Source organism: Crocuta crocuta, unplaced genomic scaffold (assembly GCF_008692635.1).
Source record: "Crocuta crocuta isolate KB4526 unplaced genomic scaffold, BGI_CrCroc_1.0 scaffold172, whole genome shotgun sequence".
In the NCBI taxonomy this organism is placed as follows: domain Eukaryota; kingdom Metazoa; phylum Chordata; class Mammalia; order Carnivora; family Hyaenidae; genus Crocuta; species Crocuta crocuta.
Genome location: NW_027528872.1, coordinates 8,571,950 through 8,644,038, shown reverse-complemented (window position 1 = coordinate 8,644,038; position 72,089 = coordinate 8,571,950). Strand labels below are relative to the sequence as shown.

Here is a 72,089-nt window from a genome sequence, read left to right as displayed (position 1 = left end):
TGGGAATGTAAACTGGTGCAGCCCCTCTGGAAAACAGTGTGGAGGTTCCTCAAAAAATTAACAATAGAACTCTCCTATGACCCAGCAATAGCACNTAGCCAAAGTAATATTGAAGAAGAAAACCAAAATGGGAGGCAACACCATCCCAGACTTTAGCCTCTACTACAAAGCTGTCATCATCAAGACAGTATGGTATTGGCACAAAAACAGACACATAGACCAATGGAATAGAATTGAGAACTCAGAGCTGGACCCAAAAGTATACAGCCAACTAATCTTTGACAAAGCGGGAAAGAGTATCCAATGGAAAAAAGACAGCCCCTTTAACAGATGGTGCTGGGAGAACTGGACAGCCACATGCAGAAGAATGACACTAAATCATTTTCTTACACCATACACCAAAATAAACTCAAAATGGGNGAAATAGAGGGGGAGAGGGAGGGAGGCAAACCATGAGAGACTCTTGAATGATGAGAACAAACTGAGGACTGATGGCTATGGGGAGGAGGGGAAGGGGGCTGATGAGCATGGAGGAGGGCACTTGTGGGGATGAGCACTTGGTGTTATATGGAAACCAACTTGACAACAAACTATTTTAAAAAATAAAAACATAAAAATCTTTTTAAAATCTCATATTTAGTATTTGAATTCAGGATATATAAAGACCCTTGAGATCTCAGTAATAAGATGTAAACAACCTACTTTAAAATGGGCAAATAGGTGGGATGGACATTTCACACACACATACACAAAAAGATATATGGATGACAAATGATCTCATAGAAAGGTACTCATCATCATTAGTTATTATGGAAATTAAGAAATTAGTAATTAGGGAAGATTAAAACCACAATGGGCCCCAGGTCAGGCTCTGCACTGACAGCAAGGATCCTGCTTGGGATTCTCTGTCTCTGTCTCTCTCTCTATGCCTCTCTCTTTGTCTTTCTTTCAAAAATAAATAAACATTAAAACTACAATGAGATACCACTATACACCTGCTTAAATGTCTTCAGTTAAAAAGTGGGCCCTACCAAGTGTTAGGATATGGAGGACTGAAAATCTCAAACACTACTAGTGAAAGTGTAAAATGGTACAACACTTTGGAAAACAGTCTGGCACTTTCTTAAAAAGTTAAAACATGGAGTACCTGGATGGCTTAGTTGGTTAAGCATCTGACTTTGACTCAGTCAAATCCAAATGATCTGGTGGCTCTTAAGTTTGAACCCCATGTTAGGCTCTGTGCTGAAAGCTCTGAACTTAGAGCCTGCTTTGGATTCTGTGTCTCCAGCTCTTTCTGCCTCTCCCCCCTCAAAAATAAAATAAGCATTAAAAAATTGGGGGGATGGCACCCAAGTGGCTCAGTCGGTTAAGTATCCGACTTCAGCTCAGGTCACAATTGCATGGGTTCGTGAGTTCAAGCCCTGTTTTGGGCTATGTGCAGACAGCTCAGAGCCTGGAGTCTGCTTCAGATTCTGTCTCCCTCTTTCTCTGTCCCTCCCCTGCTCTCTTCTCTCTCTCTCTCTCTCTCTCTCTCGCTCTCTCTCTCTCGCTCTCTCTCTCAAAAATAAGTAAACATTTAAAGAAGAATTTTAAGATATCCAAACAGGCAATACACGTATTAAATGGTGCTTGATATCAGGAAAATAAAAATAAAAAGGCATTTTCTTACATACACTAGAATGACACTAGAATGGATAAAATACCAAGTGTTAATAAGGATATAGAGCAACTGGAACTCTCAGATATTGTTGCTAGCAATGCCAACTGACTCAAATATTTTTTTGAAACACTTTGGCAGTATTTATAAAAGCTAAATTTCTATTATCCAGAAAATCCACATCTAAGTATATATCCAAAAGAAATGCTTGCATTCTTCAATCAAAATGTGTGTTCAGGGGTGCCTGGATGACTCACTCTGTTAAGCATCTGACTCCTCTAATTTCAACTCGGGTCATGATCTCACAGTTAGTGGGATCAAGCCCTGTGTAAGGCTCCATGCTGACAACATGGAGCCTGCTTGGGATTCTGTCTCTCCCTCTCTATCTCTCCGCCCCTCCCCTGCTTGCACTCTCTCTCTCTCTCTCTCTCTCTCTCTCTCTCTCTCTCTCTCTCACTCTTTCTCTCTCTCAAAATAAGTAAACTTAAAAAAAATGCACGTTCAAAAATGTTTGTAGAAGCTTTATTAACAATAGGGTTCAAACTTAACCAGCTCATTAACAGTCTAAATAATTGTGTATTCACATAATGGAATACCACATAACTATATATATGCAACACCATAGATGAGTATCACAAGCATTATTATAGTGAGATAAAGAAACCAGAAACAACAGAGTACATGTTTATGTGAAGTTCAAATATATGCAAAATTAATCTATGATAATAAAAGTCAAGAGAATGGATAAACTCTGGGTGGGATGATTTGAGGGCAGGTAGCATTTACTGGAAAGGAGCAAAAGGAAGCCTTCTAAAGTGGATGGAAATGTTTTACATTATCTAGGCTGTGGTTACATATACATATGCAAAAAATCAATGAGCTATACACTTAAGATCTGCACACTTCGCTATATGAAAGTTAGACTACAAAAAATTTTAAAGGAAGGTTTCTGTTTTCTTTCATTACCTACATTGTACTGCATACCCAATATATACCTAATACACCACCCCATGCCTAAATTCTAGGTCCCCTGAATTCAGGTATCTATTCAGTCTCATATTAAGTATAATTCTCCCCCACGTGTTCCTTATTTTCATTGCAGCAACACTGACCAGGATCAAAGGGCAAAACTAAACATTTATCCAAACTTCCCTTATTTCCCACTAGAAGAGAACTTTCCTAAGGAAACGTTCATTAGCACTTCTCTTATCATTGCTTCCCAAAGAAATCTTACCACTAACGGTGAGTTTACATACACACACACACACACACACACACACACACACACACACACTAATTGTTCCTTTGATTTTTTAATATAATGCTATATTTCTCATTACATACTACTGTGGATTTATGAACTTATCATGAGATCACCGTCCCTTTCCCATGTGCCCCATTATTAGAATATGATGGCTATCTACAATGCCTGAAAATTCAGAAGCACTTGCCTCTCCTAATAAGCAACAGGTTGGTGCTGCCTTGATAACTATGTACACACAGCTACCTGATGCTCTATTATATCCTCCATATGAGTGTCATTTACTAAAAATATAATTTAAGCCTCATTTGTAATTCTCAACCTTCTAGTAGACACATTAAAAAAACTAAACCGATAAATTCATTTTAATAATATATTTTATTTAATGTAATATATCCAAAATGTTATTTCTACATGTAATCAACATAAAAAGTTGTCAATGAGAAATTTTACAGTTTTTCATATTAATCCTTCAAAGACCCAGTGCGTACTTTACAATTACATTGCACACTTACAGTATGTCTCAGTCTCAATGCTCAATACCATATAGTACTAGTGACCACCATATTGGATAGTGCAGTGCCCAATTATTTTGGACCACTGCGAAGGTAACTCTTGAAATAAGACTCCAAATTCTTTCTCTGTTAGTCTTGAAATAATATATGACTCTTCTACCACATATCTTTACGCCTCATAAAAAAATAATTTTTAAAATTTTTCTCCCTTGGAAGTTTTGATTCACTGAACTATGTCCATAGGGCTCCACCCACCAAGTCACTGGTCACCATACTTGCTTCTCTGTGAACTCTAACATACTTTCCACTTACACACTACAAAATTCATCAAACACTGATCTTGTCATTTTGCCAAGACCAACTCAACAAAATTTTTCACCTCCTACTCTCTTGCAAAATGTGATATATTAAAATTATCCTGTGAAAAGTAGCATGAAATTACTGTGAATATATTCATAATTTAAATGTGCTAGGTCAACCAACATGTGAAATGAAATCCTCCAAGAAAAAGATAAGGGAAGAAAACATGGCATAAGGAAAAACAAACTGGATCGGGATTCAAGCTATGATTTCAGTTCCAGGTAGTTTTATGTTCTTGGGCAACATACAAACATTTCTGACTCTGCAAAGTGCATCTTATTATATAAAGGCACTAGACCAAATGATTCCTATGCCCCACTTAATGTTGAATACTCTGTAATTGCGAAAATTATTTTTCATAAAATAAAGAAGGAAGAATAGAGGATTAGGGTAAGGGAGAATCAATCCATTTGGGGGAAAAAAACATTAAAACTTCCTCCGCCATATAGTACAGAAAGAAAGCACTGGTGCTTGGATTCCTCATTGAAATAAGTAATAACAATAGTAATAAAAACATCCAATAAAAAATGCTTGGATCTCTTATCTCAATTTCTAGTATTTTTTCAAGAGGTTATTCTGCCCATGATTTTCCTCAAGGCAACTTTGACATCCTTATTCCTCAGACTATAGATTAACGGGTTGAACATTGGTACAACAATGGTGTAGAACAAAGAAGACACTTTCCCCTGGTCAAGGGGTAAAATAGAAGGTGGCTTGAGGTACATAAAAGCTCCTGACCCAAAGAAAAGAGAAACTGCAATTATGTGAGAACTGCAGGTACTGAAGGCTTTGGACCTACCTTCAGTGGAGCTAATGTGGAAAATGCTAGAAATAATGAAACCATAAGAGATAAAAATGGCAACAATGGGCACCCCAATGCCAATGGTCACAACAATAAAGACAACTAGTACATTTATGTAAGAGCTGTTGCAGGAGAGCTCAAGGAGGGGAAGGATATCACACATATAGTGATTAACAAGGTTGTCAGCACAAAAGGTCAGAAATAATATATTTCCTGTATGGGCCACAGCTCCCAAAACCCCCATCCCATAGACACCCAGTAAAAGGAGTAAACACCCCCGAGGAGACACGGTGACCATGTACAGCAGTGGTTTACAGATGGCGACATAGCGGTCATATGCCATCGCTGACAGGATGAAGGATTCAGAAAAGACAAAAAAGCAAAAGAAAAAGAGCTGAGTCATACACCCTGCATAGGAAATTATGTTCTTCTTGGAGATAAAACTCATTAGCATTTTGGGGATGATGGCAGTAGAGAAACTAAAATCTATGAAGGACAAGTTGAAGAGGAAAAAGTACATGGGAATATGAAGGTGAGAATTCAGCCCAATCAAGGTTATCAGGCCCAGGTTCCCCACCACAGTGACCATGTAGAAACCTAGAAACAGGAAGAAGAGGGGAATCTGGAGTTCTGACTCATCTGTTAAGCCTGCGAGGATAAACTCTGTCACAGAGGAGGCATTATCTGCAGCCATTCTCCTCTAGGGGGGTCTGTAAGGGAAAAAGAAAAGAGTCACTGAGACAGAGAGAGAAGCCACACAGCATGGAATTTAAGGGGCTGACACGGAGAAGAAAAGAATGGGAACATTTCCTGAGTACTAACTATGGGATAAGCACTGTTCTAAGTGCTGTGTGGCATTATGATTATTTTCATTTCACAGATGAGGACACTGGACCTAAGTGACTTGCCCAAGTCCGGATGCTATGAAGTTATAGCAGGAGGTGAACTCAGGTGGTCTGGCTCCTGGGATCTGAGCTTTTACCTACTTTGCTAGAGGACAGACCAGGTCAGGCAGGCACTCACCCTCCCCTGCTTGGAGTCATAATGCTGTTATCCAGTGGCTGTCACCCATGTCTTTCATGGAGACTCAACTGGCCCCCATGAAAAGCAAGTGACAACTCAGAGCTCAGACCCTCTGCTTCTGCTTCTCTACTTTGAGGATCAAAACCTCTACTTTATCTTGTTGAGCTGAAGAACTTGATCTTTGATTGTGGCTTTGTGCTAAGTCTCTTGTCCAAATTTCTGGGATGAGACAGCATCCTTTTCCTAATGCTCGTGGATAACAAGAGACTAATCTCAGTGACGTAGTTAGAGAGACACCCTCAGGACCACTGCTCCAGGGATCCCCTTCCCTAAGGAAGAAATGTTTGTTTATGCCCTTGGTAATGCTTGATGTGGCTTTTAATGACCTGTGGTTACATTTTTTCATTGTGATTACATCTTTTTAAGCTATTAATTATACCAAAGCATCATGGGAAAAACAGTAATTGCTATCTTGTTTTAAGCCCTTACTGTGTACCAAACACTGTATCAACCCACTACCCTCATATGAAGGATCCAAAGCAGTGTACAAAGTATTTTACCTCTTTATTCCTCACAACAGTTTTGTATATTAGACCTATAAATATCCACTTTAAAAATGAGGAGCACACACAGCTTGTAGGTTCCAAAGTCTTGAATCAAATTCCAATCTACCCAACTCCAAGCTTCATAGAGCTCAGGGACCTCTCTGGGCTTCTTAAGCAAATACAACAATTTAATGTATGTCACTGACAACATCAAATTTTGTCTCCAGACACCACTGCTGGTTACTACCACTACTGCACACATTGTCAAAATAGTTCTCAGGAAGCAATTTCACTCATACAGAGACTATTGAAGGTTTATGGGTCAACTTGCACCTGATACTTTCATACCCAAGAAAGAAATCTTGATTTGGGGAAATTTGAGCTTCAGTGTGCCTGTGGATTAAGTACATTTTTAGTCCTGGGTTAATGACAAAAGTCCTCTTATGAAAATTATGAAGTCAAAGCACAAAAGCAGAAGTCACTCTTCCTCCAGTAAAGTTCTACTAAAACTGCTTCACACATGCCTGTGTACGATTGTGAGTGTGTGCACACACATCTTTTGATTTACACTTAGAATTAACACATCCCAAAGTAACTTCAGTGAGTCCCAATCCTTGTTCTCAATCCCATTGCACAAAAACTACAAACGGAGAAAAGCAAGTCATTAAAATGAAATGAAATTAAGCTCTTCTTGAGAACCAAGTACAAAGAAGTTAGGGGTTCTCTGAAAGCTCTAGGGGGATTTTGTTGCCTTAGAGATAGTTGCCATGGCAGCCTTATTTCCAAATGTATCTTCAACAGAGCTTTTCTAAAGCCATGTTACCTAATGACTTGCTCCAGTACAGCAGAGAACAAAAAAGCTGTTTGCCTTTTCCATTTGTATAATACTGTTGCCTTTAGAAAACTAGAACCTCTGAAATGGCTTCCTTCTTATATTTGTTTCTAACTTAAACTACATATTGTAAATGCAACATTATGGGGCATGTAAAGATTCACATACATTAAAATGCCTTTGCGTATATGTGTCATGTATGTGCATTGGCTCTCAGATTTCTAGTGGATCATCAAAGTTGAACAAGGATGATCCCAAGCCAATCCCTATGTATCATGGGATTCCTAGCTTCAGTAAGAAGCACAAACCTGTCCAAAGAGAAGAGGTGGCAGCTGAGAGGACCCCATATAAATGAAGTAGCTTTGATTAGCTTCTGACAAAGTAGAATTAAATTCATCTTTCAGTAATCATATGTGTCTAATAGTTACTTTTAAATTGATTTTTTAAGTTTATTTATTTATTTTGAAAGAAAGAGCAATCAGGGGAGGGACAGATAGAGAGGGAGAGAGAGAATCTCAAGCAGGTTCCATGCTGTCAGCACAGAGCCCAACGCAGGGCTCAAACCATGAATGGTGAGATCATGACCTGAGCTAAAACCAAGAGTCGGATGCTTAACCGACTGAGCTACCCAAGCACCTCCTGCTAAATTAATTTTTAATAAATGTATTTTACAATGTAATATGTGAGGTTCAGGGTTTATACAAAAAATAAAAAATAAACAAACAAACAAAACCATGGTTCATGCCAGAAAGAAGCTTGCAGTCTAATAGAGGCATGCCCCAGACAGATAGGCTCTTTTTCCTATTTCTATCCCTTCATATCTTACATTTCCCAGGGGTCAGTTCGTTACCTTCCATACTAGCCCTACTTCGTTAAATTCTTTTTTAAAGTTTATTTATTTATTTTAAGAGAAGTAGAGACAGTACAAGAGAAGGGGCAGAAAAATGGAGACCGAGAATCCCAAGCAGTTTCTACGCTGCCAGGACAGAACCATACAAGGAGTTCGAACTCACAAATTGTGAGATCATGACCTGAACCAAAACCAAGAGTCTGACCCTAAACCAACTGAGCCACCCAGGCAACCCCTTCTTCCTTAAATTCTTGATGAGCTCATTTATTTCATGGCTTCTACTATCCCACCATATAAGTGGCCCTCAAATTTGTGTCTTTATTTCTCAGTTCTCTATTAAGGTCCTTTCTTGTGTACCCAACAGGATTTTTGTGTGTGTAAATATTTCAAGAGACTGTCCTGTGGTCATCTCTGAGCTTATCGAGTACACAGGCACATGCTCCTTCCTCCAAAAATAGATGTTCTCTCAACCTCTCCATTAGTTATCTGAAGTAGAATTTGTAAAGTTATTCTAAGTCCTAGTTTCTCTAGGACAGTCCCAGATTATGTCTCTCCCCCTCTCCACACCCAAAATTACTTGTAGCTTTCTCTGTCACCCTGAAATATATCCAGTTAAATGAGAAGTTTTCAGGGCATAAACTTTGGAATCTGGTGGACATCAGCATAAATCCTAGTCCTATAACCAAATAGCTGTGTGGCCTTGGAAATCCAACCTTTCTGTAAGTTTCTAACTTTTAATCTTAAAATAAGGAATAGAACCACAACTCAAAGTGTTATTTTCATGAGTAAAAGATATAGCTTCCGGCACAAAGAAGATACAAAAAACAGTTTTATCATCATCATTATTATTTAAATGATACATATTTAGATGTATTATTTTTAAAGTTTAATTACATAAGGAAAATTTAGTATTTACTATGGTAATAGTAATAACTATATCCTTGACTGAAGGTAGTTTCAGAAGGGGCTGGAACATAAAGAAACCAGAGACAGGGAAGTTCATTTAAAAACTTTTACATAAGGTGTATAAACAGCCAAAGATAAACCGTGCTACATATTATGATATTGTGGTGAAGTACCAAACAGGATTTTACATCTCAATGGTTTGAGAGAGAGCAACAGAGAAGAAGCATAAATCAAATGTGGTTAAATTTCTAATCCCAGCCCATGGTAGAAATGGGAAGATAAGGAGGTAGAAGGGTAAAGAGCTGGATTTTATTTATTTATTTTTTATATTTAAGAGTCTTAAAGAGCTGGATTTTAGACAAGATTATCAAATGCTGGCAGAACTTCCACACAATGACCAGAAAGAAGTAGAAAACTGAAAATCAGAGATTTAATATAAGGGATTAAGATACAAATTAAATAGAGGAAAAGTAGGAAAACTGCTTCAAGGAGTACTGTTTAAAGACCTAATAGTTAAGGGTAACGTGTGAACCTGTTAAAAATGCCAGTAAATAAGGGGAGAAGGAAATTGACCAACAGAAATGTAAAAAAAAAAACAACAACAACAAAAAACAACCCAGCAAGCATAGCAATTAAGAGCAAGAAGTGGAGAGGGGCGCCTGGGTGGCTTAGTCGGTTAAGCGTCCGACTTTCGCTTAGGTCATGATCTCGCGGTTCGTGGGTTCGAGCCCCGCGTCGGGCTCTGTGCTGACTGCCAGCTCAGAGCCTGGAGCCTGTTTCAGTCTGTGACTCCCTCTCTCTCTCCCTGCTCACGCTCTCTCTCTCTCTCCTAGAAATAAATAAAACATTTTTAAAAAATTTAAAAAAAAGAGCAAGAACTGGAGAAAACAAGCCTAGAATTAAACGCCAACTATATTCCTCAAGGGTGAACTTGAGTACTTACTTAACCTCAAGTAATTAATACTCAGTGTCCTGATCTAAAAATCAGAGTGATAATACCAAACTGCAGATATTTGTGAGGATTGAATTATCCTCCCATGAATATTCACTTAGTAAACATTAGTTTCGTTCATAAAATGTCACATAGGTCAAGGTAGAGAAAATTTGAAGAGGGATAAAGAGGGATAAAGAATGTTACCAAGGGTGCAAGGGGAAAAAGAAGTGAAAAACAATCTCGAACTAAGTCATTGTCTTGCAAGTCTATTCACTACTTTCCATGTTACTCTTACTGTGCTTAGTCTAATGCAGCCTTACACTATTCATTGTCAAGATTATATTCCCCAAACCCCAACTCGATTAAAAGCTTCTTCAAGGAAAATTCTTAATCCTATAGCTTTTGGGTACACTAACACACTCATTATCTATCAGAGTGATTAACACATTATAGATGCTCTTCAAAAACGCTAAATGTAATGGGCTTGCATGTTAAGATAGTGCAGTGAAAATCCATATGGCAAACCCATAATTTCAGGGATAGTTTTTGCTATCTGAATAATTCATCAGAGATTCTGATAAGCAGACATTTTATCCCTACCAAAAAAAGTCATGTAAACCACACATTATTAGGTTTATTAAAACTAAGTTTGAAGCCTTTAATATGTTGACAATGCTGTCTACACAACAATGCCAGAAGATTTCTACCTGTCAATGTCATGGTGTTTGTAGAAGAAACTTCACTCTTTCTTATAGATGCTGGCAAAGGAAAGTTTGCCAAGTGGCAGAAGTTGCTGCAGACTAGTTTGAAAGGAACCAAGCAAGCTAAAACTCTCTAGAACTGAGTTCTTTTTTTTAAGGGGCTTAAATTCGGGAAATGTTGTGCTACTTAATAAAGTTGTGTTGAACAATACACGAACTTTAAAGTCTATCATTTACAAGGAGTGTAAAGGGCACAAAAGAAATTAACGTGCTAGGAAGCACAATATAGGCAGAGTTAATAAGGATAAATCCAAAATAACCTTCAAGAGTAATTTTGTGGAAAGGAGAAATGCAATTTGATGTGTAGAAACAGAGATTATTCTAAACTAACAGAGCCTTCTTAATTTACTAATACATATTAAATTAAATTAAATGCCTTACATGTGCAGAGAAATCAAGCAATGTAAAGAAAGTAATGTAGCAAAGTTCTTGGGGCATCTGGGTGGCTCAGTCGGTTAAGCATCTGACTTTGGCCTAGGTCATGATCTTACGGTTTGTGAGTCTGAGCCCTGATCAGGCTCTCTGCTGTCAGTGCAGAGCCTGTTTCAGATCCTCTGTCTTCCTTTCTCTGCATTCTCTACTCAAAAATAAACATTTAAATATATATATGTTCCGAAGTTCCCTTGTTGCATGGACTCCTCTGTAATCTTGCAACATTAAAGAGAATGCATTTTTTTTTTATTTGAGACAGAGAGACAGAGCACTCAAGTCAGGGAAAGAGGATGAGGGAGAGAGAGAGAGAGATTCCTAAGCAGGCTCACATGGGGTTTGACCCTACAACCTATGACCTGAGCCAAAATCAAGAGTCAGATGCTCAACTGACTGAGCCACCCAGGCACCCCAAGATGATCTGCAATTTCTAAAGAACTCTCTGGAAAGGAAAGCTACATACTCTCTCAGTGATGTGCTCTAATATTTTACAAACCTTTCTCTCAGGAATTTCATTCTGCTAGCTCTTTAAATCAGGCAACATGGTATCCTGGGAGGAAACCATAGCTAGGCTTAGAAGTCTAAAGATATGGCTCTGGTCATACACTCTTGGACAAACCACTAAATTGTCTTTTCCTGGAAATTTCTCCTCTATAAAAGGAATAGATGAAACCAAATGTTGTTAAATTCAGTGAGTACTTTCTGAATTTTACTTAACACAGTAACAGCTAATGTCTTGAAATATTCATTTTCCTTTCTGTAATGGAAAAACTCAACGTTTTCCTTCCTATGCAGGGAGAACCCAGTTCTTCCCCTACTGTGTGTGTTTCTCCTGTGAGTCTCCTTTACTATTCACACAGAACATTTCACTTCTGACGTTTCTGGTCACAAAATGTGTAGGGGTTTTCCCCACGAGAACAGGCAAGTCTCCACAACACAGCTGGGTGTCTTGCGATTTTAACTCAATTCTGACACTATCTACCTGGAGATAGTGTCAGATCCCACAGGTTAGGGGCTCTGTCCCACAAAACGGCTCCAGACCCCCCCCCACACACACACACACACTGTTCAGATGCCAGTCACAAGCCCAGGTTAACACCTATACTTCTATAGATCAGAGGATCCCAAGATCCTCTTTGATTAATTGGCCACAATGACTCACAGAGCTCAGGGAAACACTCATTTAGTTTACTAGTTTATTAAAGGATACAGATGAACATCTAGATGGAAGAGATTCAAGGCAAGGTATGTGGGAAGGGCCCCCAAGCTTCCCTGTTCAGCCACACCACTCTTTTTTTAAATTTTTTAATTTATATTATTTATTTTTGAGAGATAGACACAGACAGAGCACAACTGGAGGGCGGGGAGGCAGAGAGAGAGACACACACAGAATCAGAAGCAGGCTCCAGGCTCCAGGCTCTGAGCTATCAGCACAGAGCCCAGCACGGGGCTTGAACTCACAAACCGTGAGATCATGACCTGAGCTGAAGTGGGACACTCAACCGATTGAGCCACACAGACCCCCCACACACACACCACTTTTACTACCTTGTGTTTACCAACCTAAAAGCTCTCCAAACCCTGCACTTCAGGGGACTTTATGGAGATTCTATCACATAGGCATGTTTGATCATTATATCCACTTTCAGCCCTTTTCCCTTCTCAAGAGAATGGAGGACAGGGATGAAGATTCCAAGTTTCTCATCATGGCTCACTCTTTCCGGTGACCAGCCCACATCCAGGAACTATTCAGGAGACCACCCAGAGCTACCTCATTGGAACAAAGGACACTCTTATCACAGAGGAAATTACAAGGGTGTCAAGAGTTCTGTCCCAGGAACTGGGGGCAGAGAGTAATATATATATATTTTTTCTATTATATCATACTTCTCTTTTGAAACACATCACCTGGCTAATTTTCCTTCAACTTATGGCCACTTCTCAGTTTTCCTTCAAGAGCTAAATACTGATATTCCACATGGTTCTATCCTCAGTCTTCTCTTGGCATTCTATTTATGCTCTCCAGAAGACCTTGTCCACTCCCATGCCTGAAATTACCCTCTGCTGTTGACTTCCAAATTTGTATTTCTATTCATATCTGAACACCCAACAGACACCAAAAATTCAACACATTCAAAAATTGTGTCACTATCTTTCCTCAAAAATTTCTCTTCCTATATTCCCTATGTTAATAAATGACATTTTGGGATTTTCAGGCACCCATAAAAAACAAAACAAAACAAAAAAAAAAAATCCCAACTAACTCATAACGGAAAAAGAAAGCATACTGCTTTGTCAAACATTGCTTTACAGAAGAAGAAAATGGAGTAACAGACTTCAGATACTCAAAAAATTAAAATATGAACCAAGGATGGTTTAATGTATAGCCAACCTTTTTTTTAAATGTTTTATTTATTTTTGAGAGAGAGAGAGATACAGCATGAGCAGGGGAGGGTCAGAGAGAGAGGAAGTCACAGAATCCAAAGACAGGCTTCAGGCTCTGACCTAGCTGTCAGCATAGAGCTCGATGCAGGGCTCGAACCCACGAACCATGAGATCATGCCCTGAGCTGAAGTCCAACACTTAACCAGCTGAGCCACACACGCGCCCCAGTGTATAGCCAATCTAACTTCAAATATGAAAGCTATAGACACACTGCTATTAACTGGTAAACACAAAGGGATCTTGATGCCATGAGCTTTTCCTAAGGAATCTAGCAGACAAAAAGCTCTACATAGCCAAAATACTGGACAGGCATCAGTAGCATTTAGTATTTATTTGCTAGTACATCTAAGAATAGTGGTTTTCAGAGTCTGAGCAGTGAGGAAAATGGGGAGTCATCAGTCAAAGAGTCAATCATAAGATGAATAAGCTCTGGGATCTAATGTACAGCATTGTGACTATACTTGATAACATTATATTGTATACTTGAAATCTGCCGAGAGAGTAAATCTTAACTGTCCTCACCACTAAAACAAAAGTGAAAACTATGTGAGGTGATAGATATGTGAATCAGTTTGATTGTCATGATCATTTCTCAATATAAACATGTATCAATTTATATTGTACACCCAAAAATATTATACAACACAAATATATATAATTATGTGTCAATCATACTTCAATAAATTTGGAAAAAATAAAATACAATAGTCAAAACGAGGTTAATTATTTTTTTAAAAATGAAACATTCTGGTTTCAATTTATTAAAAAAACAGTTAACTAAAATTAAAGCAGTTTCTTTTTTAGCAAATTCAGTGAATTTGGTTTTGGAGAAATGTTCAATATAGAAAGATGTAAAATAAAACCTTTTTATAATAAAATTTTAAATATAGTTCATGGTACACAATGACAAAAAGCTAATGATTAATACTGACCATGTTGGTAGTGACAGGTGGCAAAAGTGATGATGTTAGTGAAGATGAGAATAATATTGATGGTTATGATCAGTGTGGTCATGGTAATGACAATTATGATGATGAAACTAAAAATGTTCCAGTGCTGACAGTAGGCACCAAGCTTCGCAGGCTGCAAGATATCTCCCTCAGCAGAAGAAAAATTAACACACATGGGAGCTGTCATTCATAGTACAAAATGTAAACCCAAAGACTAATTGCCTTCAGTGAGGACCAAGTCTCTGGAGCAGCTATATCCCAGGAGAGGTTCTGCCTATGTAAAAATATACCCAACACTCCCCAACTGAGTGACCCATTTTTATCACTGTGTTGGCCCCTATGACTGGAAATAGATGTAAATCTGGTGCCTTTCTGTTTTCTGATACTTCTTAATTGCTGGAAACAAAGTACCTCCTAAGATTTCCACCCAACAGTGTTGCAGTTTTCCTCAAACCAGGTACTCAATTATAATTTTAAAGCAATTATATAAGATGTAAACAAAATAGCTTCCATTAATTTGCATTTATAATGCAGATCTTGTATATATACTGTTTCCAATCATATATCCCCCCTTCTCAAAGTGCTTTTTCCCCACTTGAAAAGGAAATAGAATTGTCTGGGTAAATCTGAGTGTTGTCATTAGCAACAAGTCTGAACTTCTGGTGACCTGATAAAACTACTGGTAAGATTTTAAGCATCGAGAAATTTGTGGCTTATGTATAAGTTAGCTAGAAGATATCAGGAATAAAACTTGGATTTCTGTTGCCCACAGTTTTCTATATAATAGGAGCGATGTTCTCATCAAGAGGCAAGGACAAACACTGCCTCATAGCAACATTCTGTTTTATACCCAACTTTGATTCTTGGTATTGATATATTTAAAGTGGATTTTTATCATTTGAGGAGACTCAGATTCGATGGATGAGGATATGTAAGATAGCTTTTAAATCTGTTATTATCTAAATGAAATGTATATCTTTTTAAAAAATTAAAACACAGTTTAAAGTTCTTGCCATTATTGGTGACTGAGAAGTTAAATATCTCACTACCAGCAAAGTATAAAGTTTGTGATAATGCAGATTTCCTTATCTTCATTATCACAACAAGCACAGTATTATTGCTGCTCCTGATCAAGTGAGTCAAAGTCTTTTAATGTTCTATGAGAAAGCAGGTTATAAAACAACATATACTCTACTTGCTAGATGGGATGTTACTTGATTCATGAATCATTTAATAAAGCCAATTAGATCTTTTTAACAATGTATAGTATGCTAACTTTTAGTTTAAAAATGCATGTATATTAGGGGCACCTGGGTGGCTCAGTCGGTTGAGCATCCGACTCCAGCTCAGGTCATGATCTCACAGTTGGAGGGTTCAAGCCCCATGTCAGGCTCTGTGCTGACATCTCAGAGCCTGGAGCCTGCTTTGGATTCTTTGTTTCCCTCTCTCTCTGACCTTCCCCCACACATGCTCTGTCTCTCAAAACTAAATAAATGCTTCAAAACTTTTTTAAATAAAATTTTAAAAATGCATGCACATTTATACCTATGTATATATATGCATATATGCATAAAAAAGATCTGGTAGAATATACATTACAATTTTAGATTCTTGGTAGTTAGAATATGATTATTTTATTTTTGTCTGTCTGAATGTTTACTTTCCTACAATGCAAATATATTCTGTAATTTAAAAAGAGATTCTGGTAACATAGCAATAATATTCCTCCTTGGTCTTAAATTATTAAATTAAGTTTACTTAAATATAAAAGTAAAGTGAAGTGCCACAGAAAGACAGCATGGAGGACAATAGCATGGTCACAAATCCTGGGCTCTAGGCCAATTCTACTTTTTTCCAGCTGCGTAACCTTGGGTAAGTTGTGTAACTTCTTGAGCATCAGTTTCCTAGAGCAGGGATTAGCACACATTTCCAGAAAGAACCAGATAGTATAGAGTTTAGGCTGCTCAGTGCATAGGATCTCTGTTGCCACTACTCTGCTGTGCTATTCTAACAGGAAGACAGCATCGACAAGGCATAAAGGAATGGGTGTGGCTTAGTTCCACCGAAACTTTATCACAAATACAGGCAGTGGGCTGAATTTGGCTGAGTTTGCCGACCCCTGTCCTGGCGAACAGATCATATAATGTAGCATCCCTCTTTTCTTTTCCTATGTTCTCCTCAGACTAAGAAATGAAGAGTGAACCCCAATACTGTGCAACCAAAATATTGCCTAGAGCCATAACTACACAGACTTGTAAGATGACAAGACAGAGGAGAGGAAGAGAACTGATTTAGGGACAGCAAAGTTAGTTTTTATTTCAAGTCACCACTAGTAAGTTCTGTGTAACTTTGAGGAAGTCTTAAAATCTCAGCCTTTCAATTCCTTATTACTAAAATGGGAATAATAATTCCTGCTCTAAATACATTCCCAATCCTCCTAAGGATTTTTAGGAATAGTATCTGAGACTAGTCTCTGAAAGAAATGTGTACACAATAAAGGATTACAAAAATGTCAGTAACTATTTGAGGAGGAAATTAAATTAGCAAGAGTATAACTTTTTTCAGCTTAGAAATGCATGCCAGAGATAAAATGTCTATAAGTATCATATCCTATATGCATTTTGGGTCATGCCTCTTGGAGAGCATCTTTATTATTTGTGTATTTCATCTCTATGAAGGCAATAGAGTCATGGTTTGATATTATAATCGGATGCTTTAATGAGTACTAAGAGATATTAATCACTTATTATAGGCAATACTGCATGCTAAGGACTGCACTGTGGGATGCATATTATTATTCCCAGTCTATAGACAAGAATGCTTAGAAGTAGCACAGTTACATAACTTGCTTAAGATCACATGGTCAAAGTCAGAGTTGGAATTTAACCCAGTCCTGTCTGACTTCTGAGTGTATACCTTTAACTACCACGCTAAATGTCAAATATAACATTTTAACCTTCAGGGTGCCTGGGTGGCTCAGTCTGTTGAGCGTAGGACTCTTGATTTCTGCTCAGGTCATGACCCCAGGGTTGTGGGTTCAAGTCCCATGTTGATCCCCATGGCAGGCACTGCACAGAGCATGGAGCCTACTTGAGGTTTTCTCTCTCTCTCTCTGCCCATCTCCCCCACTTGCACTTTCTTTCTCTCTCTCAAAATAATATATATAGAAACATAATTGTGCTTCTTGACATAAAAATTATGATCTGTATTAAGACCACCAATAAAAAATATGTAAGGGATCACAGTACTTTAATCAGTTTTTATCTTTAAAAATAATGCATGCATGTAGTTTAAAACTCAAACACTACTAAAAGGTTAATAATTAAAATCTAACAGTTATTGCCCCAAGCATTCCTGAGCCCACCTCTGCTGCCCAGAGGAAACAGCTTTCAAGTCTTATATCTGTTTCCTCAGGTATTTACCCTTGTGTTTCTCCATATGCTTGCAGTGCTCTTTGAGGATTTCACAATTGTTTAGACATTATTCATAGTCTATAACAGGACCTAACTCATAATAGTTATTGACAAACATTTGTTGAATCCATAACTTCTATTTAGATGCAGATTTGTCTGACACTCCCCCACCCCAATTCCTTTCCATATTCTCCCCAAACAGTTATAATACAATTTTTTATTCTCAGTACTTAATGTCAACAGTATTAAAACTCTGACAGTGCAGACTTTATTATCATGCAAACCATCACTGCAGAACCAAATATTGTGCTTTTGATTGTTTCTTTATATGTACAACTTCTCATTTTTTCTGGAATTGTATTCATTGACCATTTCTAAGTATCTCTCCTTTCTATTTTCAGACACTCCATAGTATCTGTTAAGTACTCCTTAACATTATTTTCCAAATGTCCAAATATTTGAGAGAGTCCACCAATTTTATTTCTCTCCTGAAGACCTCTATCCTCCATCCTTTCTGGATTCACTCCACAGACCTTATGTATCGCTGTCAACCTAGAGTTTCCTTTGCTGCTCTCCTGTGACAGGTCCCCTCTATCATAGAGATAATACTGTCTTATCTTCTAGTATTTTCACTGAGAGTCCAATAATAGTATTCTCATCTCATTTCTGCTCCTTTATAGGCTGTGTGATTCCATCTCTCTATCTCTTGCATATTTTCAAAGACCAGCTTTAGTTTCATTGATTTCTTTTTACTGTTTATCTGTTTCCTTATTTCATTAAATTCCATGCTTATCTACATTATTTTATTCATTCTGACTCATTTTTGTAGTTTATTAAAGTGGAAGCACAGATGACTGATTTTAGAATTTCCTTTTGTTCTAAAATAATCATTTAATGCCAAGTTTTCCTTAGCATTTCTGGCAGAATTCTAAAAATTTTGATTAGTGCATCTTCATGTTCATTCAGTTCACATGTAAGTCAATCTGTGACTTCCTTTTTGGCCTGTGTGTTATTTAGAAGTAGGCTTTTTAATTTTGGAGTATTCAAAGATTTTCCAGATATCTTTCCATAGATTATTTATAGTTTGTATTTGTTGTGGTTAAGGGTACATACTCAATATGATTTCAATCTTTTAAAGATATGGTGGTTTGTTTTATTCCCCAGAATAGTGTTATCTTGAAATATGTTCCATGTACACCTAAAAGACTAGATACTCTGATATTTCTCGGTGGAGTCTTCTAAAAATGTCAATTTGTGGATCTTTTCTATGTTCTTATTAATTTTTCTACTACTTCTATCAATTAATGAAAGAGTAATATTGCAGTCTCCAACTAATGGCAGACTTGTCTCTTTTTCCTTTCAGATCTGTCAGTTTTGGTTCATGTATTTTGAAACTATTAACACATGAATTTATTTGAGTATTATGTCACCTTGATGAATTGATTCCTTTATCATTATGAAATGTTCTTCCTTATTTCTAGTAATAATTCTTCCTTTGAAGTCTACTTTGCTTAATGCTGACACAGTCACTCCAACTTCCTTTTGATTGAAGTTTTCACAGTATATCTCTTCCTATCCTTCTAGTTTTAGCTATTTGTGTCTCTATATTTAAAGAGGATTTCTTGGGAAAGCATACAATGGAGTAATGCCTTTTATCCAACTGGCAATCTCTGCACTTTAATTAGAGTATTTAAACCATTAGCATTTAATTCCATTATCAAACACTAGGTTGAGTTTAAATCCTTTATCCTTGCTATAGGCTTTCTACTTCTGTCAGTTGTCATTTATTCAATTTTTTCTTCTTCTTGCCTTCTTTTGAACTAATTGAGGGTTTTTTCATGATTTGAATTTATCTCCATTATTGGTTTGTTAGCTATAGCTCTCTTTTATTATTTAGTTTTTGTTCTAGATTTTACAATATTTGGGACACTTTTGGTGGCTCAGTTGGTTAAGTGTCCAACTCTTAATTTTGGCTCAGGTCATGATCTCACAGTTGTGAGATCAAGCCCCACATCAGACTGTGTGCTGCACATGGATCCTGCTCAAGGTTCTCTCTCCGTCTCTCTTTACCCCTCCCCCATTCACTCTCTTGCTCTCTCACTCTCAATAAATAAATAAATAAATAAATAAATAAATAAATAAATAAAATTTTGAAAAATACAATATTTATCCTTTCTGGATTTTCCTCACCTGGAGTGTGGCATGGAAAAATCCTACAGGCAGATAAGCTGGTACAATCATTGGCTTATGCTGTTTATTTAGTTCTTTTCAGGAATCAATTTAGTGCTCCCTGATGTCAGATGTCTGGAAAATATGGTTTCATATACCTTGTCTGGTTTTCTAATTGTTTATGGTGAAGCCAAAGTAGAAGTTCTTCCTTCATGCATGGAAATAGAAGTCCACTTACTAACTTTTAGCTATTTGTTACGACAATGTTGTGAAATGGTCAGATTTAAAACCTAGATAAATAGACAGATATACAAATAAATATCTTCTTCAATCACATAGAACTTTTCTTTAGTTGTCCATAAGTTGAAATTATAAAAACTAAGGATTAGAGTTGTTTTAAGATCATTTCATCCATTGACCAATCTTGTTTAGAACTTGGGAAATTTTAGCGAGCATGAGGCAAGTGATTTTCCAGGAACTTACATTTACCACTTGATTATTACTCAACAGAACCTATCAAATTACTTATAGCAAGCAAATTATCAGAAGAAAAATACAATATTCTCTTATAAATTATGTTTTCCTCTATTTTTTCTTATTGGGCATCAAGGAGAAATGAAGAAAAACCATCACAAGAAGATGCAACACCCCATTACAGGACCAGCTTTAAACTGACATTTTGACTTAGGAATACCAAGATTCCTTCCAAGAAGCCTCTTGGGCATCTACATATAATTACCATCAGCTAAAAATTTTCTCTATATTATTCATAGGTTGACTCTAAAAACAAACAATAAGTAGTAATTTGGAAATCAACAACGTAGAAATAGAAACATGGTGAAAAAATAAGACAGATTATTTTAGAGGATACTCAGAGTGGCCAAGGATGCACTGACCACTAAAGACACAGGGTTTAGGGGTATGCAAAAAGGGAGAGAAGGGAAAATGCCCATCCTACACACAAATTGTTTTGCTCTTGATCTACAACTTGCAACATACTCTATTTCACTTCTACCTACTACTAATCCTGATCCAACCTGAACTTTCCTCTCAGCACAGTAGAGACTAATCAGGCTCACACTGTTCCTCAGTATTGTTATTTTACTCAAGAGAACGTCATTCCAGGCCAGTTTTTCAAGACACAAAATTGTTCTATTTTTTTCTTCTAAATTTTTATTAAATTCTAGTTAGTTAACATATAGTGCAATGTTGGTTTCAGAAAGAGAATTTAGTGATTCATCACTTACAAATGACATTCAGTATTCATCACAAGTGCCCTCCTTAATAACCATCACTCAGCTAGCCCATCCCTCATCCCCTCCCTACATCAATACTCAGTTTGTTCTCTAGTGTTACGAGTCTCAAAAGTATTCTAGCTCTAATAAACACAAAACTTTAAAAATACAACAAGCTTGTTTTTTACTTTCTTTAATGAACTTTGCCACCTTCCCAGAATGATAGAGCTCAATGCCAAAAATGCTACAGATCAATAAATCAGAACTACCATAGGTAGGGACCTGACATCATTATTTTTTAGAGCTCCAAAATGATTATTATGTGTAACAAGAACTAAGAATAAGTACCCTAAGACCTCAAGTTCAATGACAAATTAGGACAAATTCCAGCTGCCTAACAAAAATTTACACTTGTCCAGCAATAAAATATTTGGAAAATATTTCCACATATATTATTCTATTAATTTTTTTTAACTTCGCAAATAGATATAATAATTCCATTTCTTTCTCAACTGTGGAGAACGAATTTTGTCACTCAGTAATTGGTAAAGCTTTGATTATCATCCCCCATTACCAGGATTTGAGATATGGTGACTACATGTTTTCATTTTATGGGTGATATTTTGTGATCGCATCGATAACAAGGGAGATTCTCTTTCTGGGGCAAAACTCAACTCCAAACCCATAAAAACCATATTTGTAGTTATTACTAGGGTACTTGAGGAACATAGGTGTCATATAAATCTCCAGGGGTAGCCAATTTTTTGTCATTTTCACGTCCTCCAAACCATGGCAAAATTGTTTGAATTCTAGAAAACATTAGAAGTAAGGAGACAACCTAGAATGAGTTAAGACCATTACTTGGGACAGATACTGATAACTAGCCTCATTAGAAACATTCATATATAGGTGTGCCTGGATGGCGAAGTCGGTTAACTGTCCGACTTCAGCTCATGATCTCACTGGCTAGTGGGCTTGAGCCCCACGTCAGGCTCTGGGCTAACAGCTAGCTCAGAGCCTGGAGCTTGTCTTCAGGTTCTGTGTCTCCCTCTCTCTGACCCTCCCCTGCTCACTCTCTCTCTCTCTCTCTCTCTCTCTTTCTCTCTCTCTTTCTCTGAAATAAAAAACATAGTTAAAAAAAAAAAAGAAACATTCATATATAACCTTTCATGGGCTCTTCTCTCCCATCCTCACAGGGCTCCCAATCACAGGAGAATGGCTGCTGAAAATCACTCTACAGTGACCGACTTTATTCTCAGGGGATTGACAAATCGGCCAGAGCTCCAGCTCCCTCTCTTCCTCCTCTTCCTTGGGATCTACTTGGTCACCGTCATAGGGAACCTGGGCATGTTCACACTGATTTGTCTGAATGCTCAGCTTCACACCCCCATGTACTACTTCCTCAGCAATCTGTCACTTGTGGATCTCTGCTACTCCTCTGTCATTACCCCTAAAATGCTGGTGAACTTTGTGTCAGAGAAGAGTATCATCTCCTATGCGGGGTGCATGTCACAGCTCTACTTCTTCCTTGTGTTTGTCATTGCCGAGTGTTACATGCTGACAGTGATGGCCTATGACCGCTATGTCGCCATCTGCAGCCCTTTGCTGTACAATGTCATCATGTCTCCTCAAGTGTGCTCCCTGCTGGTGGCTGTGGCCTACTCCATGGGGTTTATTGGTGCAACAATAGAGNAACCTTTCCATTTCAACTCTTTCTGGAAAATAAAGTTTCCTCCTTCAACTCTCATCCCACAGCTCCCAAATAGCCAAGGAATATTAAACATTCCTGTAGTTCTTTGTCTTCCAAAAATACTTGACATTTTGCATCACCTGCCAGTTTCACTCAGTAAATCCTGTTGCCATGGTGCAAAATGTCTTCCCCAGTTTTGAACATGTTTATTTATTTTTGAGAGACAGGGCACTAGCAGAGGAGAAGCAGGGAGTAAAAGAGACATAACATATAAAACAGGCTCCAGGCTACAAGCTGTCAGCACAAAGGCCTACGTGGGGCTCAAACCCATGAACATTAAGATCATGACCTGAGCCAATGTCAGATGCTTGAACCGACTGAGCCACCCAGGTACCCCATCTTCCCCCACTTGATTGAAGTTATCAGGGATTCACATTAAAGAATTGGTAACATTAAGGAATTCGTTTTGGATGCAAAAGATTTGTGGACATTCTCTTCTTAATTTTTTTATTAAAGTATAAATAATGTTCTTATAATTCAGGTGTACAACATACTGATTCAACAATTTTATACATTACTCAGTGTTCACCATAATTGTCTTTATAATTATTTTAGGCATAATATTATATCAGTCTTTTGTCATTTTTCATTATTTTAGGTACAAGACCTCATCTATCCTTTAGACAGAAAAATGTATGATTCTAAGTTTCTCAAACAGAAAGGGTTTTATTACAGGAAACTAAATGCTCACAGGTTTTTTTCCCCTATGTTATATAGACTTTATTGTTTAGAGCAGTTTTAGGTGTGCAACAGAACGGAGCAAATGGTACAGAGATTTTCCATATACTGTCTGCTCCACACACATACATAGCATCCTTCCTTTACAACATCCTCTATGAAAGTGATACATTTGTTACAATTGATAAACCTACATTGACACATCACTCAAAGTCCCTAGTTTACATTAAGGTTCACTCTCGGTGTTGTCATTTTGTGGATTTGGACAGATATATCCATTATGTGTATGACCATTACAGTCTTCTATAGAGTAGTTTCTCTGGCCTAAAAAGGTGTGTTCCACTTGTCCATCCTCCCTTCTCCTACAACCCGGAAACCATTAATCTACTGTCTCCATAGTTCTGTCTCTTCCATATTGTCATAAGATTGGCTTTTTTCACTTATTAATATGCATTTAAGTTTCTTTAATGTCTCTCTTTTTTTTTTTTAAGTAGGCTTCATACCCAGTGCAGAGCCCAGTGTGGGGCCCAAACCACAACCCTGACATCAAGACCTGAGCCAAGATCAAGAGTTGGACACTTACCTGACTGAGCCACCCAAGTGCCCTTCTTCCATGACTTCCATGTCTTTTTATGATTTGACAGCTCATTTCTTTTCAGCACTTAATAATAGTCCATTGTCTGGGTATGCCACTGTTTATTCATTCACTCACAAAACAGAAGATATCTTAGTTGCTTCCAAGTTTTGGCAATTATGAACACAGCTACTGGAAACATTCATATGTAGGTTTTCCAACTCCTTTGGGTAAGTACCAAGGAGCACAATTGCTGGATTAGAATGATTAGAATATGTTTACTTTTGTAAGAAAACACCACACTGTAGCTGAACCATTTTCCATTCCTACCAACAATGAATAAGAGTTCTGATTCTTCACCACCACATGCAGGTATCAGTGTTTTTTATTTTGGGTATTCTAATAAGTGTGTACTGGTATCTCATTGTTTTGATTTTTATTTCTCTGGTGACATATGATATGATACATATTTTATATACTTATTTGCCATTTGTATATCTTCTTTGGTGAAGTGTCTGGTAAGGTCTTTGGCCCATTTTTTAATCAGGTCATTCCTTTCCTTTTTTAATAAAGGAATATATTTGACATATAACTTTGAGTAAATTTAAGGTGTATAAGATGTTAATTTGATGCATTGATGTACTATATATTATATGTACTATGATTGCCACTGTAGTGATAATTATCACCACCATCACGTTACATAATTATCATTTCTTTTTAGCTATTTGAAGCCATTGAGTTCTAGTCTCTTGGCAAGTTTGTTGATTGTAATACAATTTGGATGTCACTGTCTACTAGACCTAGTGCATAGGTCTCTAGGGCTTAATTATTTCACATTGCAAGTTTGTACCCTTAACGTGTGTCCTATTATCCCACTCCCATCCCTTGGGAGTCACTTTCTAATATCTTTTTTTAAGACTTTGGGGTCTTTTTTAGATTCCACCTATAAATGGAATCATATGGTATTTGTCTTTCTGTCTGATTTATCTTACTATGCATCATGTCTCAAGGTCCATGCAAAGTTTGTATATACTGGGTAACATTTATGAGATACATCTTTTGCAAATATTTTCTTCTAGACTGAGGCTTGTCTTTTCATTCTCTTGACATGTCTTTATACAGAGTAGAAAACTTTAATTTCTTTTTTTTTTTTTACAAATAGTTTATTGTCAAATTAGTTTCCACATAACACTCAGTGCTCATCCCCACAAGTGTCCTCCTCCATGCCCATCCCTCCTCCCCCCCACATCCATCAGTCCTCAGTTTTTGTCAGCATTCAAGAGTCTCTCATGGTTTGCCTCTCTCCCTTTCCCCCACCATTTCCCCCCTCTTCTCCCCCTTGGTCCTCTGTTAAGTTCCTCCTAATCCTCCCATACGTGCAAATATATGATCTTTGTCCTTCTCTGCCTGACTTAATTCGCTCAGCATAACACCCTCAAGGTCCATCCATGTTGCTACACATGGCCAGATTTCATTGTTTCTCATTGCCATGTAGTATTCCATGGTATAGATAAACCACATCTTCTTGATCCATTCGTCCGTTGATGGACACTTAGGCTCTTTCCATGTTTTAGCTATTGTTGAGAGTGCTGCTATGAACATTGGAGTACATGTGCTCCTATACATCAGCATTTCTGTATCCCTTGGGTAAATTCCTAGCAGTGCTATTGCTGAGTCATAGGGGAGTTCTATTGTTATTTTCCTGAGGAACCTCCACACTGTTTTCCAGAGGGGCTGCACCAGTTTGCATTCCCACCAACAGTGTAGGAGGGTGCCCGTTTCTCCACATCCTTGCCAGCATCTCGAGTTCTCTGATTTGCTCATTTTAGCCACTCTGACTGGCATGAGGTGGTATCTCAGTGTGGTTTTTATTACATACAAGGTATTTCTAAGGGTAAGCTGTAATCAGATTCAGAATACTATAATCTAGTGGTATCTTAACCATTTAATTCCAGTATAAAATACAAAAGTATTAAAGTAGCTCTACCTACAATAATTTGTTAATGGATACAAAACATATAAAAAGGTAAATTATGATATCAAATCATAAAAGGGGAAGAATAAAATGGTAGAATTTCTGTATGCAATTAAAGTTATAGTGCTATCAGTGTAAAATAGACTGCTATATCTATAAGTTGTTTTATGCACCACCTTGAGTAAGTTTTTCACCTCCTAAGCTCTTGGGGGGAGAAGTGTAATATTAAATACAAGAAAAAAATCAGAGAAACTCTTCAGAGACAACCGCAAAATAAGAATAATATGGCAATAAATACATATCTATCAATAATTACTTTGAATGTAAATGTACTAAATGCTCCAATCAAAAAACATAGGGTAACAGAATGGATTTAAAAAAATAAAACAAGTCTCCTCTATATGCTGTCTACAAAAGACCCATTTTAAAACTAAAGACACCTGCAGATTGAAAGTAGGAGGATGGAGAAACATTTACCATGCAAAGAGATGTCAAAAGAAACCTAGAGTAGCAATACATATACTGAACAAAATAGACTTGAAAACAAAGACTGTAGCAAGAGATTTAAAAAAAGGAACTATATAATACTAGTAAAGGGAACAATCTAACAAAATATATAACAATTGTAAATATTTATACACCCAACACAGGAGAAAATAAATACATGAAAAGGTTAATAACAATCATAGAAGAACTAATTGATAATAATACAATCATAGGGGACTTTAACACCCCATTTACATCAATGGACAAGTCAAGTAAACAAAACATCAACAAGAAAGCAATGGCTTTGCATGACACATTGGACCAGATGGGTTTCACAGATATAGTCAAAACATTCCATCCTAAAACAGCAGAAAACATATTCTGTTCAAGTACACATGGGACATTCTCCTGAATAGATCACATATGAGTCCACAAAATAAACTTCACAAGTTCAAGAAGATTGAAATCATATCATGCACCTTTTCTGGCCACAACACTATCAAACTAGAAGTTTGCCACAAGAAAAAAAATCTAGAAAGACTTAAATAGCATGCTACTAAACAATGAATGGTTCAACCAGGAAATCTAAGAAGAAATTAAAAGTATATAGAAACAAGTGAAAATGAGAACACGATGGTTCAAAACTTCTGGGAAGCAAGAAAAACCTCTAATAAATGACCTAACCTTGCACCTAAAGGAGCTGGAAAAAGAAAACAAAACTAGAAGCCAGCAGAAGGAAGGAAATAATAAAGAATAGACAGAAAAACTTAAAAATATAATAGAACTGATCAATGAAACCAGGAGCTGGTTCTTTGGAAAGATCAACAAAATTGATAAACCTCTAGCCAGGCTCATCAAGAAAAAAAAGAGAAAGGATCCAAATAAATAAAACCACAAAGGAGAGAGGAGAAATAACAGACACCACAGAAATACAAATAGTCATAAGAGAATGTTATGAAAACCTGCCTACTAACAAATTGGACAACGTAGAAAACATGGACAGATTCCTAGAAACATATCTACCAAACCTCAAACAAGAGGAAATAGAAATTTTGAACTGACCCATAATTAGCAAAGAAATTGAATCAGTAATCAAAAACCTCCCAACAAACAAGTCCAGGACCAGATGGCTTCACAGGAGAATTCTACCAAGCATTTAAAGAAGGGTTAATACCTGTTCTTCTTAAACTGTTCTGAAAAGTAGAAAAGTAAGGGAAACTTTAAAATTCCTGATTCTATGATCAGTGTGATACATCACATCAATAAGAGAAAGGGTAAGAACCATATGATCATTGCAGTAGATGCAGAAAAAGCATTGGACAAAGTTCAACATCCATTCCTGATAAAAACTTTCAACAAAACGGGTTTAGAGAGAACATACCTCAACATAATAAAGGCTATCTATGTAAAACCCACAACTAACATCATCTTTAATGGAGGAAAACTGGGATCATTACTCCTAAGGTCAGAAACACAACAGGGATGTCCATTCTCACCATTTTTATTCAAAATAGTATTGGAAGTTCTAGCGACAGCAATCAGACAACAGAAAGAAATAAGAGGAATGCAAATTATTAAGGAACAAGTAAAACCTTCACTATTTGCAGATGACATGATATGTATATAGGAAACCCTAAAGACTCCACCAAAGACTGCTAGCACTGATAAACAAATTCCATAAAGTCACAGGATACAAAATTAATGTAAAGAAATCTGTTGCATTGCCATACACTAATAATCAAGCAGCAGAAAGAAAAATCATGAATCGGTCCCATTTGCAATTACACCAAAAAACACAAGATACCTAGGAATAAACCTAACCAAAGAGGTAGAAGATATATACTCTGAAAGCTATAGAACATTTATGAAAAATTCAAGACAACACAAAGAAATGGAAAGACATCCCATGCTCATGGATTGAAGAACAGATATCACTAAAATGTCTGTATTAACCAAAGCAATCTACACATATATTGCAATCACCATCAATATCAGCATTTCATAGCTGAAATCAGCTTTTCAACATCATTTCACAGAACTAAAATAAACAATATTAAAATTTGTATGGAACCACAAAAGGCCCCGAATGGCCAAAGCAATTTGATAGGAAAAGCAAAGCTGGAAGCATCACAATTCTGGACTTCAGGTTATATTACAAATCTATAGTGATCAAAACAGTATGGTACTGGCACCATAATAGACACATAGATCAATGGAAAAGGATGGAAAATCCAAAATAAACCAACAATTATATGGTCAATTAATCTTTGACAAAACCGTAAAGAATATCCAATGGGAATAAGACAGCTTTTCAACAAACGGTACTGGGAAAACTGGATGGCAACATTCAAAAGAATGAAACTGGACTACTTTCTTATACCATAAACAAAAAGAAATTCAAAATGGATAAAAGACCTAAATGTGAGACCTGAAACTATAAAAGTCCTAGAAGAGAATATAGACAGTAACTTCTTTGACATTGACAGTAGCAACTTCTTTTTAGATATATCTCCTGAGAAAGGGAAAAAAGCAAAAATAAACTATTGGGACTACATCAAAATAAAAAGCTTATGCACAGGAAAGGAAACAACCAGCAAAACTAAAATGCAACTTACTAAATGGGATAAGACACTTGCAAATGACACTTGATAAAGGAGTAGTATCCAAAATACGTAAAGAACGACGTCTGGGAGGCTCAGTTGGTTAAATGTCTGACTCTTGATTTGGCTCAGGTCATGATCTCATGGTTCGTGAGATCGAGCCCTCATCCGGCTGTGTGTTGACAGTGCAGAGCCCCTTCTCTCTCTCTCTCTCTCTCTCTCTCTCTCTCAAAATGAATACACTTTAAAATACGTATGTAAAGAATTTATTAAACTCAACACCCAAAAAATAAATAATTCAACTAAAATATGGACATAAGACATGAGCAGACATTTCTCCAAAGAAGACATACAGGTGGCCAACAGATACAAAGATGCTCATCATCACTTCTCATCAGGGAGATGCAAATCAAAACTACAACAAGAGGGGTGCCTGGGTGACTCAGTCAGTTAAGTGTCTGAACTGATTTTGGGTTAGGTCATGATCTCATGATTTGTGAGATGGAGCCCCACATCAGGCATGGCACTGAAAGTGCAGGGCCTGCTTGGGATTCTCTCTGTTGCACTCTCTGCCCCTCTGCCATCCTCTCTCTTTCTCCCTTTTTCAAAATAAATAAACTTTAAAATACTACAAGGAGATATCACCTCACACCTTTAAGAATGGTTAAAATCAACAAAACAAGAAACAACAGACCTTGGCAAGGATGCTGAGAAAGTGGAACACTCTTGGTGGAAATGCAAACTGTTGCAGCCACTCTGGGAAACAGTATGGAGGTTCCTCAAAAAGTTAGCAATAGAACTACCTTATGATCCAGCAATTACACTACTGGGTGTTTACCCAAAGAATACAATAACACTAATTCCAAGGTATATATGTACCCTGTATGTTTATAGCAGCATTATTTCCAATAACCTAAGTGTCTGTCAATTGATGAATTGATAAAGAAGGTGATAGATAGATAGATAGATAGATAGATAGATAGATAGATGATAGATAGATAGATAGACACAATGGAATACTATCCAGGCATAAAAAGAATGAAATCTTGCCATTTGCAATGACATGAATGGAGCTAGAGAGTATAATGCTAACTAAGATAACTCAGGAGATAACAAATACCAAATGATTTCACTCATAATGTGGATTTTAAAAAGCAAAACAAACAAGCAAAGGGGAAAAAATAAGAGAGAGAGTGACAAAGCAAGAAATAGACTCATAACTGTAGAGAACAAACTGATGGTTACCAGAGGGAAAGGGGTGGGGGTGTGTTAAATAGGTGATGGGGATTAAGGAGTACACTTGTCATAATGAACGCAGGGTGATGTATAAACTCTTGAATGACTATATTGTACATCTGAAGCCAATATAACACTGTATGTTAATTAACTGGAATTAAAATAATAACTTTTAAAAAAGGAAAATATGAAATATCAACAGCTTATTTCTAAAACGTTATTTATTGAGAAGTTACCTTAAATTACTATAAATAGAATCAGATTATAATATGCTAAAATATCATACTTTCAAAATGAAATCTGCAAGAACAGCAATAAAGGAAAAAAACATGGTATAAATGAAAGGAAAACAAAGTAGATTAGAATTCAAAAACCTGGATTCCAGTCCCACTTATGGAACCACTTAGTTGTATGGCCTTGGAAAACATATATAAAATTTCTAAGTTTCCAATGTCTGTTAAATGAGGTCGGATAAAATGGTTTATAAGGCCCATTTAAGATTAAATGATTTATGATTGTAGAAAATGCATAAAATAATCTTGGAATAGTCGAGGTGGGTCAAGGGATACAGAAAATAGATATGTACTAAACATCCTTGAAACTTATAGACTTAAAATTCTCTTTCTTTACAGAAAGGAAAAAAAACTGGAATCTGAATCCTTCATTGAAAACAGACACACTAATAAATGAAGCAGTGTGTCTTCTTCAAATACTACTTTCTCAAGAAGATAATTTTCTTTCCAAAGTTTTCCTCAGGGAAACTTTGACGTCCTTGTTCCTCAAACTGTAGATCAGTGGGTTTAACATGGGCACCACAATGGTATAGAACAGAGAGGACACTTTCCCTTGATCAAGGGGCAAAATCGAAGGTGGTTTGAGATATACGAAAGCCCCAGAACCAAAGAAAAGAGAAACCACAATTATGTGAGAGCTACATGTACCGAAAGCTTTGGACCTGCCCTCAGTGGAGTGAATGTGCAGAATACTGGACAGAATCAGAGCATAAGAGATGAAGATGGTGACAATGGGTATTCCAATGTCAATGGCCACAAGTATGAAGACCACCAGCTCGTGTACATAAGTACTGTTGCAGGAGAGCTCAAGGAGAGGAAAGATGTCACACATGAAGTGATTGACAAGGTTGTCGGCACAGAAGGTCAGACTTGCTATGCTTCCCGTATGCACCATGGCCCCTGAAAGCCCCATCATATAGACACCCAACAAAAGGAATAAACAGACCTGAGGAGACATGGTGACCGTGTACACCAATGGTTTACAGATGGCCACATAGCGGTCATATGCCATCGCTGACAGGAGGAAGGACTCAGAAATGACAAAGAAGCAAAAGAAAAAGAGTTGAGTCATACACTCCGCATGCAACATGATGTTCTTCTTTGAGACAAAACTCTTCAGCATTTTGGGGGTGATGGTAGTGGAGTAACAGAAATCTATTAAGGAGAGGTTGAAGAGGAAAAAGTACATGGGTGTGTGTAGGCAAGAATTCAAGCCAATCAGAGCTAACAAGCCCAAGTTCCCCAGCACAGTGACCATGTAGAAACCTAGAAACAGGAAGAAGAGAGGGATCTGCAGTTCTAGCTGGTCTGTTAATCCTGTAAGGATAAACTCTGTCACAGAAGAGTTCTCAGTCGCCATTCTCCTCTTGGGGATGAGTGGAACAAGGGAGTCTGGAGAAAAGAAAAGAAAACCAGTTAGAGAGAAAGAAATACCACTACCTTCCCAGTATCCACCCCCTCCCCCGCCCCCGTGCTGAAGAATGAAATCCGAAGAGAGAGATTTGACGTTAGGATGGTAGGAAGGCTTTTACTGTTTGCTATGGACCTATCCTACAGCCCAAGTGACTTTAACTTCCAGAGAGAATGGTTAGAGGATAAACTTTGCCTCCAGAGAGAAAGCAGTAATTTATTCATATCCCAATCCATTCAAAAATAAGATAGATGTCTTTTAGATCTTCAGTTAGTCCATTTTCTATGTCCTTCTCTCTCCTGCCTGTGCATCCATTGCTAAAACCTGGGCCTCTTTCCCTGCAGAGTCTTGTCAAAAGATACTGCGCCTGGGGTGCCTAGGTGGCTCAGTCGGTAAAGTGTCCGACTTCAGCTCAGGTCATGATCTCACAGTTCATGGGTTCAATCCCCGCGTCGAGCTCTGTGCTGATAACTCAGAACCTGAAATCTGCTTCTGATTCTGTGTCCCCTCTCACTCTGCTCCTCATCTGCTCACACTCTGTCTCTCTCAAAAATAAATAATCATTTAAAAAAAGACACTGTGACCTCTCAGAACCCCCACCACTGGGTCACTGCTTTCAAACCAAGAAGGGTGAGGTCACATCTTTCCAATCCCTCCTAGCTCAAATCTGCTTAGGTTTAATGATAATTTTTTAAAGCTAGCACCTACTTAAGTGGTTTCTATGAGACGCTGTGTACTAAGAGCTATATGACAATATTATTATCCCTATTTTGAAGATGAGACAACAAATCCTCAAAATATTGGGGTGTGGCCAGAAAGTGAATTTTGACAGTCTGACTCTCAGGTGTACCCTCAGAACCACTACATTACATGACTGACCAGGGTTTGGAAGTCCCTCACCTTCCTTCAGTTTAGAGCTGTAATGCTATACTCTACTCTTTCTTGTCCACAATTGTCCTGGGATAGAAAATGGCCATTAAGAATAGAAAATGATAGGTTGAGCTAAGAACCCTCTCCATTCAATCTGATCCAAAGGATCAGAACCCATAATTTATCTTGTAGCCATATCTACACTGAAGAACATGATTTCCAAATGTTAGTTTGCCCAAAAGCTTAGCGATAAGGAAGGAGACGTGTCTTTTCCAGACCAGAGGATAACAGGAGAATAAGGAGTTTTATTAGGATTACAGATCTCAGTGGCCTAATGATTAAGACAAAGACTCCCTCAAAACCGTTTCCTCAGAGATTATTTTCCCAAAGGAATAAGAAATGTTTGTTTATACCCTTGATATTGGTGGATTTGGCTTTTAGAGACAATTATTTCAACAAACATTATCCAGTACTACCAAAAGAAAATTCTCTGTGGAAAAAAAAAAAAAGATCATCATTACTGTTTTTGTATACCCAGTAATGTACCTGATGCAGAACCCTCCTACTGACTTCTGGCTGTCAGGATCCAATACAAATACTGACTCCAGGCACCTGTTTTGTAATCACTAGCCTAACTACCTCCTGATGAAATCCATTGAGCTAGGGTCCCCACTTTCTTGGATCTGGAAAGAAACTGGATTTGTTACTTTGGAAATTAACAAATATATTTGTTAATTTCCAAAGTAACAAATATGCAATGACTTTAATTTTTAAAAAAGGTGGTTAGATTACGGAAAGATTAACACAAAAAGCTATCATAAATTAGGGTAGGACATTCAACCATTTATTTATATTCCAATTCTTTCTCGGAATAATTGCAATACGTCTAGCTCAAACAAGAAAGTAGACTTCTCTGATCCCCTTATCCTTTCTTTCCAAGGAACATAAACTTAATGGTAACAAAATAATTTCTATCAGCTAAATACTCCTCCTAACCACTGCCAAGAATAGCCTTTTTCTAAATTACTTAGTGGTCAAAACGCCCTTTGACTATTCCTGCCTTCAGCTGCTTATCTTGGAGCACTACTGGCTTTTTAGCTTCTTGGTACTCTGAAATTGAATCCTAGTGGCTCAGATTCTCAACGTAGGCAAACATTCAAATTTGTTCTTCCTCTTTAGTTTGCTTTTGGCTCTTTCTGTCTTGTCTCCACACCAGCTTTTGCCTTGACAGAAATGGTCTATCCTATGACTTGATTTCTCAGAACTATAGTTGCCATTCTTTAATAGCAAGCATACACACTATCAGAATTTTAGACCTGAAGAGACTTGGGAAATCATCAATCCAGTATTTCCCAAATGTGGATGAGCACCACAATTACCTAGAATGTTTATTAGAAAGAAATTCTGGGCTCCACACCCAGACCTTCTGACTCAGAATCTGTATGGGTATGAGTTCAGTAATTATATTTTTGAATCCTCCCAGGTGATTACAATATCAGCAATTTATGGATCGACAAAACCAATATTTGCCCCCATCTTATAGACAGTGACACTAAGGAGATCCCAAGAAGGAAAGCCATTTGTCCAAGGTCACAGATCTAATTAAGATCTCCAGGTTTCCAGTCTCTCCTAATCCTTGGGGCCCATATGACCTCCTGCTGGGCTGGAATGCAAAAAACAACTCCTTTAAAACCAAGCAGTCAGACTTCAGATTTTAGGTATAAAGTAGTAGCTAATATCACACTACAAGCCTCTGACCATAAACAATTATAAGACTGGAAAAAATATATAAAGCATCTATTTGAAAGCTTTGAGAAGCAGACAGCACAGGGATGAAATTCTTAAGAGAAGGCAAGAAAATGAGGTAACTACCATTTTCATCCTTTCTTTCTAAGGGCAATTTCCAAATCAAACCTAGTGAAATGGAACTCAAGCAAATGGCAGCAGTCTCTATACTAGTGGAACAAAGATCAGTGTTCATGGATGCTAGGACAGCTGGAATCTGAGGCAAGGCATGGAGACGAAAAGGCTCCTCAGATGTGTGCCCAGGGGACTCCCTTGAGTTCTTAGCTGAATTCTAAAATGTGTATGTTCCTGGCAAGACCCTGTATGTCCAGGCACAACATCTGCTTGAAGACTAAGGTACTGAAGAGAGGTCACAGAGGATACACAGTACTAGGGAGTTGTTAGAATTCTGGCCTAATGAGAGTTGAGAAGCTTTGATGAACAAACCAGACTTTAAGATGAGACCTCTGAAATCCATACCCTAAGAATAAAGACTAAGCCATCAGGCTGAGGGCAAAGCTGAACTAGATCCATCATAACAAAGGCTAAATCCAAGTCTCAGCAGGATCAGGTGATCTGCTAGTAAATTAATTGCATCCCAGGACAAAAGGCAACAATCTATAGAGAAGAGTAATATAATTCACTGTCTCTATAATACATTTATAATTCCAGCATCATAAAATTAAAAATTACTAGAAATACAAAGAAGCAAGAAAATATGACCCATAATCAAGAAGTAAAAATATTCAGTAAAAGCAGATCCACATGTGATCTAAATGTTGCAATTAGCAAAAAAAGACTTTGTTTTCTTTTGAGAGAACAAGCAAGCATAAGTGGGATGGAGGGTCAGAGGGAGAGAGAAAAAGAATCATTTATTTTTAAGTTTTTATTTTCATTTATTTTGAGAGAGAGAAAGAGACAGAGAGTGGCAGAGAAAGAGAGAGAGAATTCCAAGTAGGCTCTTTACTTCCAGAGCAGAGCCCAATGTGAGGCTCAATTCCACAAACTGTGAGATAATGACATGAGCCGAAATCAACAGTTGGATGCTTAACTGACTGAGACACCCAAGTGCCCTAGAACAAAGTCTCTAAAATAACTACTATAATATTTTTTTGAAATTTAGACAAAAGAAACACTAAATTGATGAACAGAGAGAAAATCCCAACAGATTTATAAAAAACAAAAATATAATATTGGAAATAAAGTATTCATTAGGTTGATTTGTTAGCAGACTGAGTGCAGCCAAAGAAAGGATCATTGAAAGGAAAACAGATCAACAGAAATAAACCACACTAAAAGGCAGATAAAAAAATAATAATAAATAATAATTATAAAATAAGAATCTTTAAGTTAATGTCAAATAGTCCTACATATGTGTAATTAGAGTTTCAAAAGATGAGTTGAGTGAGAATTGGGGAAGAGAAATTTTCTTTTCTTTTCAAATTTTCATTTAAATTGTAGTTAGTTAACATATAGTGCAATATTGGTTTGAGGAGTAGAATTCAGTGATTCATCACTACATACAACACCCAGTGCTAATCATAGCAAGTACCCTCCTTCATCCCCATCACCCACTTGGCCCATCCCATTCCCACCTCCCTCCATCAGCCAGCATTTTGTTCTCTATCACTAAGAGTTTCTTATGGTTTGTTTCCCTCTCTCTTCTCCCCCCTCCCCCCGCAAATGTTCATCTGTTTTATATCTTAAATTCCACATATGGGTGAGGTCATGTTATTTGCCTTTCTCTGACTGTTTATTTCACTTAGCATAATACACTCTAGCTCCATCCATGTTGTTGCAAATGGAAATATTTCATTCTTTTTGATGGCTGAGATTCCTGTGTGTGTGTGTGTGTGTGTGTGTGCGCGCACCATATCTTTTTTACCCATTCATTGGTTAATGAACATTTAGGCTCCTTCCATAGTTTGACTATTGTTGATAAGGCTGCAATAAACATCGAGGAGCATGTACCCTTTTAAACCTTCATTTTTGTATCTTTGAATAAACGCCTACCAGTGCAATTGCTGGGTCATAGGGTAGTTCTATTTTTAGTTTCTTGGGGAACCTCCATATTGTTCTCCAGAGTGGCTGCACTAGTTTGCATTCCCACCACCAAGAGTGGAAGAGGGTTCCCTTTTCTCCATATCCTCACCAACATCTGTTGTTTCCTGAGTTGTTAATTCGAGTCGTTCTGGCAGGTATGAAGTGCTATCTCATTGTGGTTTTGATTTGTATTTCCCTCATGATGAGTGATGTTGAGCATCTTTTCATGTGTCTGTTAGCCATTTGGATGTCTTCTTTGGGAAAATGTCTATTCATGTCTTCTGCCCATTTCTTAACAGGATTATTTGTTTTTTGGGTGTGGAGTTTGATAAGTACTTTTTAGATTTTGGATACTTACCCTTTATCAGATATATCATTTACAAATATATTCTCCCATTCTTTAGGCTGCCTGTTAGTTTTATTGATTATTTTCTTTGCTGTGCAGAAGCTTCTTATCTTGATGAAGTGTCAATAGTTCATTTTTGCTTTTGGCTCCCTTGTCTTCAGAGGCATGTCTAGTAAGAAATTGGTCTGGCTGAGGTCAAAGTGATTGCTGCCTGTGTTCTCTTCTAGGATTTTGATGGTTTCCTATCTCCTATTTAGAGCTTTCATCCATTTTGAATTTCTTTTTGTGTACGGTGTAAGAAAGTGGTACAGTTTCATTCTTCTGCATGTTGCTGTCCAGTTTTCCCAACACCATTTGTTGAAAAGACTGTTTTTTTTCCCCTGGATATTCTTTCCTGTTTTGTCAAAGATGAGTTCACCATATAGTTGTGGGCCCATTTCTGGGTTTTCTACTCTGCTCCATTGATCTATGTGTATGTTTTTGCCAGTACCATACTGTCTTAATGACTACAGCTTTGTAATATAGCTTGAAGTCTGGAGTCTTGATGTCTCCAGCTTTGCCTTTCTTTTTCAGGATTGCTTTGGCTATTTAGGGTATTTTGTGGCTCCATACAGAGTTTAGAGTTATTTGTTCTAGCTCTGTGAAAAATGCTGGTGTTGTTTTGATAGAGATTGCACTGAATGTGTAGATTGCTTTGGATAATATAGACATTTTAACAATGTTTGATGTTCCAATCCATGAGCATGGAATTTTTTTCCATTTTTTTGTGTCCTCTTCAATTTATTTTATAAGTGTTCTAAAATTTTCAGAGTACAGATCTTTTACCTCTTTGGTTAGGCTTATTCCTGGGAATCTTATGGGTTTGGGTGCAATAATAAATGAGATTGATTCTCTTTCATGCTGCTTCATTACTGGTGTATAGAAATGCAACAGACTTCTGTACATTAATTTTATATCTTGAGACTTTGCTGAATTCATGTATTAGTTCTAGCATGGTGGAGTCTTTAGGGTTTTCTACATAGAGTTTCATTTCATCTGCAAATAGTGAAAGTGTAACTTCTTCATTGCTGATTTGGATGCCGTTTCTTTCTTTTTGTTCTCTGATTGTTGAGACTAAGACTTGCAGTTCTATATTAAATACTAATGGTGAGAGTGGACATCCCTGTCTTCTTCCTGAACATAGAGGAAAACCTCTGAGTTTTTCTCCATTAAGGATGGTATTAGCTATGGGTCTTTAGCATATGGCCTTTATGATGTTGAGGTCTGTGCCATCTATCCCTACTTTGTTGAGAGTATTTATCAAGAATGAATGCTGTGGGGACGCCTGGGTGGCTGAGCATCTGACTTCAGCTCAGGTCATGATCTCACAGCTTGTGAATTAGCCCTGCATTAGGCTCTGTGCTGAAAGCTCAGAGCCTGGAGCCTGCTTCAGAGTCTGTGTCTCCCTCTCTCTCTGCTGCACCCCCTCACACTCTGTCTCTCTCTCCTTCAAAAATAAATATTAAAACATTAAAAATTTAAAAAAAATGGATGCTGTATTTTGTCAAATGCCTTTCCCGCATCTAATGAGAGGATCCTATGGTTCTTATCTTTTCTTTTATCAATATGGTGTATCCTATTGATTGATTGGTGAATATTATACCACGGCTGCAGCCCAGGAATAAATCTCACTTGATCTTGGAGAATTATTTTAATGTACTGTTATATTTAATTTGCTAGTATCTTGTTGAGAATTAACTTTTTAAAATAATAGATGAGATAATCATATTGTTTTTATCCTTTCTTTTGTTGATGTGATATATACTTTGCTTGATTTATGAATATTAAACCACCCCCTTGTATCCCTGAAATAAATCCCATTTGATTGTGGTGAGTGGTTTTTTAATATACTGTTGGATTTGGTTTCCTAATATTTTATTTAGGATTTTTGGATCNCTCCTCCTCCTCCTCCTCCTCCTCCTCCTCCTCCTCCTCCTCCATCTTTTTTTCCTGTAGTATCTTTATCTGGGTTTGGTATCAAGGTAATGCTGGCCTCATAGAATGAATTTGGAAGCTTTCCTTAGTCTTCTACTTTTTGGCATAGTTTAAGAAGAACAGGTAGTAATTCTTAATTAAATGTTTGGTAGAATTCACCTGTGGAGCCATATGGTCCTGAACTTTGTTTGTTGGAAGGTTTTGATTACTGATTCGATTGTATTGCTACAATAAATCAACCTATTCAAATGTTCTACTTCCTCCTGATTCCGTTTTGGAAAGTTGTATGCTTTTAGAAATTTTTTCTAAGTTGTACCATTTGTTGGCATATACCTTTTTATAATTAACTCTTATAATCTTTTGTATGTCTTGTGGCATCAGTTGTTTTTTCTTTTCCCTCATTTCTTATTTTATTTGTGTTCTCTTTCTACTTCTTGATGAGTCTGGTTAAAAGTTTATCAGTTTTTTGTTGATCTTTTCAAGGAAGCTTCTCCTGGTTTCATTTATCTTTTCTATTGGTTTTTCAGTCTGTATTTCTAATTTATTTCTACTCTAATATTTATTATTTCTTTCCTTCTCTTAGCTTTGGGATTTGTTCTTCTTTTCCTAACTCCTTTAGATGTAAGTTGGGTTATTTATTTGAGATTTTCTTGTGCCTTGGGTAGGGTGATATTACTATAGATGCCCCTCTTGGAACCACTTTTGCTTCATCCCAAAGATTTTGGAACACTGTGTTTACATTTTCATTTTTCATCATGTATTTTTTTTCCTTTTCAGTTTCTTGGTTGACCCATTCATTGGTTGGTAGCATTGTGTTTAACTACATGAGTATTTGTGTTCTTTCTAGGCCTTTTCTTGTGATCAATTTCTAGTTTCACATTGTTGTGGTTGGAAAAGGTGCATGATATGATTTCAGGTTTTTTTAATTTATTGAAACTTGCTTTGTGCCTTAACATGTGATATATTCTGAAGGATGTTCCAGTTGTCTTTGAAAAGAATGTGTATTCTGCTGTTTAAGGATGGAATGTTCTGTATAATTCTGTTAGGTCCATCTAGTCTAATGTGTTATTCAAAGCCAATATTCCCTTGTTGGCTTTCTGTAGATGATCTACCCATTGATGGAAGTGAGGTGTTAAAGTCCCCTACTGTTATTGTATTACTTTAAAACAATTATTTTATATATTTTGTCTAGTTTTTTAACTGCTTTTGGTAGTATGGCCAGTCCACTCTAAGTTTTCTGTTATAGCCAAAACCAGAAATCATAGTTGTTTAACTTCACTTGACTGTCTTTTCATGGATTTCCAAAGCCTGGAAAGAAGAGAGAGGGAAAGAGCAAGAGATACAAAAGAATATATTCATAAGAAAATATACCTGGAATATAATAAGCACTCAGTAAATACTATGTACTAATATTCTTAATGCTTCGGATTCAAGAATACTTGCAACATATTCGGAATATTAAAGAATATACTTTTTATGAATATTCCTAATGAATATGTCATCTTTGACATATACCAAGAATATATTTTTCTCATAGATACATTCAACAAATATATCTTACTTATGTAAATATTTTTCAACTGATTACTCTTCTTAATATAAATAATGAAAAAACATGTGGACAATCTTGGAGAATTTGAGGAAGACTATGTCATGGTTTTTTAGTCTTCCTGGATACCCCCATAAAAAACAGCACAACTAAACAGCAAAGCTTAGTCCCATTAACAACATCTATGACAAAACTAAGTGATATGTTATCCCCTTTACCTCTAAACACAAGCAGATGGGCACAAACCACCAAGAGCTTAAAATCTGCTTAGTATCAGCATCTGTGCAGGAAGAAACAGAAGGAAGTGAGAGGACATCTGGCAAACCTAAAACTCCAAACAACTAATTGGTATTCCAAGTAACTCTCAAAAGGCCAGTTTGAAAATAGCATGTAAAACTGGAAGGGATTTTTCATTCTGGAATAGTGGGTGAATTTTAATTACTCATACTAAGATGTGAAGGGGCTTCTACAGTCTGTGCCCTATGAACTCTCAAAATAAAGCAACCAAAGCTCCCTACAAGAATAGGAGTAAAACCCAAATTAAACAGGACTGGGTGAATAGAGACAAAACAAAGATCCAGATAAAGGTAGAAAGGAGACAGAGCCAGGAGATTTCAGATGGTAAGTCATATTTTTTAACACCTCACAAAAGTAACAGAATAAGGAGTTCTACAGGCATGATGTTAGGGGGAAAAAAACTAGTTTAATATAAAGATGAACAGTAGAAAACAATCAAGATGAAAATCCATATAAAATTATAAGTAAAAATAATAATTTTTTGACAGAAAATGTGGAGCAAACCACAAAGGTTTACTGTATCAGTGTGCTTGGGATAGCATAACAAAATACCACAGAATGGGTCACTTAAACAATGGAAGTATATTTTCCCACAGTTCTGGAATCATGGTGCCTACAGACATAATTTCTGATGAGGATTCTCTTCCTGGCTTACAGATGTCTGTCTTCAGTGGATCCTCACATGGAAGAAAGAAGAGGCTAGTGCCTTTTCCTTGTCTTATGAATGCCACCAGCCCTATCAGATTAGGACCCTACCCTTTTGGCCTCATGTAACTTTTCTCCCCTCCTTTTAGAGCCTGTCTCAGAATACAGTCACACTGAGTGTTAAGGCTTCAACATATGAATTTGAGGGGTAAGGAAACACAGTCCATTGCCTATTACTATAAGTAAATGAATACCATTACATTACTTCAAAATGAACTAAAAAACATACAAGGTATGAAAGAACAACAAAAGTCAAAATTAGAAAAGCTTATAAATTAGGCAATTGCACTTAGGAAATTATTAGAAATAAAGGAAAAACTAATTTAGAAATATAACTGGTTAGAAGTAACAGAAAAGCAAATAAACACAACAGATAGTACCTTAGGAGATATAGAAGGTGGAAAAGTTGGTGGTAAAAAAGAGGCAGAGAGAAAAGAAATGGAGAGGATTTATGGGAAAGCAACAGGTATAGACACCAACAGAGAAGATCAAATCTACATAGAGTAGGAGCTCCAAACAAGAAAACCAAGCCACGGGACAGAACAGAAAATAAAGACTTCAATTCATGTGCCTTTTCCTAGCATCAGGAAAGAAGAAGGAGAAGGAGATCTGAAGTGACCTATTGAAAAGAATCATCACACCTAAGGAAATTCCCAAAAATATTAATATCAAAACATATCCCACTCAAATTATTAGCTGTTTTTAATAAGAGATCCTCTCAAAACCATGTCTCCCAAAATTTCCTACTTCTTTCTGAAAAGACCTAGAAACAATAACCAACCCAGAAGTAATGAGCTTCTCTAGCACCTAATTACTGGTCTTCAAATACATTTTCACCACTAAAAGAAAGCGTATTTCCTAGGGAGATGGTTGATTCCTGGTCTGAAAATGAAATGTATGAGATGAGCTCAGAACATCTTGTCATATCAGATAATTCTTTGTGTTGTCTTCAGTTTCTTTCATAAGTGTTCTATAGTTTTCAGAGTACAGATATTTTGCCTCTTTCGTTAAGCTTATTTCTAGGTATCTTATGGTTTTGTAAATGGGATCAGTTCCTTGATTTCTCTTTCTACTGCTTCATTATTGGTGTATATAAATACAACAGATTTCTGTATCTTGATTTTATATCATGAGACTTTGCTGAATTCATGTATTAGTTCTATTAATTTTTTGGTGGAGTCTTTTGGGTTTTCCACATAGAGTATCATATCATCTGCAAACAGCAAAAGTTTGACTTCTTCCTTGCCAATTTGCATGCTTTTTGTTTCTTTTCATTTCCCATTTGCTGAGCCCATTCCCATGAGCTCCAGTACAATGTTGAACAACAGTGGTGAGAGTGGACATCACAGTCCTGATCCTGATCTTAGGGGGAAAGCTCTCAGCTGTTTTCCCACTAAGGATGATTATTAGCTGTGGTTCTTTTGTATATGGCCTGTCTGGCATTGAGCTATGTTCCTTCTTTCCCTACTGTCTTGAGGGCTTTTATCAAGAAAGGATGCTGTATCTTATCAAATGTTTTTTCCATGTCTATTGAGAGAATCATATGGTTCTTATCCTTTCTTTTATTAATGTGGTGTAACACACAGATTGATTTGCAGATATTGAACCAGCCCTAAAGCCTGGGAATAAATCCCACTTGATCATGGTGAATAATTCTTTTAATGTACTGTTGAATTCAGTTTGTGAGTGTCTTGTTGAAACTTTTTGCATCGATGTTCATCAGGAATATTGGTCTGTAATTCCCCTTTATTAGTGGAATTCTTGTCTGGTTTTGGAATCAAGGTAAGGCTGTACTCATAGAATGAGTTTTGAAGTTTTCCATCCACTTCTATCTTTTGCAACAGTTTGATTCTTCTTTAAATGTTTGATAGAATTCCCTCCGGGAAGCCATCTAGGGCTGGACTCTTGTTTTTTGGGAAATTCTTGATTACTGAGTCAATTTCTTTACTGGTTATGGGTCTGCTCAAATTTTCTATTTCTTCAGGTCATCTATTTCTGTTTCTCCAAGTCATCTCACAGTCATGGAATGGAGCCCAGCATTGGACTCCATGCTGAGAATGGAGCCTGCTTGGGATTCTCTCTCTCCCTCTCTTTCTACCCCTCCTCCACTCATCCCCCCTCCCTTTCTCTCTTTCTCTGTCTCTCTTTCTCTCTCTCCATAAATAAATAAATAAACAAACAAACAAAATATTTTAACCCTAACTGAGTATGCCTAATGAAGAATAATGATAAGTAGTAACCATGATGGTAGTAACTGAGGGTATTAATGATAGTGACTGAAATGGTGGTGATGGTGCTGGTGGTGTGATTATGGGGAGTTTAGCTATAAAAATTCAAATACTTAGACTCTAAGTTTCCCAAGCTGAAAATGACTCCAAATAAAAGGAAAATTAACACACCTGGGAGACAAACCAGGATTCCCATCACAGGCACAAACCAAGACTCTAATTGCTCCTCAGCAAGGACTCCAGGGTCTGAAATGACTGCCTCCCAGGAGGTCCTGCCCATGTGCTATATAAACAGACCCCCAGTGACCCATTTTTCATAACCCTGCTGGCCCCTTGGAATGCATGTAGGAATAGATACAAAACTGGACAGCTCTATAATTTCTTGATGTTTATTTCTTAACTATTGGAACCAACACATCCCATAAAATTTCGAGGAGACTGTGTTGTTGTTTTTTCTCAACACAGGTATTTAATTACAGATTTAAAGCAATTATATGAAAAAATATGTCTTCCATGAATTCCATGAATTCCTGTTTCTAATTCAGGCTTTATTTTCTAAGCATTTGTTTACCTTCATCTGTAAGCGTTTTCTTCTTTATGTGCTGAGTTCTCATAGGCTGCAAACCCAAGCCTCTTCTGGTCTGGTAAAACTAGAGGTAATCATTGTAGCACCTGATATCAAATATCTGGATCATGTTTGCCTATTTTATATCATTAGGTGATTATGGGAATAAAAAATTAAATCTGTGCTGTCTAGGATTTTCCAGTCCACACTATGTTGATTGCTATTTACGCTGCACTGTTTTGTAGAGCACGTTGATTTCTGGTAATATTATAGTCAAGGTGGATTTTCTGTTTCTTATTGTTTTAAGAGGTGACAAATGTGTACAAGGGATAAATGTAAGATCTTTTTAATCTATTGTTATCTAGAAGAAATTTGCTTTCTCCTTAGTAATAAATGGAAAAAAACTTAGCTACTTCTGAAACTAGTTATTGTGAAGTTAAATGCCATACCTCTAAAAACATAACATGAAGTTTACAATGCAAATCAGATTTTTTTTGCCTTCACAGCACATCCTAAGGATTTAAAGACTCATATCTAAGAAAAGATAATATGGTTAGTGCCAGAATTATTGTTATTATAGGAATCAAATGACACAATGTATTATTAAGTACATTTAAACATAGGTTACAAAATGTCTTTTAATACATTTAGGGGTGCCTGGGTGGTTCAGTCCATTAAGCATCCAACTCTTGATTTCACCTCAGATCATGATCTCAAGCTTCGTGAGTTCAGCCTTTGCATCGGTCTCCACAATAGCAGCAAGTAGCCTGCTTGGGATTCTTTCTCTCTATTCCTATCTCTCTCTCTCTCTCTCTCTGCCCCTCTCCTGCATGCACACATGTACTCTCTCTTTCACACTCTCTCAAAAAAAATAAACAAACTTAAATATATATATATTTATTATATATACATATACATATATATATCCATGTAAGTATATATATGCATAGAAAAATCTAGAAAGATAGTCTCTGCCAGTATTAGTCTCTAAAGAGTGGGGAAATATAATGTTTTTACTTTATTTGTATTTCTGGTTTTCTGAAATGCATACATATTCCCTTTGTAATTTTTAAGTGCACCTGAAATTAGAAATGAAATCCATCCTGCATCTCCAAAGATTCAACATTTGGTTTGATATTACAATCTGAACATCATCATAACAATAATAGCTATTGAGCACTTACTCTGTCCTATATTATGTGCCACAGCCCATGCTGCACCTCAGATCAATTAAATCTGAACATCTGTGGGTGGAGCCCAAGCATCAGTACTTTGTAAATGCACCAGGTGATTACAGTACAGTCGATGTTGAGAACCACCGTCTTAGAGCCTCATGTCCAGTGAAAATCTAAGAACAAACTCCAGACATCTAATGACAACTCACTTTTATGGGAACTGAGTGCTTGAAAAAAATGTCTAAGTATGCATTTTCCCATGTTATTTTTACAACCACCTTATAAATTGATTTTTTTATTTTTTTAATTTATTTTTTAGAGAGAGAAAGACAGACAGAACCTGAGTAGGGGAGGGGCAGAGAGAGAGGGAGACACAGGATCCAAAGCAGGTTCCAGGCTCCGAGCTTCAGCACAAAGCCCGAGGCAGGGCTGGAACCCACGGATGGTGAGATCATGAGCTGACCTGAAGTTGGACATTTAACCATCTGAGCCACACAAACAACCTGGAAACTGATTTCTTTGGCAATAAAAAGGGTCCTGGAAGCAAGGATTTCATCAGAAGAAGAGCTTCATTGCTGTGCAGCTTGTAAAACGAGGAGACATAGCTATGGGCTGCAAACCAAAGTGGCTCCATCAGGGAAGCATCAGGCTTGGGGTTACATGGGCAGAAACCACAAGTTTTTCTCTGCAGAGATTAGTCAGATTCAGGTACCGAACTGTAAGTTTCAGGAACAGAGTGACAAGCAGGAAGCACTATTTCTGGTCGTTTCACAATGTGGCAGCTGCTGGAGAGCATGACAGGATATGTTGTGACAGTTTGGGGTGGGGTGGGGGTTTTTTTGCTGAATTTTGTGCAAGCTTGTCATCTCAGGCAGTGACATGGTCATTTGGCCTGATTAAAATTTTACTTTCTCTCCCTTGACATGAGGGAACTCATCTTGCATGTTAGCAGTTGCTGTCTAATTATTAGGGTCTTTTGTTCTCATTTTCATCTTTCAGATACAGAAACTGACTTGTCACTCAATGATATGGCTGTAACTACCACACTACCCTGGCACTGTGTCAATTTGAAAGGGTATCTGTGTGTTCACATTCAGAAACTATTTGGGAATTGCACAGATGACAAGGAAATTTTATTTCTGAAGCATGTCCAAACACAAAATATGAAGTGTGCTGCTTTTTACCTATAGGATAGAGGTTCTCAGACCTGAGCATCCATCAGCATCGTGTGGAGAGAGTGTTCAACCCAGATTGCTGGCCCCAATCCCAGAGTTTCTGACTGGTAGGTCCTGGGTGAGGCCTGAGAGCTGTGTCTCTAACATGATGCTGATGCTGCTGGTCCGAGGATTGCACTCTAAGAAACATTGCTGTAGGGTATTTGAGAAACATCAAAGTGGCAAAAGCCCACATCTTGTCCCGTTTTCTTCCTATTCTCATGGTCTTTGAAGCACCCAGTTCCTGGTCTTCCTCCCAGCCAACAGCAAGAGGAAGGGATGAGCCCAGGATCACCCAGCTGACCCCAAATGCTCAAAATCAGCTTTCCCAAGAAGTCTAAGATGCAGGTTTTCATGGGCTCTTCTCTCCCATCCTCACAGGGCTCCCAATCACAGGAGAATGGCTGCTGAAAATCACTCTACAGTGACCGACTTTATTCTCAGGGGATTGACAAATCGGCCAGAGCTCCAGCTCCCTCTCTTCCTCCTCTTCCTTGGGATCTACTTGGTCACCATCATAGGGAACCTGGGCATGTTCACACTGATTTGTCTGAATGCTCAGCTTCACACCCCCATGTACTACTTCCTCAGCAATCTGTCACTTGTGGATCTCTGCTACTCCTCTGTCATTACCCCTAAAATGCTGGTGAACTTTGTGTCAGAGAAGAATATCATCTCCTATGCGGGGTGCATGTCACAGCTCTACTTCTTTGTTGTGTTTGTTGTTGCTGAGAGTTACATGCTGACAGTGATGGCCTATGACCGCTGTGTCGCCATCTATACCCCTTTGCTCTACAATGTCATCATGTCTCCTCAAGTGTGTTCCTTGTTGGTGGTTGTGGCNTATAACCTTTCCATTTCAACTCTTTCTGGAAAATAAATTTCCCTCCTTCAACTCTCATCCCACAGCTCCCAAATAGCCAAGGAATATTAAACATTCCTGTTGTTCTCTTTCTTCCAAAAATACTTGACATTTTGTATCACCTGCCAGTTTCACTCAGTAAATCCTATTGCCATGGAGCAAAATGTCTTACCCCATTTTTTAAATGTTTATTTATTTTTGAGAGAGAGACAGAGTGCAATCATGAGAGGGGCAGGGAAAGAAGGAGATACAGAATCCAAAGAAGGCTGCAGGGTTCAAGCTGTCAGCACAGAACCCTATGCAGGGCTCGAACATATTAATGGTAAGATCATGACCTGAGCCAAAGTCGAATGCTTGAACTGATTGAACCACCCAGGTGCCCCATCTTGCCCCATTTGACTGAAGAAATATCAGGGATTCATTTAAAAGAATTATGAAGTTAAGGAAGTAGTTTTGCATGGCAAAAGATTTGTAAGCATTCTCTTTTTAATTTTTTTAACTGAAGTGTAATGTTTAATATTATATTTCAGGTGCACAACATACTTATTCAACAATTCTATACAGTACTCAGTGTTCACCATGATTGTCTTTATAATTATTTTAGGCATAATATTATACCAGTCTTTTGTCATTTTTAATTATTTTCGGTGCAAGACCTCATCTATCCTTTAGACGTAGAAAAATGTATAACTCTAAGTTTCTCAAACAGAAAGGAGTTTTATTACAGGAAACTAAATGCTCACAGTTTTTTTTTCCCCTATGTTATAATAGACTTTAGTTTTTAGAGCAGTTTTAGGTGTGCAGCAGAACTGAGCAGATGGTACAGAGATTTTCCATATACTGTCTGCTCCACACACATACATAGCATCCTTCCTTTACAACATCCTCTATGAAAGTGATACATTTGTTACAGTTGATGAACCTACATTGACACATCATTATCACCCAAAGTTCCTAGTTTATATTAAGGTTCACTCTAGGTGCTGTCATTTTATGGATTTGGACAGATGTATCCATTATTTGTATGACCATTACAGTCTTCTATAGAGCAGTTGCTCTGGTCTAAAAAGGTGTGTTCCACTTGTCCATCCTCCCTTCTCCTACAACCCAGAAACCATTAGTCTACTGTCTCCATAGTTTTGTCTCTTCCATATTGTTTCAGGATTGATATCTTTCAGTTATTAATAGCATTTAAGTTTCCTCCATATCTTTTTTTTAAGTAGGCTTCACACCCAGTGCAGAGCCCAATGCAGGGCCCGAACCCACTACCCTGAGATCAAGACCTGAGCCAAGATCAAGAGTTGGACACTTACCTGACTGAGCCACCCAAGTGCCCTTCTTCCATGACTTCCATGTCTTTTTATGATTTGACAGCTCATTTCTTTTCAGCACTTAATAATATATTGTCCATTGTCTGGGTATACCACAGCTTATTCATCCACTCACAAAATGTAGGATATCTTAGATGCTTCCAAGTTTTGGCAATTATGAACACAGCTGCTAAAAACATCCATATGCAGGTTTTTCACCTTCTTTGGTTAAGTACCAAGGAGCACAATTGCTGGATTTTTTGATAAGAATATGTTTACTTTTCCACACTGTGGTTGAACCATTTTCCATTCCTACCAACAATGACTAAGAGTTTTGATTCTTCACCACTACATGCTGCTGTCAGTGCTTTTTATTTTGGGTATTCTAATAGGTGTGTACTGGTATCTCATTGTTTTGATTTTTATTTCCGTGGTGACATATGATATGATACATATTTTATATGCTTATTTGCCATTTGTATATCTTCTTTGGTGAAGTGTCTGGTAAGGTCTTTGGCCCATTTTTTAATCAGGTTATTCTTTTCCTTTTTAAATAAAAGAATATATTTGACATATAACTTTGAGTAAATTTAAGGTGTATAAGACGTTAATTTGATACGTCAATGTACTATAATATGTACTATGATTGCCACTGTAGTGATAATTATCACCACCATCACATTACATAATTATCATTTCTGTTTAGCTGTTTGAAGCCATTGAGTTCTAGTCTCTTAGCAAGTTTGTTGATTGTAATACAATATGGATGTCACTATCTACTAGACCTAGCGCATAGGTCTCTAGGGCTTACTTACTTTACATTGCAAGTTTGTACCCTTAACGTGTGTCCTATTTTCCCACTCCCATCCCTTGGGAGTCACATTTTAGTATCTTTTTTTAAGAGTTTGGGGTCCTTTTTAGATTCCACCTATAAATGGAATCGTATGGTATTTGTCTTTCTGTCTGATTTATCTTACTATGCATCATGTCTCAAGATCCATCCAAAGTTTGTATATTTTGGATAACAGTCTTTTATAAAATACATCTTTTGCAAGTATTTTCTTATAGATTGGCATTTGTCTTTTCATCCTTTTGACAGTGTCTTTCTACAGAGTTGAAAACTTTAATTCCTTTAAATTAAATTTATTATTTAAATTTAATTTTAATGAAGTCCAACTTTATCAATTCTTTCTTTCCTACATTAAACTTTTGGATTGATATCTAAAACGTTATTGCCATACCTAAGATCATGTATTTTTTCCCAGGTCTTTTAGGACATTTATAGTTTTGCATTTTACATTTAGGTTTATGAGCCATTTTTAGTTATTTTTGTGTGCAATATAAGTTCTAATTTATTTTTTTGCATGTTGATGTCCAGGGTCATTTTTTGATAATACTATCTTTGCTCAGAGGTTTTGGTAGGTTTTCTTTTTTGCCACTTTATCAAAGATCAGCTGATTATAATTATGTGGGTTTATTTCTGGGATCTCTATTGTGTTCCATTGATTTGTCTATTTTTCTGCCAGGATCATACTGTATTAATTACTATAGCCTTATAGTAATTAATATAATTACTTCATATAATTAGTGTCATTTCTCCAACTTTCAGGTCAAGCCTACTTCTATTCTGAGTGAGTCTTTTGCCTCTCCATATAAATTTTAGAATTAGTTTGTCAATAAAATAATTTTGTTGGCACAAAACAACCTGCTGTAATTTTCACTGTAATTGCATTGAATCTGTAGATCATATCCAGAAAAACTGAAATCTTGACAATATTGAGTCTTTTTGTCCATGAACATGGATTATCTCATTTATTTAGTTCTTATTTCATTTATTTCATCAGAGTTTTATATTTTCCCAGTACAGATCTCATTTTTTGGATTGCTAATGTAAATGCCATTGTGTTTTTAATTTCAAATTCTACTTGGTCTTTGTTCATATAGAGAAAAGCAATTGACCTTTTAATATTAATCTTGTATCCTTCCACCTTGCCATAATTACTTAGTTCCAGGAGTATTTTGGTTGATTCTTTCAGATTTTCTGCATAGGCAGTTATGTCATCTATGAAAAAGACAGTTTTATTTCTTCCTTTTCAATCTGAATAACTTTTTTTCATGTTTTACTGCGTTAGCTAGGACTACCATTATGACACTGAAAAGCAGTCATGAGGGGGACATCCTTGCCTTGTTTCTGATTTTAGTAGGAAAGATTTTACTTTCTAACCATTAAGTATGATGTTATCTATAGGTTTCTGTAGGTTTTCTTTTTCAAATAAAGGAATCCTTGTGCTAGAGGAATAGAGAACAAATCTACTCTCAGTTTACTGAGTTATTGGGGGAGGTGGAGAATCGGTGTCAGATTTTGTCAAATGCTTTTTCTGCATCTATTGATAGGATCATGTGGTTTTTACTCTTTAGTCTGTTTATGTGATTAAATACATTAACTGACTTTTGAATGTTGCATAACTGGGATAAACCCCACTTAGTTGTAGTGTATAATTCTTTTTATATGTTGTTAGATTCTATTTGTTAATATTTCATTGAGAAATTTTGCATTTATGTTCATGAGACATCTTGGTCTGTAGTTTTGGACTTTTTTTCTCTTATTGTACTATCTTTGTCTGGTTTTAGTATTGGAGTAATGCTGGCCTCACAGAATGCCTCTACCTTCTGAAAGAAATTGTAGAGAAGTGGTATAATTTTTCCTTAAATATTTGGTTGAGTTCATAAGATGGCCAGAGTGGGCTAGAGTTAGGTATTTCCTTTTCTCCACATGGAGGCTAGGGCCAGCTAGAACTTTCCCCTGGGAGGCCTGTCAAGAAAAGCCCAATAATTGCCTATGACCAAGCTTGAAAGATCACACATTGACTTTGACCTGGAACAAGATTCCTCAGCTTGCAGGGCCTGGGTGCATTCTTCCAACACTGGAACCCCCCCTGTTTGTATGTTCACTCCCAGGGGTGGTCAGGCAGTCACTGTATGCAAGAGATGTGGATGGCCATTGGACATGTGGACTATAGGTGTTTATACCTGTGCATGTGTGGGTGCCTCACATTGTAAGGTAAGTGAGAATGAGAGGGAGAAGGAGTAAACTGTGGTCCCTCAGCAGGCACCTGGGAAACCAGGGTGGCCCTCTCTGTGCTACCACCTTTTGGTATGGAACTTTATAGATTCTCAGGATTCTAAATTTGAATGTGGCCTTCCAGTGTTATGAAAGTAGTTTGTTAAGGTAAGAGGTACGAACATGTTTTATTTAACACTTAATTAGGCCGATTTTTTTGTTTAGTTTTTATTGTGACAAAAAGCACATAACATAAAATTTGCCATCTTAACTACTTTTAAGTGTTTAACTATTACAGGAGTGTTAAGTACATTTGCACTATGAAACAGATATCTGAAATTTTTTCATCTTGCAGGTCTGAAACTCTATACACAATTAAACTTTTTTTTTAATGTTTTATTTATTTCTAGGAGAGAGAGAGAGAGAGAGCGCGTGAGCAGGGGAGGGTCAGAGAGAGAGGGAGTCACAGACTGAAACAGGCTCCAGGCTCTGAGCTGGCAGTCAGCACAGAGCCCGACGCGGGGCTCGAACCCACAAACCGCGAGATCATGACCTAAGTGAAAGTCGGACGCTTAACCGACTAAGCCACCCAGGCGCCCCTCTATACACAATTAAATAACAATTCCACTTTTCTTCTTCCTTTCAACCCCTGGCAACTACTATTTTACTTTATGTTTCTATGAATTTGACTACTTTAGATATTTTATATCAGTGGAATCATACAGTATTTATCTTTTTGCAACTGGGTTATTTCACTAGCATATATCTTCAAGGTTCATCCATTTTGTAGCATGTGACAGTATTTCTTTGCTTTTTAGGGATAAATAATATTCCTATGTATGCACATACCACATTTTGTTTCATCATGCATTGTCAATGGACATTTGGGTTGGGTCCATCTCTTGGCTATAGTAAATTAGATCCTTAAGATCCTATATCTCTTTAAGATCCTACTTTAGCTCTTTTAGAGTAAAAATCCCAGATGGGATTGCTAGATCATATAGTAGTTCTATTTTTAATTTTTTGAAGAACCTTCATACTGTTTCCATAGCATACTCACCATTTTACAATCACCGATATCGCACAAACGTTCCAGTTTTTCGATATCTTTACTAACTCTTGTTTTCTACTAATAATAGAAACTATTTTCCTACTCTAATTTTCTTTAATAGTAGCCATCCTAGCAGATGTGAGGTAGTATTTCATCATGGCTTTGACTTGCATTTCTGATAATTAGTGATATTGAGCATCTTTTCATTTGCTTGTAAGCCATTTATTTATCATTTTTGGAGAAATATCTATTCAATAGATATCTATGCTTAGTCCTTTGAGGTCCTTTCAAGCTCCTATCACACAATACCATAGATTGAGTGTCTTATAAACAAGAGAAATTTATTTCTCACACTTCTGGAGGCTGGAAAGTCTAGGATGATGCACTAGGAGATTTGGTGTCTGGTGGGAGCCTGCTTCCTTGTTTACCGATAGCCAAATTCTCTCTATAGCCTCACATAGTGGAAAGGGCAAAGGATCTCTCTGGAGTCTCTGGGGTCTTTGGGGTCTCTACAGGCAGTAATTTCATTTATGAGAGTTCTGCCCTCGTGAGCTAATCACTCCCTGAAAAGCCCCACCTCCAAATATAATCACACTGGATTAGGTTTGAACACATGAATTGGGGGGGGGGGGAGACAAACATTCAGTCTATAGCAACATCTTTTGCCCATTTTTTAATCAAGCTATTTGGTTTTAGTTGTTGTTGAGTTGAAGGCATTCTTTATATACTCTGAGATACTACCTGCTTATCAGATAAATAATTTGTAAATATTTTCTCCCATTCTGTAGTTTGTTTTTTGGCTCTGTTGATTGTGACCTTTGATTCACAATAATTTGCAAGTTTAACATAGTCCCATTTGTCTATTTTTTGCTTTCATTACCTCTGTACTCCCACATCCAGAGATATTGATTCTGTCACCTAGATGAAGTGCATAACAATGCCTGTCACATAAATGGATGCTGGATAATGTGCATTTCTAATCCCTCTACACTTCCCTTTGTTTCTCTCAAGAAACCCAAGTCAAACACACATAAGTAAACATAGATAGATGATACATACAGATGATGATAGATAGATAGATGATTGATAGATAAATTATCAGTATAGATTTTTTTAATCCTAGATATTTTTTATTGTAACTTAGAAAATATACAACCCATATTAAAGAGAAGATGGGTCATGTGGAAATTAAGACTTTTTTATTCTCTTCCTTGTCTGTCCTGTTTGTTACTACACTTCCCAAGGATGATTCTTAATCTACCGATTGCCTCTTTCTTCAACCACAAATGGGGAGAAGTTTTGCTTCTCTGTCCCTTTCTGGAAGATGACAGTAGAAAATCAGAAGTTCTCCTTTAAGACCCACTTCCTTCCTGCAACATCATTCCACTGCCCCATCTCTGGTTTCAGAAATTCAGGCATAAAACCTTCTAAAAATGTCAGCTGTCTTAGAAAGGAGGCCCTTCAGACACACTGGTACCCAAAATGCAAGGGCAGCAGAGACAGCCCACTGTTAATCTGCCTGGGAATCAGGGGAAACTTTGAGAGGAAGGATTTTTTCCCTTAATGTTCATTTGTTAATTGTGAGAGAGCACAACACGAGTGGGTGGGGGAAGAGAAGGAGACAGAGTGCCAGAGAGAATCCCAAGCAGGCTCCACTTTATCAGTGCAGAACCCAAAGTGGGACCCAATCCTGTGAACTCATGTTCGATCTCACAAATCATGAGCCGAAATCAAGAGTCAGACGCTTAACTGACTGAGCCACCCCCCAAGACCCCAGGAAAGACCTTTTAGACCAGGAAACAGAGCTGGAACATTTGGCTGACCTAGGGCAAACAGCAAAATGCTAGCTCCTGTCATGCTCTGTACAATTATGGCCCACCACTTTCCAACCAGGAAAGCAGATTCCTGAAAGGAGGACAAATGAAGAAATCAGGAAAGTAGATAAAAAGGTAAATAAATGGCTTCTAGAAACTTCAGGATAAATGCTCCTCAAGCTCCTCCTACTCCTCTGTTCTAATTTATGACTACCTGAACACTATATTCCTGTCTCTGCATCTGTATCTCCAAAATCCATGCCCAGAAAGCTGCCTACATGGACAGCTCCTGTAGGAACTCCTTGCCCACTGCAATCACCATGAGTATGGCTGACAAACATGGCACCTCTGTGGCTTTGCCATTAGAGCTGACATAGGCTACTTCTCTGAGCCAAGTGTGAGGGCAACTGCCACATAACATCCTATTTCCCAATTCTTTTCTTTCTCTTTCTCTATTTTTTTTTTTGTATACAATCATTCCTCAAATAGCTAGTGATCCTCAGCTGTCCTCATGTATTTAAGAAACAGTCACAAGTTGAGTGAACAATCATTGGGCCAGACTTGTCAATGGATGGACTTCACTTTAGAGAAAGGGCGAACTATGTGGGCAACTTTATTTGGGACCAACCGCTCAACACTATTTGTAGTTCATTTTTCTTAGGCAAGTTCATTTCACCAGAGACAAGACCAACAATCTCCTAATCTCAGGGGATACAGTCTGTAGATCTCACCACTGAGTACATAGTCCTAAACTTCATCCTCCTTTTTTTCGTACAGAGCCATGTACAACCTATTGTGAGCAGCTTGTCAACCCCACTCCAGATCTCTCTGGTTCAAAATCCCTAAAAGTCAAACTCATTTTTTCTGATGGTTTGATTAGGGAAAGAAGAAATGCAAAACTTCAATATCTAAATAGAATGGTGAATGTAGTCAGTTAAGATGTAAATAAACTTTTTCATATTTATTATAAATTGAAACCTACTTAATATCTCTGATCCTCAGTCACCTCAATTGTTAGTAATATTCCCTACTTCAGCCTTGAGGGATTGAGAAACTTATGAAATGGGTTCGTCTCTGTACTTCTTATGGGTAAAATCAAAAATTAGTGTCATGGCACATGAGATATTTTTCCTATATAATTAGTGGGAAAAGTGAAAAAGAGAAATAACAACAATCCTGTAGCCTGGCTCTATGCTTCAAGATTGTGATGTATTATGCAAATGATATTTGTAACTGACATATGAGGGAGGTATTGTTTGCATTGTTCAAATAAATACACAGAAGTTTAAAAAGATGAAAATACTTTGATCAAAACTGCATGGTTCATAACAGGTAGAAAAGAGATGAAAATGCATATTTAAACTGATTCAAAAATCATGTTTTTTTAATGTTTAAATTATAACAATGACTGGAAACTTGTGGTCATAAATCTAGATGGGCTGCAAGTTAAAATGCAAATTGATTCTAAGAGGAATACAAATCTTGTAGCAGCATCATACAGCGAAAACTATATATATTTTGTAATCAGGCTGACTTTAATCCAAAGTCTGATGTTTTCACTTACTGCGAAAACAAGGAGATGTGGGGTGCCTGGGTGGCTCAGTCGGTTAAGCGTCTGACTTCAGCTCAGGTCATGATCTTGCAGTTTGTGGGTTCAAACCCCGTGTCAGGCTCTGTGCTGTCAGCTAGCTCAGAGCCTGGAACCTGTTTCAGATTCTGTGCCTCCCTCTCTCTCTGACTCTCTCCTGCTCTCACTCTCTCTCTCTCTCTCTCTCTCAGAAATAAATAAAACGTTTTTAAAAATGTAAAAAAAAAATCAACAAGGAGATGCTCCATTGGGTTCTTGTGATAGTGAAAGACTTGCCAGTGCCAATCGCCACAGGGAAAAATTCATGCTGGAAAACAGCCTGTAAAAAGAGGGTTATAGATGGGAAAAAGGAGAGGATCCGGCCCTCCTTTTCAGTCTAACCTTTGAGAGGTAGACAAATCCAAATGTGATCTTGGACTGTGAAGGTATAGGATGGTGTTTTAAATATAGGTTTTATTATTATTTATGTATGGCAAAGCTAACAGGTCAGGGAATGACTGACATTGAAAAGATAACTTGTGAGAAAATATTTGCAAAAGACAAATCTGAGAAAGGAGTATTATCCAAACACAAAATCTTAAAAGTAAACAATAAGAAAAAGAACTACCATACTTAAAAATGGGCCAAACAATGAGAAAGAATCAAATCTGTCCATGTGTAGCAACATGGATGGAACTTGAGGGTGTTATGCTAAGCGAAATAAATCAGGCGGAGAAGGACAGCTACTATATGTTTGCACGTATAGGAGGATTAGGAGGAACTTAACGGAGGACCGTGGGGGAGAAGAAAGGGGGAAATGGGGGGAGAGGGGGAGGGAGGCAAACCATGAGAGACTCTTGAATGTTGAGAACAAACTGAGGACTAATGGGTATGGGGGAGAGGGGAAGGGGGGTGATGGGCATGGAGGAGGACACTTGTGGGGATGAGCACTGGGTGTTATATGGAAACCAACTTGACAATAAACTATTAAAAAAAATTGGCCAAAGACCTGAACAGACACCTCAACAAAGAAAATATAGAGATGACAATTAAGCATACGAAAAGATGCCCCACATCATATGTCATCAGGGAAATATGAATTAAAACAATGAGATACTACTACATACCTATTAGAATGACCTAAATCAAGAACACTCACAATAGCATATGCTGGAGCAAATGTAGCACAAAATGAACTCTTATTCGTTGTTAGTGAGAATGGAAAATGGAGTAGACACTTTGGAAGAAGTTTAGCAGTTTCTTACAAAACTAAACATACTCTTACCACACAGTCCAGCAATTGTGCTCTTTGGTACTTATCCAAAGGAGTTGAAAAACCTACATATGGATGTTTATAGCAGCTGTATTCATAATTGCCAAAACATGGAAACAACCAAGATGTCCTTCAGTTCGTGAATGGATGAATAAACTGTGGTACATCCAGACAGTGGAATATGATTCACTGCTAAAAACTGTGAGCTATCAAATCATGAAAAGACATGGAAAATGGGGCATCTGGATGGCTCAGTCAGTTGAGCATCTGACTGAATCAAGTCATGATCTCACAGTTCGCGAGTTTGAGCCCTGCATCAGGCTCTCTGCTGTCAGCATGAATCCTCTGTCTCCCTCTCTATCTTCCTCTCCCCTGCTCATTCTGTCTCCCCCACCCTATCTATCTATCTATCTATCTATCTATCTATCTATCTATCTATATCTATCATCTATCTTTCTAAAAATGAAATAAACTTTAAGGGCTCTTGGGTGGCTCAGTCCGTTAAGCATCCAACTATGGCTCACGTCATGATTTCATGGCTCATTAGTTCAAGCTGCATTTGGACTGTGTACAGAAGCTCAAAGTCTGGAACCTGCTTCAGATTCTGTCCCCCTCTCTGTCCTCCCCTGCTTGCTCACTCTCTCTCTCTCTCCCTCTCAAAAATAAATAAACACTTTAAAAATTTTTAATTAACTTTTTAAAAAGACATGGAAGAAACTTAAATGCATATTACTACGTAAAAGAAGCCAACTCTATGACAATCTGGAAAAGGCAAAACTATACAGACAGTAGAGAGATTAATGATTGTCAGAGCCTCTGGGGGAGAGAAGGATTGACAAGTGAAACACGGGGTTTTTATGGTGGAGAAACACTCTGTGTGACAATATAATGGTTATACATGGAACAGATACATGTTATTATAAATTCATCAAAACCCATAAAATGACAACACCAAGAGTGAACACTAACATAACCTATAGACTTCAGGTGATAATGATGTTTAACTGTATCTCATCAATTATATCAAATGTACAGCTCTAATGGAGGATGTTTATACTGGGGGAGGCTGTGCATGTGGGAAGGCAAGAGCCATGTGGGAATGCCTGTACTCTGCTCAATTTGCTGTGAGCCTAAACCTGCTCTAAAGAAAAATGTCTTAAAAAAAAAAAAGACAGTGCTTTATATTCATAGTTCCCAGGGAAGGGAGCATGCCACATACCACTGGGGCCACACAGGAAAGTACCACGATTGGTCATGAAGTAGAAAGACTGGGGGAAATTGGACAAAAGGCTTTCTATTTTCTACAAGAAAGAATGGGCAAGGCAGAGTAAGCAGGTTTAGGGTTGTCTAGTTTAAATGATTTCAGCTGATTCTGCAACATACGAGCTCTGGGATGGTTACGGTAGATGGGTAGTATCCCAGAGCTTTATAGCTTGATAAAAGCAGTTATGAAAGTATGGGTCCTGGATTGGGCCACACTTATGAACTGAGGGAGTTAATCACCACTAAACCTGCCTTCAAGAAATATTAAAAGGAGTACTTCAAACAGATATAAACACACAAATCGATAACATGAAAATATACAAGGTATTTGTAAAGATAAGCATATAATCGAATTCAGAATACTCTCATTCTATAATCTGGTGGTATCTTAACCACTTAATTCCAGTATAAAGAACAAAAGTATTAAAATAGCTATTCCTAGGGGCGCCTGGGTGGCTCAGTTGGTTAAGCGTCCGACTTTGGCTCAGGTCATGATCTCACAGTTCGTGGGTTCGAGCCCCGCGTCAGGCTATGTGCTGACAGTTCGCTCAGAGCCTGGAGACTGTTTCACATTCTGTGTCTCCCTCTCTCTCTGACCCTCCCCTGCTCACACTGCCTCTCTCTCTCTCTCAGAAATAAATAAAACATTAAAAAAAATTTTTTTAAATAGCTATACCTACAATACTTTGTTAATGGATACACAAGATTAAAAAGGTAAATTATGACATCAAAACAAAAGGGGAAGAATAAAATGGTAGAGTTTTTGTGTGCAATTAGAGTTATGTTGCTGTACCCCAATGTTCATAGCAGCACTCTCAACAATAGCCAAAACATGGAAAGAGCCTAAGTGTCCATCAACGGACGAATGGATCAAGAAGATGTGGTTTATCTATACGATGGAATACTACATGGCAATGAGAAAAAATGAAATCTGGCCATGTGTAGCAACATGGATGGACCTTGAGGGTGTTATGCTGAGTGAAATAAGTCAGGCAGAGAAGGACAAATATCATATGTTTGCACGTATAGGAGGATTAGGAGGAACTTGACAGAGGAACAAGGGGGAGAAGAAGGGGGGAAATGGTGGGGGAAAGGGAGAGAGGCAAACCATGAGAGACTCTTGAATGCTGACAAAAACTGAGGACTGATGGATGTGGGGGGGAGGGGGGATGGGCATGGAGGAGGACACTTGTGGGGATGAGCACTGAGTGTTATGTGGAAACTAATTTGACAATAAACTATTTGTAAAAAATAAATAAATAAATAAATAAATAAAATAAAGTTATGTTGTTATCCGTGTATAATAGATTGCCACATCTATAAGTTGTTTTATGTAAACCTCTAAGTAACCACAAAGCAAAAACCTACAGTAGATATCATAAAAGATTAAGAAAAGTAAATCAAAACATACCACTTTGGAAAATTTTTCACAAAGGAAAGTAGCAAGAGAGGGGAAAAGATACAAGAGAACTACAAAATAACCAGAAAACAATTAAAACCTAGCATTAATAAGTCCTTACCTATCAATAACTGCTCTTAATATAAATGAATCAAAATTTCCAATCAAAACACGTAGACTGGCTCGATGGATTAAAAAAAACAAGACCCAACTATATGCTACCTACAAGAGACTTCAACTTTGAGGACACACATTGGCTCAAAGTGAAGGGATGGAAAAGGGATGTTCCATGCAAATGGAAATCATTAGAGAGCAAGGATAGCTATAGTTATATCCAACAAAACAGGGTTTAAGTTAAAAAGAAAATGTTCACAAGAGTCAACAAAGGTCATTATATTCTCAATTCATGAGAATTCATGAGAATTCATATAAAACTCACATAAGACATGCATTGCATATATTAATCAAATAATAAAGGATCTGAAGAGTGTAATATGTAACAATACAAAAAAAGCCCTTCCCCCACTCATGCTTTCTCTCTCTCCCTCTCTCAAAAACAACAACAACAATAATAATAATACCAAACTTTCTCACACTCTTTAAAAAACTGAAGAGAAGGGAAAACTCTCCAACCCACTTATGAGACCAACATTACCCTGATACAAAATCTGATAAGGACACTACTAAGAAGGACAACCACAAGCTAATATCCCTGATGTAAATAGATTAAAGGAATTATACACCATGATTACATAGATTTTATCACTGGGGTGGAAGGATGGTTTCACTTACACAAATCAATAAATGTGACACACCGCATCAATAGAATGAAAGATTAAAATCATATGATCATCTCAATAGACGCAGAAAAGCATGTGACAAAATACTACATCTTTTCATGATAAAAACTTTCAAATATGTTTAAACATGTTTATCTGTTTTAACAAATGAGGCACATTGTTTTTCTTTTTCTGATTCTTGAAAAATTAAGAAACTAATAGAGACATTAAGAAATTTGCTCAGTGTCACATAACTAGTAAGCACTGAGCCAGAATCTAGCTCCACTACATTTCTCACAAATTACTATTTCCTCTATTACCCATGGAATGTGTGACCTCTTCACCTCACCTGCCTGACACACATCCCTCAGGTCTCCTGAACTTGGTTCTCTTTCCCTATTTCATACTTATTAAAGCACAATCTTTCCAACACTCTCGGGTTCATAACTTCATCCCCTTTAATCTGGGACATACTAAACAAAACTAAGCTAACAAACAAACTAAGCAAACAGAACTAATCATCCAAACTTACCTTTTTCTCAAAATAATTTTCCTGAATAAAGCTCATAAGACAAAGTGTCTTCCCAACATTTAATATGTTAGTACCTTTCCAATGAACCTTCCTTTATTACTATTAAGTCATTGAGATCAAAGTTTCTGATATATTCTCTACCTCTTTTTACTCAATGTTGTGGATTTATAAACCAATCTTGAAGTGAATTATCACTTTCCCTCAAAAACCTGTATGAAAAAATCAGTGCAATCTTTAGTGCCTTAAAAATTCGATGAAAAATTGCCTCTTCTGGTAAGCTGCATGTGCTGCCTTGATAACTAACTAGATGCCCCCAATTCTTTATTCTTCCTTTAGAACTTACAGATCCTTAGTTGATTATCCTAAGCCACAGATTTCTCCATCATAGTTAAAATACCCAAGCCAATCCTTTCTTTTAAAACTGTAAATTCTGACTCTTCTTCTTCTATAAAACCTTCCACCATCATCTTTAAAACCCTTAAAACTACAGAAGTCTTGGTCACTAGGCTGGGTCCCAAGGGTTCCAGTAATAACCTCAAAAATAACCAAGCTTTATATGCTTTCTAGGACCTATATACTTGCGATCCACACACCACAGTTTTAACACACTTCTCTTATCATTTGTCTAAGACCAACTTCAGTTAAGTTGTTCACCTCCTAAGCTCTTAGGGAAAAAAACTGTAATATTAAAGAACAAGAAAGCATCAAAAAAATCTTCAGAGACAACCACAAAACAAGGAATAATATGGCAATAACTACATATTAATCAATAATTTGAATGTAAATGGACTAAATGGTCCAATCAAAAAACATAGGGTAGCCAAATAGATAAAACACACACACACACACACACATACACACACTCATCTATACACTGTCTACAAAAGACCAATTTTACCAAACGGCACCTACAGATTGAAAGAGAGGATGGAGAAACATTTATCCTGCAAATGGATGTCAAAAAAAAGCTAAAGTAGCAATACATATATTGGACATAATAGACTTTAAAGACTTTAGCAAGAGACAAAAGAGCACAGTATATAATAATAATAAAGGGAGCAATCCAACAAAAGATATAAGAATTATAAATATTTCTGCACCCAACACAGGAGTACATAAATACATGAAAATGTTAATAATAATCATAAAATAACTAATTGATAATAATACAGTAATAATAGAGGACACTTACATCAATGGGCAGATCAACTAAACAGAACATCAACAAGCAAGCAATGGCTTTACATGACCCACTGGACCAGATGGATTTCACAGATATATTCAAAACATTCCATCCTAAAACAGCAGAATAAACATTCTGTTCAAGTGCACATGGGACATTCTCCAGAAGATCACATGTTAGTCCACAAAACAAGCTTCAACAAATTCAAGAAGTTTGAAGTCATATCATACACCTTTTCTGGCCACAACACTATCAAACTACAAGTTTGCCACAAGAAAAAAATCTAGAATGACCACAAATACATGAAGGCTAAGTAACATGCTACTAAGCAATGAATGGTTCAACCAGGAAATCTAAGAAGAAATTTAAAAATACATATAAACAAGTAAAAATTAGAACACGATAGTTCAAAACTTCTGGGAAGCAAGAAAAACCTCTAATAAATGATCTAACCTTGCACCTAAAGGAGTTGGAAAAAGAAAACAAAACCAGAAGCCAGCAGAAGGAAGGAAATAATAAAGAATAGACAGAAAAACTTAAAAATATAATAGAACTGATCAATGAAACCAGGAGCTGGTTCTTTGGAAAGATCAACCAAAATTGATAAACATCGAGCCAGCCTTATCAAGAAAAAAAGAGAAAGGATCCAAATAAATAAAACCACAAAGGAGAGAGGAGAAATAACAGACACCACAGAAATACAAATAGTCATAAGAGAATGTTATGAAAACCTGCCTACTAACAAATTGGACAACCTAGAAAACATGGACAGATTCCTAGAAACATATCTACCAAAGCTCAAACAAGAGGAAATAGAAAATTTAAAATGACCCATAACCAGCAAAGAAATGAAATCAGTGATCAAAAAACTCCCAACAAACAAGTCCAGGACCAGATGGCTTCACAGGAGAATTCTACCAAACATTTAAAGAAGGGTTAATACCTATACGCTTAAACTGTTCCAAAAAAAGAATAAGGGAAACTTCCAAATTCCTGATTTTTTGAAGCCAGCATTATTCTGACACCAACACCAGATAAAGACACCGCTAAAAAAGAGAAATACAGGCCAATAACGCTGATAAACATAGATGCAAAAGCTATCAATAAAATATTAGCAAACCAAGTTCAATGATATATTTTTTTAAAAATCATCAACCACGATCAAGTGGAATTTATTCTTGTGTTGCAAAGGTAGTTCAACATTCACAAATCAATCAGTGTGATACATCACATCAATAAGAGAAAGGGTAAGAACCATATGATCATTTCAGTAGATGCAGAAAAAGCATTGGACAAAGTTCAGCATCCATTCCTGATAAAAACTTTCAACAAAATGGGTTTAGAGAGAACATACCTCAACATAATAAAGACTATCTATAAAAAAACCCCACAGCTAACATCATCTTTAATGGAGGAAAACTGAGATCTTTACTCCTAAGCTCAGAAACATGACAGGGATGTCCACTGTCAACATTTTTATTCAACATAGTACTGGAACTTCTAGCCACAGCAATCAGACAACAGAAAGAAATAAAAGGAATACAAATTATTAAGGAAAAAGTAAAACGTGCACTATTTGCAGATGACATGATACTCTATAGAGACTTAAAGACTCCACCAAAGACTACTAACACTGATAAACAAACTTAGTAAAGTCGCAGGATACAAAATCACTGTAAAGAAATCTGTTGGATTTCTACACACCAATAATCAAGCAGCAGAAAGAGAAATCAAGGAATCATCCCATTCACAGTTGCACCAAAAACCATAAGATATCTAGGAATAAACCTAATAAAAGAGGTAAAAGATCTGTACTCTGAAAACTATAGACAACTTATGGAAGAATTTCAAGACAACACAAAAAAATAGATAGACATTCCATGCTTATCGATTAAAGAACAAATATTGTTAAAATATCTATTTACCCAAAGCAATCTGCACCTTTAATGTAATCTCCATCAAAATTAAAACATCATTTTTCACAGAACTAGAGCAAACAATCTCAAAATTGTGTGGAAGCACAAAGAACCCCGAATAGCCTGGGCAACCTTGAAACAAACAAACAAATAAAAGCTGGATGTATCACAATTCTGGACCTCACGTTATATTACAAAGCTATAGTAACCAAAACAGTATGGTACTGGCACAAAAATAGACATGTATCAATGGAACAAGATATACAGTCCAGAAATAAATCGAAACTTAATTAATTTCTGACAAATTAATCTGTCAATTAATCTCTGACAAAACAGTAAAGAATATCCGACAGGAAAAAGGCAGTCTTTTCAACAAATGGTATTGGGAAAACTGGATGACAACATTCAAAAGAGTGAAACTGGACCATCATAAACAAAAAAAAATTCAAAATGGGTGTAAGACCTAAATATGAGACCTAAAACCATAAGACTCCTAGAAAAGAACACAGACAGTAACTTCTTTGACATTGACAGTAGCAACTTCTTTTTAGATATGTCTCCTGAAGCAAAGGAGACAAAAGCGAAAACAAACTATTGGAATACCATCAAAATGAAAGGCCTCTGCACAGCAAAGGCAACAACCAGCAAAACTGAAAGGCAACCTACAAAATGGGAGAAGATACCTGCAAATGACACATCTGATAAAGGATTAGTATCCAAATTATTTAAAGAGACATGTCTGAGTGACTCAGTTGGTTAAGTGTTTGACTCTTAATTTCAGCTCAGATCATGATTTCATGGTTTGAGAGAATGAGCCCCTCTTTGGACTGTGTGTTGACAGCGCAGAGCTTGCCTGAGCTTCTCTCTCACTGCCCGTCCCCTGCTCACGCTTTCTCTCTCTCAAAATAAATAAATAAACTTTAAAATATGTATGTAAAGAATTTATCAAGCTTGACACCCAAAACACAAATAATTCCATTCAAATATGGACAGAATACATGAGCATACATTTCTCCAAAGAAAACTTACAGATGGCCAACAGGCGCAAAGATGCACATCATCATTTCTTTTTTTTTTTTTATTTTTATTTATTTATTTATTTATTTATTTTTAAATAGTTTATTGTCAAATTAGTTTCCACATAACACTCAGTGCTCATCCCCACAAGTGTCCTCCTCCATGAGAGACTCTTGAATGCTGGCACATCATCATTTCTCATCAGGAGCGCCTGGGTACCTCAGTTGATTAAGTGTCTGATTCTTGATTTTGGCTCAGGTCATGTGAGATCAAGCCCCACATCAGCTCTGCACTGAGAGCACAGAGCCTGCTTAGGATTCTCTCTATCCCTCTCTCTCTGCCCCTCTCCCACCCTCTCTCTTTCTCTCTTTTTCAAAATAAATAGACTTTAAAAAACTACAATGAGATATCACCTCACACTTTAAGAATGGTTAAAATTAACAACACAAGGAACAACAGGTGTTGGCAAGGATGCAGAGAAAGGGGAGCACTCTTAAACTATTGGTGGGAATGCAAACTGGTGCAGTCACTCTGAGAAACAGTATGGAGGTTCCACAAAAATTTAGCAATAGAACTACCTTATGATCCAGCAATTGCACTGCTGGGTACTTATGCAAAGAATACAAGAACACTAATTCAAAGGGATACATGTATCCTATATGTTTATAGTAGCATTATTTACAATAGCCCAAGTCTCCATCGATTGATGAATGGATAGAGAAGACACACACACACACACACACACACACACACACACACACACACACAGAGGAATACTATTCAACCATTAAAAAGAATGAACTCTTGCCATTTGCAATGACAATGATGGAGTTAGAGAGTATAATGCTAAGTGAGATAAGTCAGTCAGAAAAAGACAAAGATTTCACTCTTTTGGAATTTAAGAAACAAAACGAACAAGGAAAGGGGGAAAAAAATGAGAGAGCGACAAAGCAAAAAATAGACTCTTAACTGCAGAGAACAAACTGATGGTTACCAGAGGGGAGAGGGTATGGGATGGGTTAAATTGATGGAGATTAAGGAGTACACTGGTCATGATGACCACAGGGTGATGTATGAACTCTTGAATGACCGCATTGTACATCTGAAACTATAACACTGTATGTTAATTAACTGGAATTAAAATAACTTTTAAAAAAGGAAAATATGAAATATCAAAAGCTTATTTCTAAAACGTTATTTATTGAGAAGTTACCTTAAACTACTATAAATAGAATTAGATTATAATATGCTAAAATATCATACGTTCAAATTGAAATCTTAAGAGTAGCAATAAAGCATACAGAAATACATACATACATAAAAACATGGCAGAAAGGAAAACAAAGTAGATTAGACTTCAAGAGCCTGGATTTCAGTCCCACTTATGGAACACTTAGTTGTATGGCCCTGGAAAACATATATAAAATTTCTAAGTCTCCAATGTCTATTAAATAAGGTCACATAAAATGGTTTATAAGTCCTATTTAAGATTAAATTATCTATAGTTGGGGCACTTGTGGAGATGAGCACTGGGTGTTATATGGAAACCAACTTGACAATAAACTATTTGTAAAAAATAATAATAATAAAAGAGAACAGTGAAAAAAGATTAAATGATTTATGAATGTAGAAAAAATACATAAATATCTTGAAATAGTCGAGGTGGGTCAAGGGATACAGAAAATAGATATGTACTAAACATCCATGAAGCATAAAGACTTAAAATTCTCTTTCTTTACAAAAGAGAAAAAACTTGAACTTGATTCTCTCATTGAAAACACACACACTAATAAACAAGATTGTATCTTCTTCAAATACTACTTTTCTCAAGAAGATAATTTTCTTTCCAAGGTTTTTCTCAGGGAAATTTTGACGTCCTTGTTCCTCAAACTGTAGATCAGTGGGTTTAACATGGGCACCACAATGGTATAGAACAGAGAGGACACTTTCCCTTGATCAAGGGGCAAAATCGAAGGTGGTTTGAGATATACGAAAGCCCCAGAACCAAAGAAAAGAGAAACCACAATTATGTGAGAGCTACATGTACCGAAAGCTTTGGACCTGCCCTCAGTGGAGTGAATGTGCAGAATACTGGACAGAATCAGAGCATAAGAGATGAAGATGGTGACAATGGGTATTCCAATGTCAATGGCCACAAGTATGAAGACCACCAGCTCGTGTACATAAGTACTGTTGCAGGAGAGCTCAAGGAGAGGAAAGATGTCACACATGAAGTGATTGACAAGGTTGTCGGCACAGAAGGTCAGACTTGCTATGCTTCCCGTATGCACCATGGCCCCTGAAAGCCCCATCATATAGACACCCAACAAAAGGAATAAACAGACCTGAGGAGACATGGTGACCGTGTACACCAATGGTTTACAGATGGCCACATAGCGGTCATATGCCATCGCTGACAGGAGGAAGGACTCAGAAATGACAAAGAAGCAAAAGAAAAAGAGTTGAGTCATACACTCCGCATGCAACATGATGTTCTTCTTTGAGACAAAACTCTTCAGTATTTTGGGGGTGATGGTAGTGGAGTAACAGAAATCTATTAAGGAGAGGTTGAAGAGGAAAAAGTACATGGGTGTGTGTAGGCAAGAATTCAAGCCAATCAGAGCTATCAAGCCCAAGTTCCCCAGCACAGTGACCATGTAGAAACCTAGAAACAGGAAGAAGAGAGGGATCTGCAGTTCTAGCTGGTCTGTTAATCCTGTAAGGATAAACTCTGTCACAGAAGAGTTCTCAGTCGCCATTCTCCTCTTGGGGATGAGTGGAGCAAGGGAGTCTGGAGAAAAGAAAAGAAAACCAGTTAGAGAGAAAGAAATACCACTACCTTCCCAGTATCCACCCCCCCACCCCCATGCTGAAGAATGAAATCCGCAGAGAGAGATTTGACGTTAGGATGGTAGGAAGGCTTTTACTGTTTGCTATGGACCTATCCTACAGCCCAAGTGACTTTAACTTCCAGAGAGAATGGTTAGAGGATAAACTTTGCCTCCAGAGAGAAAGCAGTAATTTATTCATATCCCAATCCATTCAAAAATAAGATAGATGTCTTTTAGACCTTCAGTTAGTCCATTTTCTATGTCCTTCTCTCTCCTGCCTGTGCATCCATTGCTAAAACCTGGGCCTCTTCCCTGCAGAAAGTCTTGTCAAATACCCAGAACCCCCACCCCTGGGTCACTGCTGTCAAACCAAGAAGGTGAGGTCACATCTTTCCAATCCCTCCTACCTCAAGTGTGTTTAGGTTTAATGATAAATTTTTTAAAACTAGCAACTAGTTAAGTGGTTCCAATGAGATACTATGTATTAAGAACTATATGACAATATTTTATCCCTATTTTGAAGATGAGACAACAAATCCTCAAAATACTGGGGCATGGCCAGTAGGTGAACTTTGACAGTCTGACTCTCAGGTGTGCCCTCAGAACCACTACATTACATGACTGACCAGGGTTAGGAAATCCCTCACCTTCCTTCAGTTTAGAGCTGTAATGCTATACTCTACTCTTTCTTGTTCACAGTTGCCCTGGGATAGAAATTAACTATTAAGAATAGAAAATGATAGACTGAGCTCAGACCCCTCTCCTCCCAGATCAAAACACATAATTTATCTTGCAGCCATTTCTACACTGAAGAACATGAGTTCCGATTGTTAATTTGCCTGACAGCTTAGCGATAAGGAAGGAGACGTGCCTTTTCCAGACCAGCAGATAACAGGACAATAAAGAGTTTTATTAGGATTACAGATCTCAGTGGCCTAATAATTAAGACAAAGACTCCCTCAAAACTACTTCCTCAGAGATTATTTCCCCAAAGGAATAAGAAATATTTGTTTATACCCTTGATATTGGTTGATTTGGCTTTTAGAGACAATTATTTCAACAAGCCTTTATCCAATACGATTAAAAGAAAATTCAATACAAATAAAGTAAAATTTCAAAAAATTTTCAAAACTGAAAAATATAATATTGGAAATAAAGAATTCATTAGGTTGGTTAATAGCAGAATGAGTGCAGCTAAAGGAAAGATCATTGAAAGGAAAACAGATCAATAGAAATAACCCATACTAAAATGCAGATTGACAATAATAATAATAAATAATAACAATAACAAATATAATTATAAAAGAAGAATCTTTAAGTCAATACTAAATTGTCCTACATATGTGTAATTAGAGTTTCAAAAGATGAGTTGAGTGAGAATTGGGGGAAATAAGTTTTTTCTTTTCAAATGTTTATTTAAATTGTAGTTAGTTAACATACAGTGCAATATAGATTCAGGAGTAGAATTTAGTGATACATCACTACATACAACACCCAGTGCTCATCATAGCAAGTACCCTCCTTCCTTAATCCCCATCACCCATTTGGCCCGTCCCACACCCACCTCCCTCCTTCAACCAGCAGTTTGTTCTCTATCACTAAGAGTCTCTTATGGTTTGTTTCCCTCTCTCTTTCTCCCCCTCCCTTATGTTCATCTGTTTTATGTCTTAAATTCCACATATCGGTGAAATCATATGTTATTTGTCTTTCTCTGACTGATTTATTTCACTTAGCATAATACACTCTAGCTCCATCCATGTTGTTGCAAATTGCAAGATATCATTCTTTTTGATGGCTGAGTGATATTCCATTATCTGTCTATCTATCTATCTATCTATCTATCTATCTATCTATCTATCTATCTATCTATTATGCCCTTTTTTTTAAATTTATTTTTATTTTTATTTTTTTAATGTTTTATTTATTTATTTTTTTTTAGGAGAGAGAGAGACAGCGTGAGCAGGGCAGGGTCAGAGAGAGAGGGAGTCACAGACTGAAACAGGCTCCAGGCTCTGAACTGGCAGTCATCACAGAGCCCGACGCGGGGCTCGAACCCACGAACCGCGAGATCATGACCCAAGCGAAAATCGGACGCTTAACCGACTAAGCCACCCAGGCGCCCCAATTATTATGCCCTTTTTTATCCTTTCATCAGTCAATGGATATTTGGGCTCTTTCCATAGTTTAGCTATTGTTGATAAGGCTGTGATAAAAATCAAGGAGCATATGCCCCTTCAAATGAGTACTTTTTTTCTTGAGGTGAATGTTTTATTTTTATTTTTTATAGTTTATTGTCAAGTTGGTTTCCATATAACACCCAGTGCTCATCTGAACAAGTGCCCTTCTCCACCCATTTTACCCTCTTCCCCACCCCCATCAACCCTCAGTTTGTTCTCAGTATTTAAGAGTCTTTTATGGTTTGCCTCCCTGCCTCTCCTTAACTATTTTTTCTTTTTCTTTTTTAATTTTTTTTAAATTTATTTCTAGGAAAGAGAGAGAGAGACAGCATGAGCAGAGGAGGGTCAGAGAGAGAGGGAGATACAGACTCTGAAATAGGCTCCAGGCTCTGAGCTGGCAGTCAGCACAGAGCCCGACGCGGGGCTCAAACCCACAAACCACGAGATCATGACCTAAGTGAAAGTCGGACGCTTAACCGACTAAGCCACCCAGGCGCCCCATCTCCTTAACTATTTTTTCACATCCCCTCCCCTATGGTCCTCTGTTAAGTTTCTCCTGTTCCACATATGAGTGAGAACATATGGTAACAAACTAACTTATTTCACTCAGGATAACACCCTCGGGTTCCATCCACATTGCTACAAATGACCAGATTTCATTCTTTCTCATTGCCATGTAGTATTCTGTTGTATAGATAAACCACATCTTGATCCATTCATCCGTTGATGGACACTTGAGCTCTTTCCATGATTTGGCTATTGCTGAAAATGCTGCTATGGCCATTGGGGTCCAGGTGCCCCTATGCACCAGCACTTCTGTATCCCTTGGGTAAATTCCTAGCAGTGCTATTGCTGGGTCATAGGGGAGTTCTATTGTTAATTTTTGAGGAACCTCCATACTGTTTTCCAGAGGGGCTGTACCAGTTTACATTCCCACCAACAGTGTAGGAGGGTGCCCGTTTCTCCACATCCTCGCCAGCATCTATAGCCTCCTGATTTATTCATTTTAGCCACTGACTGGCGTGAGGTGGTATCTCAGTGTGGTTTTGATTTGTATTTCCCCGATGAGAAGGGATGCTGAGCATCGTTTCATGTGTCTGTTGGCCATCTGGATGTCCTCTTTGGAGAAGTGTCTGTTCATGTCTTCTGCCCATTTCTTCATTGGATTATTTGTTTTTAAGGTGAGGAGTTTGGTGAGTTCCTTATATAT

At 37.2% G+C, this 72,089-nt stretch overlaps 4 protein-coding genes across 5 annotated transcripts; 1 reads left to right on the top strand and 3 right to left on the bottom strand.

The window, feature by feature from the left end:
• Positions 1-4,356: 4,356 nt before the first annotated feature.
• Positions 4,357-5,307, bottom strand: LOC144225331 (olfactory receptor 8B12-like). Its single transcript, XM_077756492.1, has one exon. It carries the CDS (start codon positions 5,287-5,289, stop codon positions 4,357-4,359), a length of 933 nt encoding a protein of 310 aa, XP_077612618.1. The 5' UTR covers positions 5,290-5,307.
• Positions 5,308-22,302: 16,995 nt separating this feature from the next.
• LOC144225354 (olfactory receptor 8A1-like) lies at positions 22,303-22,977 on the top strand. Its single transcript, XM_077756515.1, has one exon. The coding sequence runs from the start codon at positions 22,303-22,305 to the stop codon at positions 22,975-22,977; it is 675 nt and encodes a 224-aa protein (XP_077612641.1).
• An 8,132-nt stretch (positions 22,978-31,109) lies between these two features.
• LOC144225330 (olfactory receptor 8B12-like) lies at positions 31,110-38,167 on the bottom strand. 2 transcript variants are annotated; one of them, XM_077756490.1, is made up of 2 exons: positions 38,156-38,167; positions 31,110-32,048 (listed from the first exon to the last, which is right to left on the bottom strand). In XM_077756490.1, the coding sequence occupies exons 1-2, from the start codon at positions 38,165-38,167 to the stop codon at positions 31,110-31,112; spliced, it is 951 nt and encodes a 316-aa protein (XP_077612616.1). The 2 variants fall into 2 exon arrangements, with proteins under 2 accessions (XP_077612616.1, XP_077612617.1); XM_077756491.1 differs by lacking the exon at positions 38,156-38,167 and having other exon boundaries at positions 31,110-32,051.
• A 29,530-nt stretch (positions 38,168-67,697) lies between these two features.
• LOC144225328 (olfactory receptor 8B12-like) lies at positions 67,698-68,639 on the bottom strand. Its single transcript, XM_077756489.1, has one exon. The coding sequence runs from the start codon at positions 68,628-68,630 to the stop codon at positions 67,698-67,700; it is 933 nt and encodes a 310-aa protein (XP_077612615.1). The 5' UTR covers positions 68,631-68,639.
• Between the last annotated feature and the right edge of the window lie 3,450 nt (positions 68,640-72,089).

What these genes read in the sequence shown, in the direction of transcription:
- LOC144225328 (XM_077756489.1), bottom strand. Translation starts at nt 68,630, where the DNA reads ATGGCGACTGAGAACTCTTCTGTGACAGAGTTTATCCTTACAGGATTA.
- LOC144225331 (XM_077756492.1), bottom strand. Translation starts at nt 5,289, where the DNA reads ATGGCTGCAGATAATGCCTCCTCTGTGACAGAGTTTATCCTCGCAGGC.